The sequence below is a fragment of the Corvus cornix genome, chromosome 5, assembly GCF_000738735.6.
Source record: "Corvus cornix cornix isolate S_Up_H32 chromosome 5, ASM73873v5, whole genome shotgun sequence".
Taxonomy (NCBI): Eukaryota; Metazoa; Chordata; class Aves; order Passeriformes; family Corvidae; genus Corvus; species Corvus cornix.
This window is the reverse complement of record NC_046335.1, coordinates 28,232,257-28,304,345: the sequence shown is the minus strand read 5'-3', so window position 1 is coordinate 28,304,345 and position 72,089 is coordinate 28,232,257.

The following is a 72,089-nucleotide window of genomic DNA, read 5'->3' as shown; positions in this document are numbered from 1 at the left end:
GCAAAGCAGACAGATAATGGAAGGAACATCTCAGAACTGTATAACAGAGTAACACAAGACTCCTTTCTTTTGGCTGCTGGACTTATTGTACAACCAGACTTTTAATTAATTTACATCTCTGTAATATTTCCTTCATCCAAATCTTGGTACGTCCCAAATATTTAGTAATTAAACTTTTCAGAGCATGGATTATTTTTCACAACAAAAATCATAGTTTGGATCCCCACAATTTCAACAACAGCAATGTAAATATTTAATATATATAAGAAAACTTTGCATACTATAATCCCCTAAAATAAGCCTAAAATTTCTACTATAGGAGTATTTAACTAAAAAAAAACCAAACAAACAAAAAAAAAACCCCAACCAACCAAAACCAAGCAAACAAATGAAAAACCAAAAACAAGCAAACAAGGAAAATAACACATGGTGTGGGAATAATACATGCACAGAACTGGATCTGGAACAATTATTTATATTTAGAGCTTCATAAATCATTGACATGTGGGAAAGCATTTGATTATTTTGCGTCCCCAGCCCCCAAATGGGAAGAAATAATAGAGATGACATGGATTTTAGCTGTAATTAGCTATGCATCTGTTTCTATGCAGAGTAAAAGTCTATCACTTCTGGAAAGGATCAGAAACAGGATGCAGCAGAAAGATATTACCTATTTTTGTGCTGCATAGATTTGGTTTTTAGGCTGCCAAGAGGGGTATCACTACAGGAAGTCCTAAGAACAGAACTTAATCAGTAGGAAGAGGAAAAACTGTTAGAAATGTAGGCTTTAAGTATCGCTTAAAAATGAAAAGGTGAGTTTATAATTATGTTCCAAATCCTCATCGCTTTCATCTATGGGGACAGTAGTCATTATCAACATAAGAAGCTACAACTCTTGTGGATTAAACAATGTGGTAATCAACTATATTAACTGTGATTCTTACTTTTAATAGAATGGTTGGAATTAGGTCAATTGGGGGAGGAAGGGGAGATAATGTTCTTGCAGAACTTATTTATACTTACAGGAGGAGAGCAGTGTCCTAGAGAGCAAGCACTTCCCAGTGATGGAGAGTGTACGTTTTATGTGATGATTCACAAATGTGAACTAGGTTTGAGCCAGGTTACAAATTTTTGATTCAGCAGTAATCAAATATCTGAAACTAAAACTCTGCTAGAAGCAAAATGTCTATTGATTGATTGTTTCCAGGCTGGGTAATACAGCATTTTGAGAGGACTGAAGTGTTTTTCCACAAGTTCTAAATAGAGGGCAAAAATGTATTATATATCCTGAACGCAGTAAAGGCTGTATCTAAACGGCAAGATATTTTCACTCTGCCCTGCTCCCTGTATTGCTATTTCCCCCAGCTTAAAATCAGAGGTTTATTGGTATAAAGTATCACTATTTAGACATAGTCTCATTTCATCCCACTTCTCAGCAAATTCTTTCAAAACAACTTCATAATAACGCTAATGAAAGTCTTTTAAATACAGTCAAAACAGGTGGGTTTGCTGGAATATGAGCATTTGAAATTATCTGAAACAGTGTATATTAATTGTTTTGTTTTCCAGACAGCAAAAATTTAGATGTGCCCAAAAAAGCTACTGTCTGAAAGCCACTAATCTGTATATTGTCCCTATGATTAAGTAAAAATAATTTTGATAAAAACAGCCTGTATATTCTATTATACCCTTTGTATTGCTAATTACTATAATGCCTTGAAAGGCATCAACTCTAGTTAAAAAAAATATGGTTAATAGTGGAAATTAAATGTTCCTTTACTTACACAGTGATAGAGCCTACTTTTGTTGCCCTCTGTGGGCTTTGATCATTAAAGTAATGACCACAATTAATTTTTGCCTGGAAGGGAAATATTTTTCTCAGTGCTGTGCTGCAAGTGCAACTTTTAGAGTCTCTGTGGGTACAGCTTGCATATTTGATAAAGTTAGCCATAGAGGGCATGCTCTTAGCTCTGTGGTTTCTCCTGAGTCAAGTGTTATTGGCATAATGTCTATCAAAAAAATTTTAAATCCTGAAGAATTAAATAACAACAGTATAGGAGACTACCTTGAACTCCTTGCCCTCTCCTCACAGTATCTCATGATACTCCGTGTCAATCAAGTTCAGAGTTGGGTTAGTGGTGCCATACATTACCAACTCTAAAAAAGAAGTTCTAGGCACACTGCTGTTTTGATTCTCTCAGCGGGCAGCAACACTTTTAATAGACGTGTACATCTGCTGCACAGAGAATGAAAATATCCTTGGCTAGTTGCTTTCGTGCCCATCTGTTGGGATGGCGCGCTGCCTGCTAACAGGTCGGTCACATCACTGCCACATGGCATAAATGCCAGGAGAGGGACAACTTATTTGGCCAGCCTGCTTGTCAGTAAAAGTGAACAGAGCTTCTGCAGGACATCATTACAAATGCTAGCGGCACCCCTTTGATAACAACTATTCAACTTGGTGTCTGCTTAATATATTTTCATATTGTAGCACCGAACCCTCAGATATTTCCACAAGTGTCTTTCACATATGTAGCAGTCAGTCCTCTGGTGAAGGTTGGCCTAATTGAGGTATACTATGAAACATTTGCACTCTCCTTTTAGGATAAAATACTTGTAAAAGCAGTAAATACTTTTTATGGTAATTCCACACCATCAACCTGTACCTAGTGGTGTAGATATTAAGTTGGACCTTCCAATCTAAAGTTCATTTACTGCCTTCTGACTCTGAAGAGTTCTCTATTTTGACATTTACCAAATTACAGTTTTCCTTTCTGAATAGCAGAAACAGCTATTTTGCTATATTTCTCAAAATAGCAACATTCCTCTTTGATCTCTTATTATTGAGAAATGCTGACTTTTTTCAGAGCATAAACACAGATGATCTTATTTTGTTGAGTTCATTTGAATCAATAGTTAGATGAATAAAAAGACCTTTACTAATAAATTTGAAGATTCTATTATGGCATCAATTTCAAATAAAGTAGAAGCAACATCAAAATTCGCATTTTCAGGAAATTATTTATGGAATAGAATTATTTTATTTCTAATTTATTTTTAAGATTTTTTTTTAATTGTTGCAGCTCTTTCTGATACTTCCTCAAAAAACTCTAGAGGGTGTGAGCAAGCATGCGGCCCCTACTAAAGATGAGGTATATATTAGTAAAAGTTGAAAATGGCAAAAGTAAATGATTTACATAAATAGGAATCTTTTTATTGAGTTTTGGTGTAAAGTAAAGTGCATAAGGTCAAAATCATCACTTGAAAAATATATTGCTTAAAACAAACTCACAAATATGGAATTCCTCAGGACCATTATGTCATTATTCTTCATAACAAGTATAAGGAAATATATCCAGGACTAATACTGCAGCACCCATTGGACTAATATAAAGTAAGGTAATGTAATATTTATCAGTATTATGTGCATTTTTATATTACTTCTCTATCATTGTGGTTTGGTTTATGGACCTTCATCTGTTTTAAAAAAAATAATTAAAGGACAATCTCAATTCGGCACCAAAAAGCATATACCTGCATAATTAGACTCCTAAATATACAAATAAGTAACTCATCAGATTACATACAGTGCAGAGGGAAGTAGATGAACAGATCAAATACATAAATGTTGCTTGAATTTAGAGGAAAACTGGAGAATAAAAAGTAGCCTATATAGAGCTTTGTGATATCAGAAGCTCGGGGATGGAGCACAAGGTCTGGCTACATCACCTATGTGATTGATAAGTGGCTCATACTGCTGTGTCACATACTGTGGTGGCACTGTGAAGCATCTCTGTGGAGGTTAGTCCATGGAGCGTGTTATCTGTGTCAAGGGAGCAGGATTTCTGCTCATGTAAGACCCTACCTGGAGCACTGTGTCCAGCTCTGGAGCTCCCAGTGCAAGAAAAACATGGGCCTGTTAGAACAGTTACAGAGAAGGACCACAAAATTTATTAGAGGGCTGGAATACCTCTCCTATGAAAAGCAAAGCTGAACCTGAGAGACCCACCACATCCTCTCTCTGCCTGGGGAACAGAAGACTCCAGGCAGACCAGTATATAAAGGCAGTTTATAAGGAAGATGGAGAGAGGCTTTTTGCCAAGGTTTGTAATGACAGAACAAGGGGTAATGGTTTTAAACTGAAAGTGGGTAGCTTTATGTCGGATACAAGGAAGATTTTTTTTACAATGAGGGTGTTGAGATACTGGGACAAGTTCCCCAGAGAATTTTCTCAACTCTTTACCTTTGCAAACCCACACATTCACACTGTTTGTATCCGCAGAGTTATCTACTTAATTTCTGCTGAATATGAACAGTCATTTTCAAAAGTATTTGTACTAAAGAATAGTATGAGGATTGTAGTAAATGTTCAAAACATAATTTAATACCTTAGCTCTCCATCTTGATAATGAAATGTTCGGATATAAAATAAAAAGTGAAGTGCAATACTATGGGAACAAACTACATAAAACAAACTCAGATTCATATTTAGCTTACAGTGTACAAACGCTCAGTATGCTGAAGTCTCACTGGAATTTTTCAGTAGAAGTTGTTGGAACATTTGTTTGGGTTTGGGTTTGTTTTTTTCACAGTAACTGCTTTCTTTCTGATCAAAAATCAATAGAAATCAAAACATGTAAACCAGTTTCTCAAGAAAGACATTGAAAGTGGAATCACAGTCCAGAATGGTGTTATGTTAACAGTGCTATTATACTGTATTTTAGATATCTAATCAAACGGAGCTGACTGTTGGGTCAAGATCTGTAATCCGGATTCCCAAGCATGGATAAGTTGCATCATAGTACATAGTACATCATACAAAGGACAAACCTAGCTGTGGAGGTATGACTCCAACAGGGAAGTGGTAGTATAGTGGACAGAAAAAAAAAATTACCATGAAACCACAGCAACTTTTCAAGTACAATATTATTTTCATCAGGAATGTTTTCTTGATTTCAGACAGCATTATATAACAAAAAACTTGAACTTTTGTATAGAAACTGTAGTTGAAAATTGGAATAGGATATTTTTAGTCACTTTTCTCACAGGCATACCCTTATTATTTTAATTTCTTTACTGTTCACATAAATTTTTTTTTAACTAAAGATTTTTTTATTAATATCATGGCCTACTTGCAAACACATTTACTTCAACCAGTAGACAGATAAGAAGCAATTAGGAACTCTTCCTAATTGCAGAAAATTTCAGTATGGCAAGAAATGCAACTTCTCAGATAATTATGATGAATTAAATAGAAATTTAATCTAAAACACACGCTTAGCAGGATTGTATATTCTTACATTCTATTGTAATAAGTGTTAACATTTGAGGACCTGTTTTCTTAATAGCAAATAGGTTTATAATGTGTCCCATGAAGACACTTTAAAGTTTTTTTCAGAGCAAATGATAGAAGATAAAATAAAAATCTTTTCTACATTTAAAAATAAAATCAGCAACAATATCACTGATGCCAGTGCATATGAAAACTTAATAAAATATGTTTTCATAATGCTGAAGTGATAGAAATGTAATGACAATAAATTAATGGAAAAGCTTACTTCTGTGTTGTTCCATTTGTTTCATAGGAAAGATATTTCTTCAGGCTTCTGTGTTATGACAGAGGTAGTAATAACAGATTGTAAGTTACATGCACAAACTTGGTGAGTACGCTTGGGTATCACAAGTAGATGCCTATAAGGCAGGACTGGAAAAAGAGCTTGAAATTCGAGACAAGGTCAAACTTTGCCAGCTGTAAAAAATTAAAGTGCACCAACCAAATGAACTTTACTAAAGCTTTCACTCTTGAGTGTCTTTTGCAGTGAAAGTAACATAGTAATGCAGGTTTTCAAACTCACCTTTGTAATTTAATTCCACTAAAAGGTGAGAGAAATTTTGTTGCTAAAGGTCATAAACCACAAAGACAAGATTTTGTGCAAGTATAGATAGTTTAGGGTTTTTTAGTTTTTAGGGTTTTATTACCCAAAACCATAAAGCAGAGATGTACATATATTGTTATAAGGTAGCCTAAGCCCATATAATTTTTATTCTATCACCACATATATTTTAGAGTAAGGCTGTCAGTACTTACACATAAAGTATGTGACCACTATAGAATATAACAAAATGCTCACCTTTAATTATCATGGATAAGGTATTGCAACTTTCCAAGTGGTTGCTTTACTCAACAGTTTCACCTGTAGTGAAAAACAGTAAACTAAGGATGGTTTGTCTCTCTATGCTATGTATTTCTTATCCAGAAAGAATAGTCTCCTCAAAGAATCAAAATCTCACAGGGTAGTTTTGTAACAGGAAAAAATATGTATTTAAATATGGACAAGGAATCAATAAGAAATAGAGGAGTAACACAGCAATTTTAGTACATTATTGTAGCAAATTGAAGTTCCTGAAAGTCAGTGAACGGACATTTCTGTAAGAAACAAAAACCAGAGCAGAATGATGTCAAAGCAAGGGTGTCACTTCCAGCCAACAAGCTAAGATGAGCAGAAGAAGAAAAATTATTTAGCATTGTACCCATCATCCTTTTATTCTATAGCAACTTTGAAAATATATATTGGAATTGGATAAAAAAAGAAAGTCAGTAAGGAGCAGCTGCTACAATATTGCTGGAATTCACTTAAAATTTTTTTCTTCAATTTATTTTGTAGAGAATGTTTCCATTAAAAGTTAATTAATTTAAAAGCCTTGTTACAATTGAAAAATCTTTTTGTTCTTCTTACTGTGATATCCCAACCGCTGTCTCATCCAGTGAGTTATTCTATTAATTAATCTTAAAAATTCATAATTTCTGGAGAGAAAATTTTAAATACAGGTTGTGCTGATAATTTCAACCAGTTGTTACATAAGGTCCAGGAATAGAATATTACGCAAGAAGTAAAAACTAGCTAAAGATAGCTAGACTAGCTCAGGTCATGAGGTCTTTCTAAATGGGATAACTAGTACTAATCAGTATGAGTAAAAGTAGTGTGATTTAGTCGAATTCAGAATTAAAAACTAATGAAATTTTGTCTAATTGTGCCGGAAGAGAGTTCTTCCTTGAGCACCCTAGATAATGTAAGTGCCACACTGATCTATGGCAATGTCTATCTGGCTGTGCACATTCACTACTCACCATCAGCGAGACTTCGTGTCCTTCACAAGAGACTGTTCCGGTCAGAGTTACCATTCCTACCTCCATTCCAGACAACTTTCTTCTACTTGCTGTATAAGACGTATTTCTCTTATTAGTGTGGCAGCCTACAGAGATTTCACTGAGTCATGCTCACTTAGATCTATGCCACGTTACCTCTGAACACCCGTTTTATAACCTAGACTGAAAATGAAGACTGAACTCAGAGAAGCATGAGCTAGAACTTCCAGTGAAATTGAGGATTAAAACCAATTTCATTGGGAAGAAAAAAGTAGTGGTAAAAGGAGGTTTCAAGTGTGAACAGGGGAAACAAAGTCAGCTGCAGAGTGAAACACCAGCTTGAAGATGGTCAGTGAAAATTGCCTATGGATATCAGAATTTACAGGCAGCAAGGTTTTATTTCAGCCTGGTTTAGAACTTCAGTCCAACTTCAGCACTGTGATAAGATCACTACTACGCAAAAATTAGCTCAGGAAAGACAAATCAAATACTGTTATTAGGTAATGGAAGAAACTAATTTCTGAGATGAGAATAAAAGAGGTATATTCTTAAAATTTTGCTAAGTGTTTACCTACATATTGTAGGTGGATACAGGTACAGAGGAAGGAAAGGAATTATTTTAAATAGCACAACAGACCATAACTACCTAAAGAAGTAATAGCTTACACTGAGAAAAGGATAATTTTAGACGTATATTAGAAAATTCCTTCTGATCCATTAAACTCTAATATAATCTTCTGAGGAATGTATTGAAATCCTGGTTATCTAAGAAATTTAGCAATTAGACTGAAAGGAGTAACAGGCATATGCTAAGAGGAACAGTACAGAACCTGCAAGAAATTGAAAAAAGTTCTATCAGGTCATCTAATTCACCTTAATTTCTATGAAAATTAATGTTTGCTCTTTTCCCTTGGTTTAAATTTTGCTCATCCAATCATGAAACCTTTTAAATCTCTGGACTCTAAAAATGTCTTTCTTTCAGGCAGCAGTGCCTCAAAGCTATTCACGCTAATTAGCCAAGGTCATTTAAATACATTTTTCATGAAGCACCTTAAACTCAGTGTGCCATTTTATATATTTATCAAATTGCTAATCAATATGCTATACCACAGTTACCACTGGGCCTCGAGTTACACACAGAATGCTGCACGAATTTAAATTGTGCAAGCTGCTGTCTGCATAAATGAAATTAAAGTGCATGCGTTGATCATTATTCACAATAGAAAAGAAGTGGCCTAAATACATTCACGTCAGAAATCTGTCTTTTAAGTAAATCTTAACTGTATTGTTGGTTTCTTTTTTTATATGTTTTTTAACAAGCCTTGTATTAAACTAGCTTCGATTTCACTTTCTTTCTCCAGCATATTACCTCCGGTATATTGGTAAAGTAATTTATTCCATCCTCTGTGGAGAGCCTGGATCTCATTTGCCAGCGTATTTATCTTTCCTGCCGCTGCACTGTCATTCATCTGCAATCTCCACAGAATACCAGACCTGTGCAGAATTTCAATTAGGATTGATTCAACTAAATCCAGGCCACAGAACTGAGGCTGACAGAGTGACCTCCTGAGAATTTAATATGTTGAATCTTAAAATAAAAAAAATAAAAAACAAAACAGTAAAACGGCAAAACAGAAAACAGCTCAAGTTTAACACCCTGATTCATTAACTCCACTATATACTCAGTTTAATCTGGCTCACAATAGGTTTTTTAGACTCTTTGTATTATTTACAGTAGTTTCAACTACCACAGGAAAGACATTACCATAAAAATCTCTACTCTTCCTCTGAGGTCTAAACAACTTAAACTCAGACAGCTTGTAATGAACAGAAAAATTATTTCCACGGAGTCTGAGCTACCTTAAGCTTTTTATTCTGTATATATATATTCAAAAATCAGTACAGTATAGGTATACAGATAAATCAGCTTTTATTGAATCCTTGATTTCACAGACTTCCAGTGTTTTTCATTGTAATCATTGACAGACTTCATCTGCTGGTCACTTAAATGTTCTAAAAGAATCTCTTAAATAATATGTGGTTACTAGAACAGCCCTGTAGGTTTCAATGCAACTAAACTCAAGAAGAACGGGAATCTGAGAGGTCTTTTTTCTTCTGGTTTGCAAATATCCACTATTCAAGTTTTAATTTTACCTTAGTTGTACATAGCTTGAGGCTTACTTTGATTATACACCAGAAGCAAGCATAAGTACATACTCAGTTTTACATAAAGCATTACAGTAGAATAGAGAAAGGGTAACAATTCCACATTTAATTAGATTTTTTTGTTGTTACCAAAGAATTACCTTGAATACATTTTCCCTAAAGATCAAATTTAATCACTGAAAAACATGAACTTTTACGTCACTTAATGTGAAAGATAAGATAAGAACTCACGTATTAAACACTTACCAAATATAAAATCAAACAATAGAAATTGAGTTGGGAAATATTGACACACACACATATTAATGTTAAATAGAACATGAGTCTGCTGGAACTGGATGAAATAATTAAAAGAGGCATTGATTTGTTTGTGCATACAGATACAACATTCATGAATCTAGCACAAGCAAAGAAATTAATTGACATTTGGGGGGGATGTCATATTATTTTAACTTATCATGACTAAACTAGAAAATATTTCACATATGAAAAATACTTTGTAATTCTTTATCTGTCACAGTCATAAATTTCTCAGTGTATTAGGATTATTCTGGAGACATGATTATCACCAATTAAAAATTAATATCTAATTTCGATATTAAAATCCAGAATGTGTCCAGAATTAACCCCCTATAAGGTGGATTTCTTTCTGAAATTTGGTCACAAGATCTATGTGTATCTGCAGTAAGGAGGACACTGCATTAATACATACTTTATTGCATTAATATAACAGGTCTGTGCCTTTGGTCTATAAGCATAGTATAGGGTAGTGGGGGTACACAAGAAGTCCTGCTCCCAATATATTCTTCGATCATTAGTCCTTTCCAAGGCTGTTCTGAGGTACCAGTCTATGACTGTAATCAATTAGAATTTTTCTCCAGTACTATATATATATAGAAATGCTACAATAAACACATTCCAAAACATAAATATTTTTCATTCTCCTTTCTTTGGGGAGTGGGTGAAGAAACACAGATGTGTTACTACATTACTTACAGCTGCTATGTGGATACAAGGGAGAATTTTAATGTATGTGAACATAATAATGAGATTCAAATTAAATTGAAGAGAATACAGGGGAATTTTGCCATCTTCCTTCATTTGTCTAGATTTGATCTATTTCTTCACTGACCATAAACCACATTTTCCATAAACTGGGCATTTATCTGACTTTTATTCCCCCGTTCATAACCTGAAACTAACATCTAGTTGTCCTACTCAGAAGTTTGTTTCAATTCCTGGGTGGGTTTCTATGTGTTGTAGTTAAAAAGAATAATAACCCAAAATACTAAAAGAAATTCCTGCTGGTGGAAATTTTGGCAGCTCATTTACTAAATCATGTTTCTTGCCTTATGACACAACACCAGATATGAGAAGATCAAATCTTCATTTTCCCACCTGTGAGCAACTTATAGTTAACCTGACCCAAAGCCCCATTACTGAAAGTCACCCTAGGTAGTATCTCATAAACTGTCTAATCCTTCAATTTACCTACATTTCATTTCACCCACTCTTCTTGTATTATACTTCCTACAACCTTCAAAAGTACTATTTTAAGAATCAATCACTACAGATTTTTTTACAAATACTGTAGAAAAAGAGCTCCATATATCTGTTTTCACTGTGTTGCCCACTATTTTCTTTTCTTTCTGATGAATAAGGCATTTTGTTCTTTCAATTTATTTATACAGTGTTTCTTATTACATTTTTTTGCTTGAAACTATTTCTTGTGACTTATCTGGTCTGATTGGTCTATTATTCTATCACCTTACATTCAGATCTTTTCCATTCTTGTGTAATTTCTTTTTGTTTTCCAAGTCCCAAAAGTGATCTGATAAAGTAACATAGATCTTTTGCTGTATTTTTTATCTATATTTCTCACCAGGAAATTTTGCTGTTATGCTTTTAATAAGGTTGTTTACTTTGACTGACACTTCAACTATACTATTTTACCCCTAGATCAAATTCCCAAGAGGGCTTTTTTCATTTTCAGTGATTTTATTGAGATTTTTATTTGGATTTTTTGCCACTTTAGTGACAACACTGCATTTAAAATACTCAGAAATTGCATTCTTACCTTTACAAATTAAAGTAAATAACCAAAGAAAGAAAAAGTGACCTTTTAACTTTCATATATCTACACATACCTAATTCTGATAAGTCTCATTTTTCTATTACTCTTGCTATTTCAATCAGTGTCTGATCATATATTTTATTCACAATAAATGTCATTTATATGTGTCATTTCTAGAGGTTTTTCACAGTTAGTGTTTGTTCAGAACGGACTTTTCAAAGGTACATCAACACTGTTTACTTTCCAATTGAAACTCACTTTATTTCTGAGTGCTTTTTTTTTTTTACATTATCCATAATCTCTTCAATATAAAGGAAATCCTTCTCTTATTAATGTCCATAGCAATGTTATATTGGCCTCAGTGGTCCTGGATTGAGTATCAGCCATAGGAAAGTTATGAACAGGTAAGTATAATGACTGAGGCTGTAAAGCTTCTAAGTATTTTGTCTACTAGCAGCTCTGCTCAATCCTCACTGCCCTATTCTTCCTTTAACTTTTAAATAGGTAGAACAGTGATTTCACTAAATATGCTAGAATGCTTTCAGAATGCACAGCATAATACAGTGTGTTCCTGAAATCTATGTACAGCACAAGTACATTTCCTATTTGAAGCCAGGATGATAGATATACATGACATAATTTTTGTCTCATTACTTTTTTATAACTCTGTAGCTTGATTTCATTCTAGAGCTTTACTCATCTATGAAAACACCAAAAGAAAAAAAGTAGGCACATTATTCCGGGCTGTTCCCACTCCCACAGCAAGAGTAGTAGAGGGAAGAGAGAGGAGCCAGAAATACTGCAGTGATGGACAAGTCAGGACATTGGACATCTGTTGATTGGATCTAGGATCCTTATTTCTGCCATTTACTGAATGGATTGTTGGGGATTGTTTTCCTTTGGAGATATTTTCAAAAAAGAATGATGCAATTACAGAAATAGCTGTATGATGGCATGGGCACACCTGTTATTTGTTCCCCATCCACTACTTAAAGCATCAGAGTTTCACCATTCTACGGTTTACTAAGGCCTTATTTCTCACAGACTGCGCTCCAAAGGACAGACTACTTATTTCATCTGAGCTCTGGAAACAAGTTTTGCATATTATAATTTAGCAACGCTTTGTCAATGCAGCTGGCAATGTGAAAACTCAAAAATGTCCAAGATGTCAATTAGACAAGATTATCGAGACATATCAGTTATCAGGGCTCCACTGCACTTGTCAATGTACTCACACATGAAGAAAATATGTCCTCCAAAATCAAATCCTTATAATCTTAATAGACAGGAGGAGATGCCGCCGGAACTATAAAGCTATAAATAGTCAAAGCTCCTCATTAAATTTGCATTAATTGCATGGTAATTCATATATCTATATATCCATAAAACACCCAGATTAAGATGCATATATTTAAACACTGCGCACTTCAGTAACATATTAAATTTTTTTCATTGGAGACCACCTGATAGTAAATATTGTGAGTTTATATAATAAAATAATAAGGAAAAAAATAATTTAACTCCATGGTCAGCTTTCTACTCCAATCATACCTAACTTGACAGTTAAACTAAAGTGTATGTCTAATGAAAACCAGCTATTTTGCTGCAGCTAAAAGAACAAGGAAGAATATGCATGTTTTAAGTTAAAGCCTCTGTGAAAAAATCATATGTACTTACCATTTCTTTTCCTTAGTCACATTACTTTAAATTAAGCTCCAAAGTGAATTTACAGCACACTAATGACACTACAGTGATTTCCCATGGGGATATTAGAAATGCACATTAACAGTATAATAAAAACAAATTGAATTGAACCCTTTCTCTGGTAAAACAAAATTTAGTAGAAGTTGTCTTAGCTAAGGGAAAAACCACAGAAAAAAGGAAAAAAATCTAGATTAATCCATTTGCATATAATTATTTGAGCTTCTAAAATGTCAGTTGAATAATATGTGTTCATTAATAATGCATTTGATAATTCACTGGGAAAAAATTATCTCATATATTATTGAAAAATATTATTCAAATATGTCTAAAACATATCCTGAATAAAAGATCTGACTTCAAATCACCAATGTGGTCTGCAGTACCACATTCATAGTTGTATGAATCCATACTGCTGCTGTTCCATTAGGTTTTTAGGAGCTGACACTTGAGAGTCAGATGGGTTCTAATTAGCGAGCCTCCATTATAATATTAAATTCTGTTAAAAAAACCCTCAGGATGTGGCCCTTTATCTTTCAATGTTTTACACCAGAAAAGTGTTATGTTTAATATATTTCAACAGTTTAACATATCTTCCATCTGGTCACTCAAAGAATGTAGTTCTTTTTTTTGCATAGCAACAATACCAAAGCAGAAGAAACCCATTTGATAACTAATAACATGCTCACTTATTACTAAAAACGCTTGATTTCAAATGCTTTACACTTTTGATGAAACACAAATAATTGAAATTGTGGAAAAATATTTTCATGCTTATTATTCCCACCTCATTGGAAGTGAGTGTAATTCACACTTTTAAACAATCTGGTATCTCTTTAATCATTATCTCCCAGCAAAAGTAGCTAGAACTTACGCTGTGTCAAGTATATCCCTCCCAAGCATAGATTTTCATGGCTTATGTTAGCTCTAGCTAATGAATGTCTCTGTTATAGACATGTACACACAGACAGATTTTCACTCTGAGGACTGCAGAGATTATTCTTCACATTATTCTGACTTCAGAATCACAGGGAAACCTTTGAGATTGCAGTGCAAAGTGCGATTATCCATAAATTGTCCCATACACATACATACTCAGGTAAGTACACGGTCTTTCACAGTCTTAAGAGAAACTTGAACATTCAATATAGCTGAGGTCAGCTCCTCTTCTAGATAAAAATTATCCATATTGGAAACTTCTTATGTCAAACTTTGTCAAACATTAATCAAATATGTCATTTATATACATGTATATATCCTCCAGAGAATGGTAAAATCTTTGCATAAAGGAAGAAAAGGCCAACATTCAAAAGGATTTTCTAACCTTGTTCCTAGAAAAACTATATGCATTCCAGTCTTCCCAAGCAGAAAAAATGCTATTATGTTCTCTGGGATTACTCACATTCACTCACTTATTTCTAGGCAGTATATTTTAGAAGCTAGGTAAATCAAAAGCAGATGGCAGACCTAACTAATGTGTGAATAAGGTAGCAGTACTGTTCAGCACAGATCTGACCTGCCTCTTTTGGACCCCTTGGAGGTTGGCGTCAGCTGAACTAAATCCCTCTCCTTCTGAATGCCCATGTGGTGAATAATGTTTTAATTCTTAGCCTCATTTTAAGAAACTGTCATGGTAAACTGCTAAGGAAGAAAAATAACAAGAAACTTAAGAAGCTGATGAAAATTAATTTTTGAATGCTTGCTTGATCAGAGAGAAGAAAAGATATAACCAGCATAATTAATAGTCTTATCTTAAAAAACTTTTAATTAAAGTTTTGTATGCTCTTCCTGAATATAAGAAATAAATATTACCAAGGCGCACAATATTCAATAATGCTATATATGGGTGAAACATTGCAAATTTCTCAGGACGTACTTATTCATATCATGTCTGAATTTGTCCCCAGCAACGTAAGATGATTTTGATGTTCCAAATATTTGTGGAAGGAAATACCTAATGAATGATTTTGAGAACCCAAAGATGACAAAAACATATTGTAGAAGACTCAAACTTTGATAGGAAATGTTGGGAGTTTTTTGCTTTGACTGATTGGATAGCTTCCACATGGATGAAACACATGCTAAATTATTTACAGATAATTACATCTCTGTGCTGTTGCTAAAATATTAAGACACCATTGTCCCACAGGAGAAACTGTGACAGACATTGGCACATCAGCTAATGAATAGCTGTGGGGTAATAGAAAAAAAAGAGCTACCACAAGACCCTAGTATTAGGAAACAGAATGTAAGTAATCCACACTCGGAGAAAAATGACACTTTCTTTTTCCCCCTCCCTCCTACTAATTACATATAGAGCAAATGTTCAACATTTGGTAGAACTTGCTTGAAGGTGATAGTTTCTGGAAAAAGTCTCAAGGCCCTCTGCACTCTCTTTTCATTATAGGAAACTATGACTTAGAAATACAGAATAATTACCTTCAACCAAAGACATTTCCAAATACTCACAAAAGACTGAGCACTTGTTTTGGAGAAAAGGATGTATCACTACTGACATAGGGATAAAGTTCTTGTGCAGTTTTTGGAGTTATGGAGGTTGTTGTTTCACATTACAGAGTGAAAAAAATGAGTGGAACATTCCCAGAACATACAGCCAGTATAAGACTACCACATTGAATTGAACAGAAAGTCTGCATTTTAAACAAATATTTGAATATTAAAACTAGCTATCAGCTGCCAAACTTTACTCTTTATTTAACTCAATTAAAAGAGCAGTACCTGGAATGTTTATACTGAAAAACTATGTGGAAATTATTGAAAAGTAAGATTTGTGAGACCTGTTTTCTCAACCATTATTGTCTTCTTAAGAAATAAAATTCTTTACCCTAGAATTATGGGCTTGAATGCAGTCTAGAAGCACCATTTAAAATAAGCGCCTACTTTCATTGGGCATACTGCAGTAAGGGAGAAAGGTACATCACTGATAATAAATAATCATCATAAACTCTGTCTAATTCTGCAGAACTGTGCTATTCCCAAGGATCTATGTGGCTTCAACTTGCCATTAGTGACAGGAATCCATCTTTAAGACACCACATTTTGTCATTTATCTAGCATAATCGTCACCTGCACAATTATCGTATTAGTACAAAAAGAGTTCATTAAGATGTCATCTGTTCAGCAGACAGATTAAGCAGACCCTCTACCAACAGTAAAGCAAATTAGATATAAACACATCCTTGAAGTATATGCTTATGTTCTTTCCTGGATAGAACTTGAAGGGTTAACAAGTTTAAATTTCTGATTTAGGAATATAACTAACATTTTTTAAAAAACCCAAAAGAATATACCAAAGTACAAATGTGCAATGAGGCCCATAATTCCTGCAAGGAATTGGAGTAAACTAGTCACCCAGCATCCAACTATTCTTTGGAATACATGCCTCTAGCAAAGCACATTTTTGTGGTATTGAGCTATACTAATGTGAAAGGTATCACTTACTACTCTGAGTACAGATTCATGAGTTTGGACTACACTGTATGATATCATAAAGTTAGAATTATAGAATCAGAATACGCTGACTAATAAAGGACCTAGAAGGGCCATGGATTCCAACTTCTGGTCCTGCACAAGACCACCTCAAGAGTCATACCAGGTGCCTGAGAGCATTTTCGAAATGCTTCTTGAGCTCTGTCAGGCTTAGTGCTGTCACCACTGCTCTGGGCAGTGTGTTCTATGCCCAATCACCCTCTGTGAGAAGTTCCTTTTCCTAATACCCAACCTAAGCCTCATTTGACATAACTTCAGGCCATCCATCTCTCAGGTTCTGTCACTGGTAACCATAGGGAAGAGTGCAGTGTCTGCCCCTCCACTTCCCCTCCTGAGGAATCTGTACACTGAGATCTATCCTCAGTCCCCTCTTCTCCAGGCTGAACAAATCAAGTGACCTCAGCTAGTCCTTGTATGGCTTCCTCTCTATACCCTTCACCATCTTCAGTGCCCTGCTTTGGATGCTTTCTAACAACTTTATATCTTTCTCATTTTGCACCACCCAAAACTGTCCCCAGGACTCGAGGTGAAGCTCCCCCAGTGCAGAGCAGAGCAGGACAATCCTCTCCTTTGCCCAGCTGGTGATGCTGTGCCTGATGCCCTCCAGAATAGGGTTGGCCTTCCTGGCTGCCAGGACACTGCTGACCCAGATTCAGTCAACCAGGATCCCCAGGTCCCTTTCCACGGGGCTGCTTTCCAGCATCTCATTCCCCAGCCTGTCTGTACATCCAGGATTACCCTGCCCTGCGTGCAGAATCCAGCACTTTCCCTTGTTCAACTTCATATGGTTGGTGATCACCCAGCCCTCTAACTTGTCAAGATCACTCTGCAGGGCCTCCCTGCCTTTGAGGGAGTCAACAGCTCCTTCCAATTTAATATCGTAGACAAATTTTCTTAGTATCCCTTCTAGTCCTGCATCCAAGGACATAATTTATGAAGATGTTAAAGAGCACTGGCCCTAAGATGGAGCCCTCCAAAACCCCACTAGTGACAGGTTACCAGTCTGATGTCACCCCATTTGCTGTCACCCTTTAAGTCCAACCCATGAGCCAGTTGCTCACCTATCACATGATGTGTTTATCCAGCCATGGACTGGACATTTTGTCCAGAAGGATTCTTTGAGAGACAGTGTCAAAAGCTTTATTGAAATTCAAAAAGATTATATCAGCTGGCTTCACTTGACCAACAAGGTGAGTTATCAGGTAATGAAAGCAAATCAGGTGTGATAAGCAGGACTTTCCTCTCATGAAGCCATGTTGTCTGTGATCAATGACTCTGTTGTCTTTCAGGTGTTTTTCAATACCTCCCAGAATAATCTTCTCCATAAGGCACTGAAGGGAAACTGACAATACTGTCCAGGGTCGTGCTTCTTACCCTTCTTGAAAATTGGGACAACATTGGTCTGGTTCTAGTCTGCTGGGATCTCACCAGATTCCCCATAGCATTCCAAAAATCATTGACGAAAGTCTCACAATGACACCGGCCAGCTCTTGTATTCTAGGATGGATCCCACCAGGGCTCATAGAAATAGGGATCCAGATGGAGAAGGAAGTTCAGAGTCAACTGAGAGTCTATCATTCTCACAGTCATGGTCCTCCAGCTCATGCCTTTGGGACTCCCAGAGCCTATCACTGGTGTTGAAGACCTAAGTAAAGAAAGAATTAAACATCTCTGCTTTGTCTATGTCCCAGTTTGTGAGGTGACTTTCCTCTTCATAAAAATGGGATAATGCAATTTCTGGACTGCCTTTTGCTATTAACATATTTTAAAAAGCTTTTTTAATTGTCCCTCACAGTAGTCAATTTGAGCTTTGGCCAGACGAGTTTTCTCCTTACAGTGGCAAGCAGTATCTCTGTATTCCTCACATGTCACCTGCCCTTGCTTCCACCGGGCATACACCTTCCCTTTACACCTTATTACAAAGTGATGATTCATGTTAAGCCAAGCCAGCCTTCTGCATTGCCTGCTCGTCTTCTGACATTTGGGAATTGCCTGCTCCTGTGCCCTTAGGAAGTGGTGCTTAAAACATGATCAGTACTGATGGGCCCCAGCACCTTTAAAAGCATTTTCCCAGGGGATCTTACTAACTAATTTCCTAAGCAGCCTGAGGTCTGCTTGCCTCATGTCCAGAGCTGAAGTTTTGCTGTCACTTTTCCTCCTGTCACCAGAGATTTTAAATTCAACTGCTTCATGGATACTGTGGCAAAGAGAGCTGCCAATTGCTTCGCTCATGACACCTTTGCTGTTAACAAGAATCAAATCAAGGAGGGCATCTCTCTTAGTACATTTACCTCTTAGTCATCTCTCTTAGTACGTTTACCATGAAGTCATCATCCAGATGTTTTAGCAATCTTCTGAACCTGCATGTACCAGCTGTGTGGCATTCCCACCTTACATCTAGCAAAAGTCCCCATTAAAGACAGGGGCAGGTGATTTAGAGGTACTTAGTTTCTTGAAGGAGGACACCTTCATCAATGTCATCATCCTGGCTGGGTGGCCTATAGTAAACTCTCACAATGGTATCCACCGTATTTGTTTGTTCCATAATCTTTATGGAGAGACTCTCAGTCATGCCATTAGCAACTGCAAGGTGTTAATACAACTTAATATGGTGAAACACAGGGAATTAATAAAAAAAGAAAATATTGCAGCAGAAAGCCATGCAACTTTTCATATGTTTCAAATATCAGGAGTAAGAAATTTCTTACAGAAGAAATTCTGGAGACAGTAGTGATTTTTACCCTCCATTCAAAGTCAAACAGTGTCTCCTTATATTTTTTGCTGTACATGACATGCTGCTTTGAACCGTGTTTTATGATGCCCTACTTTGTCTCATGTATGTCATGATAAAATGTGACATGACTGTCAGTTTTGTTAAGTCAACAGGAATGAACAAATATTCACATGGTTTGAATCTTTTTCTAATCTGGTAAATATTAGCCTATTGGCATATCCATCCTTGAGTAACACAAAAGAGCAGTTCATGCTTCATGGGGTACTCAAACAAACATTTGGAAAAAAGTCCTGCTCAAATTCACAACTTAACATTTTTGTCCCTTGTCCAAGTTTGAATGAATGATAACCATGAATTTTTCCCCAGCTAGAAATTGTGATGCATCTTAGTGGTTTATGACTTCAGTTGAACATAAAGTAGAAAGAACAGATTTGTTCTGAAGAAAAAAAGATTCTCACCTGTAAATATTTTTGTAAAAGAAACAGCAAGCTATACAGATAGAATATTTTCTCATTACAGAGCCAGATTCATTGCAAGAGTTTGCCCACTAGCTGAAAAATAACTTCCTGACAGTTTTTAACCATAGGATTCTCAAAACTGGCTACAGAATGAATGATCGTCTTCTTTAGTAAAACCTCCCAGAAAGGACAGAAGTTCAAATGTCTTCTACTCTTTCAAACAGATACTTTCCATGCTTTGTCTCTGCTGTCAAAAAAAAAAAAAAGGTGAGATTATACTATAATACATGCATTAGCTACCTTGCTGAACGTCCTCAGGGAGGCCAGGCACTGCAGTTTTAAATGAGATAAACCAGTGGTGAGAGAAGTGTTGACACCAGCTATATCACAGAGAGACTGCAGACGTGTGACCTTCACTGTGATTTCACAGTGAGCTCACCATGGCCGGTCACCTTGTCGCATCTCTACCATTTCCACCCCTATGGAAAAAGGGATGCAGCATCAGTCAGTCTGCGACAGGACAGATCTTAAGTGAGGCAGTCTGTGCCCTGGCACACAGGGATCTAAGGCTTGTGAGAGTGGGAGAAGTCAGACTGCAGTTAGTACTAAGGCAATTATCCAATATGTGAAGACAGCTATGCCCAGGCCTTACTTTCCTTACCCCTCTTCGGAGCCTTTCATTACCTCCCTGAAATACAGTTGCTCCCACTGTTGAAGGTAGTACAGTCCAGGCTCTATTTCACTTTTATGAGTGAGAGAGAAAGACACTTTGATAGTTTTGTTCCTGCAGTTTTTTGCAGACTTGTAGCTATCTCAAGCAATATTATAAAAGGAAAATTTCTGAGACACATTGAAAACTGGAAACATATCCTGCCTGAAAGTCAATTTTTGCTTTTGAAGAACATCTCTCCAAAAGTTAGGAGTCAGGGCAGCTGGTTCATTTATAGCCTCATGTATGTTCCATTTTCACTGTTCTGAAAACATGACTTAGTATGTACATGCTCTATATCTTTTCTTCTAATGTGCCAGCCTTCTAAAATGGAAAAAGTACAAAGTCACCCTGTAAATTTAATTACCACAAATACAGAGCAATACTCAAATGTACCCAGATTTAATAAGTGTGAAAGAGAGAAGAGGACATGTAGGAACATAATCAGGACTCTTTTTGAGTGAGTATTAAAGTCTAGACTGAGATTTACTTGTCGGTGTCACTGATAAAAAGGATAATTATTGACTCCTGAATTTCAGAGATAAAGGATGCTGTAGGATTTTATTAATTTTCTTGGAATAAAGTACAGTAATATATTAGCCTAGTCTGAAGTTTCTGCTGCTGCGAAATTCTTTCCAGCTATCACCCTGCATAAAAGTGCTCAAAATCTACAAGCAAAATTCACAGTGTGCAATTTGGCATAGTGTGTCTGGCAGTAATCTTTCTTGTGTATTTGCATTGATTTATCATAAACATACTACTCGACATGTTCATACACAGTATTTGATTAGTCTTCCTCTATGTCAAAGTGATTGTGCAGAATCAGGTACAAAATTTGCTCATAACTTTTAAGTTTTGGTGGCATGGAGGCTGCAGGCATGGTCTCTGTGGAAGGATGTCAGGGTCTGCCCTGTGTCACCCACAGTCAGCTTCAGCTGGGGGAAGCGAGTGAGTGTCTGGGTGGGAGTTTACCCATTACCCAAAGGCAGCTCACCACATTTAGCAATAAGTAATTGCACTGACATTGTTTAAAATAGAGACACAAAAGTGAGGATTGAAAGCAACAAGAGCAAAGGGGGTTCAAATGAACTTCCTATCCAAAGCAAAGTATTTTTGACCATAAAAAGTAGATAACATATTTATATACTTAAATAAATTTACATGGAAAACAAACTAGCAATTTTCTTCCTTTCTGGAAGGATGAAATAGTTCCCTTAGAGACAAAACAAAATTCCAAGCACTTGGCTGTGTTTTCCTGACTGAATTACACAATCAGAATGCAGATTCTTATTTGAATCAACTAAACTTTTAAAAGTAAGAAACAATAATTAACTCTTTAAAAATAGAAAAGTAGTTTTTCTCTTTCCCCACCAAAAAAAAAAAAAGTTTGTGGATTAAGAAAAGCATACTCTACTATTTTGTAATTCTTTGAAAAATTATTATTATATTTATATCTAATTTTTCAAGTTTAAATGAAGCCACATTTAGAAAACATTTTTTCCCTTTCTCCCAAATTTCTTTGTTTTTCAACACCTTGAAGTAGTTATGAAATCACCGTCTCAATTCACATAAAACCATGCTTCCAGAAGTATAACTCCAAAGCAGTTAAAAGGACCTGTAATTTTTATTAATTTGTAATTCTGCTTCTAATTTTAGTTCTTAGAAGCAACAATACAATTAACAGTACCTGTCCCTGCATTTAGAAAGAAGGAGCATCAAGTTCATTTCATCTATTGATATTTAATTTCTAAGCTGTGCATGGTCAGATAAAACCAGCTGCAGTTTTCACAAGGTTATTTTCCTCCAGTCTCTGCAGCACTAGGCCACTACAAACTAAACACAATAGGTATGGGATTTTTACACATAGCTAATAAGACAATAAAATGGGCAGCTGTGGCCAGTGTACAATGGTCATTGCATTGAATAAAGGAGAATAAGGTCTTGGGTTTGGCACTTATTTGATCAACAGGTTAACACTGACATGGGTATACCTCAAATATTTGATGAGAAATTTCATCCTTGGCAAGTGATTGAAGTTCCAGCATTTTTTTTTTATTTCTTTAAAATAGATACCTGTGTAAAAAATCCACAAATTAAACTTTTCTAATGCAAATGTTTTTTCAAAAATTGTAGTCCTGTTCTAGTTCTGCTGGTATAGTGAAGAGTGAAAAAATGGCTTTTTTCCTTTAAATCTGTAATCCTTAAACATAAGATCTGCTACTGATCTTTCCTTATTGTCTTATACTTCAATAACAAGATATGTCCCTTAAAAAATAAAAGTTCCACACAAAAATTTTGATTGCTTTGAAAAAAATCCCCACAATTTTATTAGAACAATTGCTAGAAAATATTAAATACCAGGAAAGAAAAGAAACAAAGATGACAGACAAGAGTGCCTATTCACTGTTTATGCAATGACAAAGCTTTGTTTCCACTTCATATGCTCAAGATAATTTCCATGCAAATAATATAGTAAATCTTCAATTTTTCTTTCGTTATAATCAATAGAAACTATAATCACTTCAAGTAGATGATAAGTGACTCTGTCAAATCACATTTGTTTTGATCAGTTGTTATTTTAGGAGATTTCTTGATCCCAACCATTTTTTTTTGCAGGTAATAATCTTCTTTTATTTGCGCATCACTGTTTTCATACTTGATGGCCTCTCAGTTAATGCTCACTAAAACGGATAAATTGATTCTGCCATGTTGCTCCAATGGTGACAGTTTTTCCTTGTCCTACACATATGAGCATTTTGTCTCAATTCTATACATTAATTGACCATGGAAGCACTTGCACAGCCCAAACCTAATTTGTACAGCTCAGATAAGACCAGCTGCTGGGGCAGAAACTTGAGTGTGAGCAGAGTGCTTAAACGGAGCACCCCCCCAATGTCTGAGATGTCATTTTTTCAATATTGATCAAGCCAAAGAGCTGTCGGTTGGATTAAAACATAACCGCGGAACTTCAAGGAGACTTTTGAAACCAAATAGGGGTCCCTTTGAAAAGAAGCATGGAGTATGAAAATTTGTAAGGAAAAAGACCCTGGAGCACGAACTGGAGTGAGGCAGTACCCTCAAAGCCACCCTGCAGAGCCAGGCTGAGCAGTCTCCCAGTGAAACACTGGCAGCAGCCAGGGAGGTGATGTAGCAGGCGCAGCATGCAGGGACGCAGGCCCAGGTGTGCCTGTGGAGAGGGGCTTTGGTAGGGAACTGAGAGCAGGAGCACTCACCCCTCCAAGCAAGCCAGGGAAAAAGGCACATGCTCGATAGGGTGGGGATGCTGGTCACCCACTGTCAGAGACTGAAATATTATAGTTTATGACTTAAACATTTTCACGAAGGACTTTTAAAACTCTATTACAAAAGCTGCAGAGAAGACTACCATACCCTGAATGGGGCTCTGAGAGGCCCTGGACTGCTCACTGGTGAACATAAGATAAAGTAACAACTCAGGGCTGGGAACATTCACAGAGCACAAGCTTAACACCTCAAGAGTGGAGATCATGGCCCCAGGGCTATCAGCTGCCAGGCCCCCACAGACCCCCGCACCAAAGGGTGGGGGGAGAGAGGCTTTGGGTGTGTGCTGGAAATGCCTCTGGTCAGAGGCGCAGTGACCGCCCATCCTCCACTGTGCAGACCAGCTCAGCTGAGGGACCCTCACCCGGGGAGAAGCTGCATCCACACGAAGGACAGAGGGGGTGACATGGCCCATCAAAGGCCCCCTCAAAGGGGTCCCCAGACCCTGCACCAGAGCACCAGAGAAGATGCAGCAGACCCTCAGTGTTGCAAGGGACAGTGTCAAGCTGGCCCATGCAAGGGAGGCACGTGGGCGTTCCCACCTGCCCAAAGCATATATTAATCCACTGGATTCTAAACTCTTTGGCGTGTGGCCACGTGTGGCAGAGTGTGGCGGCATGGCAGCCGTGACAGGGGACCCTCACCACCAGCAGACCAGATGGAGGGGAGCAACAAGATGTCATTGGGACCCTCAGATGGGTGATATCCTTCCACCTAGCCCTGTCACTCTCTCCCTGTTCCCCCACCCTCATGCACACTTCTTTCTCTTTCTTTCTTCCTTTTCTCTTTCTTTCTCTTTGCCTCTTTTATTATTAAAATATATCAATTTTTTGGCACCAACATCTAACCTAGTTTGATTTTAATCTTGTTTTTGGGTATATTTTGAACCTTCTAAGCTCTTTCCAGTTTATACACAGAGACTTAATTTTCTTTGCTCTTCTGGATTTAAACTGGATCATAAAACCCACTCTGCAAATGATGGAGCAAAGCAGGAGGTGCTTAGAACACTTTGGTGCTAGCTTTCAAGGTTGCTTAGAAATTTGTAATGTTTTTTAATAGCTTGCAAGTACCTCGTATTTTCATTTGTCTGCTGTATTGCTGATACAGAGCCTGAATATATATAGTTCACTGGTTGCTGGTTAATTGCATGTCATTGATGAATCAATAAACCACTTTGATCATGATTTGATTTAAGCTGCAAGAACTGAGCAGTGTTTTCCTGCAACAGCTGGTGTCTTCCTGTCTGTTCTGAACAAGAAAGAAAAGGTGGAAGCCAACTCTTATTAAGCAGAATACTGTTATTTAAAATTGGAGAAGGCCTTTCAATCATTATGAAGAAACACTAAAAAATGTATCTTTAACAGCCTTACTAAAGCATAGGAATATAAGGAACTAATTAGTTTAGTAACTTTATCATAAATTGTGAAATATATCAATCCCATCAACTTCTATTCAGTGAATGAACCTCAAAACCAGTAATTTGCAATAAATCTACATCATCAGTGAGATATATTGCAAGTCAATAATGTTTGTGCTTTGAGGTTTTTTTGACCAACCAGTGTTCAAACTAACACTCTCACCACTCATAGTTTGTTATGGAAACTTCATCAGCCTTCCTTCTGAATGATGGAGTGGCCAATTACTACTGTCCTCCCTGCACAAGCAGCCATGGATGATGTGGACGGTGCATGAACATGCTGGACGTAGTTTGAAATCTTACTGTGCATAGAAATGATTTTTTTTTTTTAATTTGACAGCCAGGTAAAAAGCAATTAATTAATGTTTTAGCTAGATTAGAAACTTCTTTATCATTTTCCAGTATAAAATTTTTACTTGGTTTCGATGTTAAATGTAAATAAATAATAGGTTCATAAAACCTGAGATGAAAAGCATTATGTCATTTTTCTTAGTTTAGGATGTACTCTAAATCATATGTGTTATGTTTGAGACCTGAATTAAAATCACTTCTCTGTCTCAGAGAAAGTGATTCTGCCAAGGGGATTTTACCGAGATATTCTCCATATAAAGTAGTTCAATGTAATTGCTTAAACAAGACAGAAAAGTCTGATTCAGACACTGCAGTATGGGTATTAGCAAGCTACCTTGGGGGTAGGACCCCAAGATGGAGCACATCTTGGTCATGGCTCTTCATTACTTATACCCAGATCACTAGACAACAAAAGTTCATTCATGGATATTACCTACACTAATGTGCTGAAAATATAGCTGCAAAATATTGCCTCCATACAGCTTAAAGAGCCTCCATTGTGATGTTTCTATACAACATTCTTCTACTTCTCTTGTAGGTACCCATGAATAACTGACATGTCATTTGAAACTATTGATGCAATAATATTGTACTATGTAGATACTATTTTTATTTTATAAACACACATTTTAGGGTGTTCTTTGCAAATTGCAGTGATAGGCCAGTCCTCCTGATTCAGTATATCACAATCTTTTAAATTTTAACAGAACTGAGAACTAAGTAATTCAAGAAGTTTAATTGCAAAGGCACAGGTTCAGGACTACGATCTCAGTCCCTCAGCTCTGCTGTGTTATTACATTGTTCCTGTACAAGAAAAGTAAAATTAATGAAAGCTCTTAAGTTCATGGTATATTGACCTCCCTTTATAAATCCACCATGAGCAAAAAAAATGAATAAAATTAAGATATTGGGATGCTTAAGAAAATTCTCCTCTGTGCATCCTCAGTTATAAACTTGTTTAGCCAAATCTGCCACCATGTAAAGTCAGCAGAGAGCAAGCATATTAAAGGAATGACTCATAATGTGAAAAAATATAGCCTAGCTGCACATTTTTGGATGATCAGGATACAGAGAGTCAGAGAAAATGAACCAACATACAAGAGGTCTAAAATGTGAAATGACAAAATTATGCTGGTCCAGTCATATGTGCAGTAAAAAGAGACTTTGAGTATGACCAACTCCAAAACTATCCCACAAAACATTATAAAGTACTGAAGAACAATAAATAATGAGCTATTCAAGGTCACAAAGGACATTTCCCCTGCCTGTTATTTCCTAGTGGCCAGATATTGCACTGATACAATCCTGGAATAAGACATTAATTAATATACCTTAAGACACACAAAAAATTTATTTCATAAATGAAGTGCATGTGAAAATTGAAGGCTGAAATAGAAAACTATTGAGATTCATGGTAGATGTAATTATATACTAAAGACCATGTCAAGCCAAAAGCCTCCCTAAACAGTACTGAAGTTATACCTTTACAGGTGGAAATGGAGGGACTCTATCTTAATGAAATAACTCCAAGATTTGGAGTTTGTGGTGAATAACTAAGTCTGAGCTTAAATTGTAACATTGCAACCAAGACCTTGACACAAATCACCAGTAAATTAGTAAGAAACTAGTTAGTAGCCAAATAGATGAGACTTTACTCCCTTATTTGATGCAGGTAAGATAGATATTGGAATATTGTATCCTGTCATTATTTTAAAAATTCTGCAAAGTAGGAAAAAAATCAGAGGAAGTTGAAAAGTATATGCAAGGATTTCAGGAAAAGCAAAAGACAGTTTTCTCTCTTATCAAACAAAAATTATTTTAGTGTCATATATAGACATACAAATGTTTCATCTCAGAAAGACAAGATCAGATCAATTTGAGCTAGAAGTGACCAATAGTATTTCAACAGTAAACATGGCTCACCACTAACATAACCAACAGCACAAGATTTTCCATTTGTCAGGAGTGAAAACAAAAGGTTTTTCCTAAATTTCCTAAATGGAAATTTTGATTCCTTATTTAAAAATACTTTTCTACTCCACTTTCAAATGAAAATTTTTTTCCTTATTTCACTTATTTCATTTTCTAAAAATTTGTGTCAATTAATAAATAAAACCATTATCAAAACAATTAATTTATTAAAAACTAAAAATATATATTAATTTTCCTAGATATTTGTCCATTTCCTGTGCAAATCTCTATCTATCGCTTTAGCCATGACACAGAGATTTTAATGTGGAATAGATAGGCCTCAGATTTCTGCAAATATAAAATACAGGTGATCTCCATACCCAACCTTCAATGGGCTTCTTTTCATAATACTCTCAAATGCTCATGAAACCCGGGCACTCCACATCTCATTGTATCATAAATAACTTCTATTTTCCTGCTTTCAAAATAATGACAGGTAATAAATTTAAGATCTTGATACTTGATAACCATACCCCCAACCTCCCCATTTTCTATTTCTGCACATATTTACTCAGATATAAGCAAACTACATTTTTGCAGTTGTTTATCCCTGCTAGACACTTTAGGATTGACTTATGCAGGTTTTATTTTAGGTTTATTAATTGCTCTTTGGAAGAAGCAGGGACATAAATAGGAGAATGATTGCTGTTGTAACAGGAAGAGATAATCTGTTATTAGTCATAAAAGTTGGCAGGATAACACAGAAAACTCCTAAAGAAAAATCAATTTAGCAAGACTTATCTACATTTGCTCACCACAGCACTCCAAAAGCCAAAGAATTTAAATATACCTATAAAAGGTGCATAAATTAAATTTTAAAAATCAAGTTTGTAAGTACAAGCTGAGGAAACTAAACAGAAAGGAACTTAATAGGATGGTGCCGGTACACAGTCATCACACCTCCTCAGCAAAAGGATTGAATGATTTATTTTGTTGGACCAAACCTATAGTAAAGGTACTTTGCATTAGCATTTTGTGTCTCTCTAACACAGATGCAAAACAATTCAATTTTCTCAAGTCTCATTAAACTCAAGAACCTGTTACAGATAAAATGTCAAGCAAAGAATTTACCTTTAGTGTAATTTAAAAAATTCTTAAAGCACAACCAAAATGCAACAAACAACTATTACTACTAGGCCAGTTACAGAGATAGGAACACGCTTGAAATAAGGAGTTGCTTAAAGGTACTACAGTTAAAAGCTGTTATCCAGCAAGATCTCCCATTATATACCTCTCTTTTTTTGGTGTTATCTCCACCCTTCCACTGCTCCTGGGTCTTAAGGTAACAGATTTGGTCAAGAGGGAAAGTGTTTGGAAATATGTGAGGAGTGTGACAATACTGACAAAGGCACGGGACGTTGCTATTGACAGTTTTCCCTTTCTCCTCACTCCTGTATCCACTTGGGTACAGTCTTCTAAGAGGTTTTAACACATATTAGACCTTGACCTTGTTTTACTGGTCCATAACTTCATGTTACAAACAATTTTCCTTTATAAGGTGCATTGTATATGTTAGACTATGATTTTTACCCCTTTCTGTTACCCAAAAGTTACCTTTGTTCAGCTTCTAAGTTTGTACTTTTTTAGTAACTGGTTTTTTAGTAACTATTTTTTTTAGTAACTTAGATATTCATGGAACCTCTGTTTATCAGCCTATGTTCACACCTACAAGGTCTCTGCTGTCAATCCTAACCTGTAAGTCCTTTACACCACATCATCATCATAGTGCAGAAATAATTCACTCTTGCAGAGCAAAACTACTTGTTATGTCTCCTAGCACCAAAACTATTAATGACAATTATTCCACACACTTATACGAAGGTAAATAGAACTGAAACTAGATAACAGCCACCTGGTCATTAAACAACTATTGTTACAGCTAAGTAAGGTAAACCTAAACTCTGAGAGAAAACACACCAGACAACACAAGACTGACAGCCACAAGCATGCTGATGCCTGTGCTGTTCACTGACTACAGAGTTAACACTCTGGTAGAAGGGATATTGGTTCTGTCATACATAAACACATACATAACACTCTCACATATGTATTCATAACAAAGCTTATCTTAAAGGAAAAAATTACACGCAGCTATTCTTCATTAAAGATATTTTATATATATAATGTTAAAGGCATTCTAGCAATTTATTTAAAGCCGTGATTTGGAGTTATTAAAAAGTAGCATAAAAAGTAAACATTTTTGTGTTCAAAACCCTTTATTTAAGAATCATACCAACATTTTAGTTAAACAGTTCTGAAACTGCTAATAATAACTCATTAAAATTATGCCAAAGAATTTAAATACACCTATTAAAGAGTGCACTGTCATTAACTAAATATGAAGATCCAGTTGGTAAGTATAAGAAACTAAGCAGAAAGAACTGAACAGCATGGTGCTGGTACACAGTCATCACAACTCCTCAGCAAAAGGATAAAATAAATTATTTTGTTGGACTACAGGGACCCTTCTAATATTTTTCCTGTAGGAAATGGGTTTGTAACAAAATTGTAATTTGTTACAAAGTGAAAGAGCATTTTGTGCATCCTGTACATATGAATGTCAATAAAGCAACAATTAATGCAAATCTTTCCAGTTATAAATGAGGTCTTCACCATAGTCCAAGCTCCTTTATCAGCTCCCATATGTGAGAGCTACTTGATGTTCCTAAACTATTGGGAACCACCATACTCACTGTTCAAGGGAATATTGCCCGTGAGTTGCAAAATACCTGTCTGATAGATTGTTCTGAGGTCTCCTATTTATTGGCAAACACTAAAAAGGAGGCAAAACACCTGACTAGTCCTTGGCTAATTTTGCTTCTCCATGGAAAATCTTAATTTCATCTGGGTTCTTAAAACACTGGCAACTGTTTCTTGCAGCATGGGCTCCCACCGGCACAACATCCCTATATGTTTCCTGCAGTCTTGAGGCTAAAAGATAGAAAAGAGTTCTAGCAATTTCTGCTTCCCTGAGGAAAAAGCAGATTTTCTACTCTGTAGACAATAAGGAAGGGATCTGGGATTTTGACTTTCAGCTTAAATTTAGACAGGTTAGACCCTCTGTTCTGCTACAGACACAATATAAAATGTGAAAAATCCTCAGAATAAGCCAGGAAAAAAATTCTGCAATTGCTTTACCATCTTCTGGGAACTAGTATAATCTCACTGCTCTAAAAATTTATGAAGTGATTTTGCAAGAATATTTGGGACGTGCATGCAATCAATTGAATCTTGCTTAAGTAAAGATGTGGGTAGAATGTCCTGCAACTAACACGGCTTTTCCATTACTAAAAATTTTTCAAGTGATGACAAGAGAAACTTGCAGAATCAGAATTTCAATAACCTCCTCCATATGTCTGAACAGAAAAGAACTAGAACCAGAAGGAAATTAAAATTCATAGTGTTTCCTGTCTTTACTTCAATATTTGCAACCAGAAAAAGGCATTACAAAACAGGGTACAAAACTTTTCCTACATGCTGTTCTTGACATTTACAAAGTTTACATGAATCTGCGCAAGATGAGCCAAAAGACTGCAGATCGGAAAGTTCAAGGCAGATGCTAACTCAAGTATGGCAGCCACGTATTGCCATACTGAGCCTTTTTGCAGAGGTCTCTGCAGGAACAGGCTTGTCAAGGGCAAATGATGGAGTGAATATGGGTCTAAAAGCAACTGTACTAATAAAGTAGTGGTGAGGCTGGGACTATAAGCCAGGATGTTACCTGTTAGGCAAGGTACTAAACAATAAACAAAATTTTAAAAGTACTAAATAACCAAACAAATTAAAAAATAAACAATAAACAAAGTACTAAACAATGAAACAATTTATTTCCTGACAGCAAAAACACTTTGCTGTAGCTTTTCCAATACAGTGCCAAATAAAGAATTAATTTTAGCTAGTCAAGACAGCAACTTTCCACTTTTCTTTAAAGTTTAGACTAACAAGAGGAACTAGTCTGCTTTAAAGGATCACATTTTAAAAATACATTGAGAATTATACACAAGTAAATACACTCTACATTCTTACTTAAAAGATTGGATTTTAGAAATTAGCCTCTGATCCAACTGGACTCAGTCATACATAAACACACATATGTATTAATAAAAAAGCTGTATCTTCAGGAAAAAAATACATACAGCTCTACATCATAAAAAGATACCTAACATATACAATATTAAATCATCCGAATACTTTATCCAAAGCCATGACTTAAGGTTATTTTTAAAAAATTGAAAATAAATATCCTTGCTGTGTTCAAAAACCTTTATTTGATTTAAGGATCATGCCAACATTCTCATTAAATGGTACTGAAGCAACTAATAATATTTCATTAAAACAATGCTATAAAGGTTGAGTCTGCTGGGGATAAAGATGTATTTGGATTATGTAAAATCACATCTCTCTGTTTCCCAAGGCTTTGGAAAAGGTTTTGTGGTGTTCATGGACCAGGACAGCAAGCTTCGGTACTTGACGTTAAACATATGTCATTGTAACAGCACAAAGAGTTCAAGGTGAATCTTTCACAGTGATCACTTCCTTGATAGCATGGTTAAAAAAAAACTTGCCATCTCTAAGAAGAATTGGTAACATTTTCAAATCACTCAGTATCATCAGAATCCTTGGTTTTTGCTCAGCTTTCTTGAAAGCAACTTATTCTCTCAAACCTGTCAAGAGACATGTCTGGAAGATCACTACCAAGTTTAAGTTCAAACTAAACAAGATGGTTTCCTTTTAATATCAGGAAAGAAGGCACAGGCATCTCCACAGATTATTCATTTAGCTTCCATCTCATTCTGCTCTTATTCTGAAATTTTGGGGCCTAGTTCCAAAACACCGTGTTCAGTTGTGATAGGTTAATTATGGAATGTGGGTTTGGTTTTTTTTCATTATGAAGTCACCAAAACTATACTGATCTGGATATTCTTAGGACATACCTCAAAGTAGTCCCCAAAGACTCAGTTGATGAAAAATATTGAAAAATATTGACTATTCACGACAAATTCTGTGAGTTCTTAAAAATACTGTAATTTTGATATGTGATAAAGTGAATTTAAAAAAAAACAAACAAAAAACCAAAACAAACAAACAAAAATGGTCTTTCCAAGAGAATCACAAGTAACAGAGTACACATATTAATAACATGTTCTGCTTCTTTTGGTTTTGCTTTGAGTTGGGGGGGTTTTCAGTAATTATTTATAGGGGGCAATAGGTGTTAAAGTTCTTTCACACATCAGCTAAATCATAAGTGAGTTAAAGAAAGCACAGCTCTATTACACAAGCTGGAAAAAGTGTTTGATGCCTGCCAATTTTGATATAAGCCATCAGAAATGCCCTTCAAAAATCATTATACTCTTAGGCTTTCAATTGACTGAAACAGTTTGTAAAATCAGAAAGAACTGCTTTATTTCGAGTAGAGGGGACATAAGTCCTAGTGGCTTGAACTTTTAAATACCTCCTTTTAATAACCTCCTTCACTATTCTCGAATCAGTTTTTATGAGCTGAGCCAAGTAATGCCAGCTCCAGTCCTTAAATAAGAGCTGTGGTTTAAGAATTGTTTTTCTTTAACCCTGAAATACAGTCTACCTAATTATGATCATTGTTGTGCCTCTTCCTTTAAAAGAAAATATTGACCTTTCTTGTAGCTGACGCTGGAAGAGCTTGGGTGCCTGTAGTGGCAGCTCTGGGGCACATAGCATTCAAAGGACCACAGATTAGAATTCATTGAGAGGGAGAAAAAAAAAGAGCAAAATTAAACATGAAAAGCAGAGATCTGCCCAAAGTCTCAACAATGCTGCATTCACACTGTGATGTGGGAGACCAGCCACAGGTGATAGAAGCTAACCTTGGTCCCCGACAATAGCTGGTTTATAATAGGGGTGATGCCCTCAATCTCAGAGGAAGGGATTTGTGGAGCATCACTCACAAGCACTCTCTGGGAGCAAGTGTGCTGTACTACTCTGATCTTTCAGAAGAGTAAAAACTCCTGCAAAGGTAGGACTAGCTTGAACAATCTACTTAAATGTATGTGAGGCTAGGAAGCAGAATTAAATGAGAGAGGATGGCAGTCCAGATTGCAGTGGTCAGAAAATGAATGGTGCTAAGGAGATCAGTGAAATGCTCCATGCTTTGAAAAGAAACTTGCCCAAATATCCCTTTCAAACCCACTATTACCAGAAATATGACTGTAAAAAAAAAAAAAATAGGCAGACAGCAATCGTTTCAAAGGAGCTCCTCTATTTCATTTCTTTTAATGTTATCTATACTCTGCTGGAGGATTTTTCTAAATCAAGTTCACGGAGGAGAAAAACACATAGATATTAATTTAACTAAGGCAATTCCTGCATCTTCTTCCTTCCGAAAGTGAGAATTTTTAGGCATCTCTTTAGAGGAAAATATAATTCTATGCAAGTAGTCCACAATTTTTTTAAGTGCTTTTTACTCTGTGGAGGTCTCTTAGGCACTGGAGTATCTGCAAGAAATAAATTTTAAAATGTTTTAACATCAGCTCAGTTATGTTGTTCACACTCTGACCAACAAATATCCATGCAGTCACAAAGACATGACATTCCGCACTAGGGGAATGAGCAGGTGGATACAGTGGAAGACAGTGTTCAAGGCCAGGCTGGATGGGGCTTTGAACAACCTGGTCTAGTGAAAAGTGTCCCTGCACATGGCAGGGGGACTGGAACTAGATAATGTTTAAGGTCTCTTCCAACCCAGACCATTCTATGATTGTCTTAAGCACTTAATACTGATGGGTTTGTGTAATGAAATCTACGAAGTAGAAATAAAACCTAGGAGACAATTTACAATACAGATGAGCTTCTTCATCTGATGGAAATCACTCTAGCCACAGGTCGCCAAAGGTTTCAAATAAATTTGCACCAGATGTTAAGTTGATAAAGCTTATTCTGATATATAAACTAACAGTTTATTGTAAGAGCTTACTCTGATAGATCTGAATTCTGACAGCAGGTGGAAAATACCACTGAACTGAGAGCTTGCTTGATAAGCAAGTTTGATCTGGTCAAGTTACAGTGCACGGCCAAAGACAAGACACATAAAAATAATTTGAAATTGAAACATTCTCAAATAAATTCTTCAACTCCTAATATTTTTAGAGGATTTGCATGTAGAAAAACTATGTATCCTTTTTAGCTATTTTGATGATGATATAAACCAAGTAGCTCCACTTTTAATTACAGTACAAACCATAGGTAAAAATAAGGCAAGGACTTTTCCTGTTTGTTCCACATCTCTTCCTGGTTTTCTTATTTAGCCCTAGAATTTAAAGTGCTTTAATGTCTGCTTTTTATGATTAAGAAAACATTTTCTTTAAAAAAAATAATAACAAGATAGCCAATTCTTATATTCAGCTCTTCTCTTCAATCTCAGAACTTCTAATCCATTTTTGCTATCTTCACCAGTTATGCTTGCTTTACTTCAGGATAGATTTTAATTAAATACTCACAATATTTGCTGTAAAAATATTCCATAATTTTTGTGATGGCTAAAATAAGATTATAGTCATCTAACCTGTATTTCAGTGAAATGTTTAATTATCTCTGTACAAAACAGGTGAAATCATAAAACATACTTTCTAAAGGAGATAATAAGCTTTAATTCAGGATATTTACAACCAAGGGGAATCATATTAAGTGCAGATGTTAATTTACCATAACAAGACGGGTCTACTGCTAACTACTCCTTCTTTTAAAAAGAAAAACATTTGAAATAATTATTTTAACTGCAGGTGTTGGTAATGGCTCAGCAGGAACAAAAGTATTTAAAACCCATCCTATCTTTCAGCTGTGTTTGCAACCACAGCTTTATTCATTCCAACAATAGATAAAACATTACTAAAAGCAGCTTGTTTACATCCTTGTTAACAGAAGAAAGGCATAATTTGGGGCCCACGGGCCTGAAGTGTGCTTATTGTTCTGACTCAAAAGCCTTTCAAATATTGTGATTGAAATGACCATAGCCAAAAACCTATGGACAGAGAAAAAAATTATTTTTTGTTTGTTTTCTAGTTCCTTATATTATCCACTCATCTATATGGTGTTCTGACACCCTAAAAATTATCAATTCTAATTCATTGATTTTTATGCTGGGTTTGGCTTCAATTTCTTTCAGATTAACGTGAAAATGAATTTGTTAGTCTTATGCTTCTCCTACTTGAGTGCTAGCTGGAAAATGCACAGAACCATTTGGTCCAAGTCACCACAACTGAAAGACTCCTCTCAGGAGAGAACAAAGAACTTGTGAAAAAAAAAACCCTTTTTTCTTATTTTTTTCTGAAAAAAGCCAATATGAAACCTTAATAGCATTCTTAAAACTATTTACTATAAAACATTTACCATTGGTAATGTAAAGACTAATTTTCACAGGAAATAAAAGTTTTAACCTGGAAAGTGTTTTCTACTTAGAAAATGTATTTCTGCACAATTCCAGATTGTCATGCCAATCAAAGTAGCAATGTACTTAACCATTCAACATCCAGTGATGAAAGGATGGTTATAAATCTAAATTTAAATGTTTAGAAAGGTTAGGAGATACACTCACAATATCATTTGCATATTGCCTTACTTTACCTTCCCAAGAAAATGGATTATTGCTTAAAGTAGACTCAAGGTTCAAGAACCATGCAATAATTAGGGAAAATTTTGAGATTAAAAGCAAGTTTTTTATGAGATTACTGTTTATTACAGGCTTCGGAATATGGGGCTAATAACTGCTCATATATGCATATCCCTCCTTAGAAGGTATGAGGTTTATCTGAGCATACTATAAAACACGCTAAAAAAGGGGTGACAATGGGACAAACCAAAATCAACAATTTTAATGCAAAAACTATCAACTTTTTTCCTGACCTCAATTTATCATAAACCCCAAGCTGTCCAATTCCAACTGATGGATCCACTTGGAAGGTGTGTTGTGGCTGGACACTGGCCCAGCGCCAGGCACCCACGAGAGTCACTCGCTCACCCTCCCCTGCCACAGCTGGGCAGAGGAGAGAGGGGAAAAAAAAAATTAAGAAAGGCTTCATTAGCTGAGATAAGAACCAGGAGAAAACATTTCACGGGCAAAACAGGCCTAACATAAAGTTACAAAGTTAATTTATTGCTAATAGAATCAGAGAAGGATAATGAAAAATAAAATAAGCCCTTAAAAGAAACACCTTTTCCCCCCAGCTCCTCCCTCCTTCCCACCGACAGCGCGGGGAGACAGGGCACGGGGGTTTGGTCAGTCCATCCCCGAGATTTCCTCCCGCAGCTCCGGGAGAGGAGTCTTCCCCTGCGAGGCCGTGGGTCCCTCCCACGGGGGACAGCTCTCCGTGAACTTCCCCGGCGAGAGCCCACCCTCAGAGCAGCAGCCGCACCGCCCCTGCTGCAGCGTGAGCCCCTCCCACGGGCACACAGCCCTCCCAAACTGCTGCGCCGGGGCTCTCTCTTCCCACGGGGTGCAGCGCTCCAAGGACAGGCTGCTCCAGCCTGGCAGCAGGGCCCTCTCTCTGCACCGGGTCTCCCACGGGATCACAGCTCCTCCAGGCATCCAGCCGCTCCGGCACGGGCCCGTCCCCCACGGGCTGCGGGTGGATCTCTGCATCCCCCGTGGATCCCCACGGGCTGCGGGTGGATCTCTGCATCCCCCGTGGATCCCCAGGGGCTGCGGGTGGATCTCTGCATCCCCCGTGGATCCCCACGGGCTGCAGGTGGATCTCTGCATCCCCCGTGGATCCCCACGGGCTGCAGGGGCGCAGCGGCTTCCCCATGGGCTGCCCCACGGCCTGCAGAGGCATCTCGGCTCCGGCGCCTGGAGCACCTCCTGCCCCTCCTTCTCCCCTGCCCTTGGTGTCACCACGTTGTTTTCCCTCACATGTTCTCACCTCCTCCTCTTCTCTGACAAGAAGCAAAACCTCGTGACTTTGTTTTGATTTTCGTCTTAAATCTGTCGTCGCAGAGGCGGTACCAGCCTCTCTCACTGGCCCAGTTTTGGCCAGCAGCGCGTCCACCTTTCAGAGCCGTCCGAGATTGGCTCTGCCGGACATGGTGGAACCTCCCAGGAGGTTCTCGCAGGAGCCACCTCTGTGGCCCCCCTGCTACCAAAAACCAGGCCGAGCAACACCAATACATCCTGACAGAACTGTAGAAGGTAAAGACTGTCCTCTGATAACGTTCCATCAGCTATCAAAAATAATAAAGTAAAAAAGTATAATCTCATGCTAAATAATAAATTGATAAATAACCAACTGGTCCCATTGACAAGATCTATATAGAAAATACCTTGTATTTTCTAGCTCTGGTTAAAGAAACATAAACTCAGAGGATTTCTCTCATATACCTTCATTTTATTTTGTGTACTTCCACACCCTGGTCTGACCTCTTTATGTTCTTTTCCAGTCCCAAAGTTACAATAAAATAGATTTCAATGAAACAATTGCCATAACTATGAGAACACAGAGATTTTCTTGTATTTCTGATCCTTCCGTGACAGGTCTACCATAGTCATACAGTATTTCTAAGTACTTTTCTTATCATGTATAAAATTAAGCTTTTGGTACCTGTAAGCATTCAAATTTCCCATGTCAGTTAGTTTGGACTTTTGCAGATGAGTAGCACAAACCATAGCAATCTTAATAAAGAAATATTTAAATAGTAAGAACAATGGAATTAATAATGATAATTTATTGGCACTTGTATACTTTCTCACTCATATCTACATAAAATTAATATTGGCATAGAAAATCAAAATCAGAGTGTTCATTATTAACATTTATATCAGTAAGCCAGCATTTGAAAATCAACTGATGTCTTTTCTGCTTCCCACCTCGTCATCAACAATGACAACAAATTAGAACTTCATTTAATACCCCAGAAGTTGGACAAATCTATAGTTTTTCTGCAGAATAATAGATCTACAGAGTAAGAGAGTACCAAAGGTATAAAGTAACCAGGAGCACTCAGAAGATATGAGCTGGCAAAACACAAGTAGAAAGAAGATTTTTTTTTGGCAACAACTGCAAAAATATTCTTTCCTCAAGAAAATCCAAACCCACCACAACACCTGTTTCATTCTCTTTGCATTTTGCTGCCTAAAATCTGGCTTTGATCTGTATCTCTTTTACTATGTGGTTCTGTTCTTTATTAAGAAATACAAGGAAGCAGAATTAATTTCCAGTCCTGGATGAAAAAAATTCACATTAAAATGAATGTGATATTCTGTGCATTGGGTATGCTTTGAGATGATTATTCTTACGGCTTATTGAAGTGCCTCAAAAAATTACTAACTTTGCTGTAGTAGTTGAATCAATAACTGTGCTTGCTTTTAAGGATGGCAGATTTAAACAGAATAAATAAATATTTTTGGAGTCCACTTTATTCTGCAGCCTCTGTAAAACCTGTTCTCTTTCTCTTTCATTGTTACTGAAAAACAGGTATAATTCCTGCACTGTTTTCACACAGTGTAGGATATTCATTCTCCCTTCTGTGGTCCTGGGTGTACTATTCTGTTTGCTTAATTCAAGTCGTTGATCGCTTTGGGGAAAAGTAGAATGCTACAGTAATCAGAATCTCTGTTACCTCCTGCTAACCTGGATGCATTCCTAAATAGCTCCCACTATGGGCTTCAATCACATCTTGCATACCCAAATCTGATAGCCTAATCTCTTAACAGGTGGACACATCTGTTCTACTCTGCCAAATTCAACTTATGGTGATTGTGCTTTGAAATATTTGCATAGTTTTTTCCAAAAACTATGCACATCTGTTATGGTTCAGTTAAATAAAAAGCAACATTTTTAAATTTTCCAAAGGTTGTACATGTGTACACGTTTCAAAATACCCTTCAAATATTTTAAAAGATCTTTATATTTCATGACCTTTGGTTTTGCTTTAGCCACTGAGTAGGTTATCCTCTTTATTTTAAGTAACTAATAAGTACAGGTAGAAATAATAAATGATAAATACTCACCTGCTAATAAACAGAGAAATCACCCATCATATGAGAAGGTTCATGCTATAAACAGAATAGCTAGTATGCTCGACTATTGAGACTGCTAGAAAGAATAATTTTTTTAATGTTATACCTAATACAGTGAATAGCAATTGTCCCATATATTCTAAATTTTTCTGAAATCACAAAAGTATATGACAGGTAAAGAAACATGGCTAGATAAAGAAACAAGGGATGGACAGAAGCAGTAGGGAATATGAAGAGTGACTTTGAGGGTTTCCGTCACATTCTTCAGTAAGAGCAAACATTTTTACCCAGAAATATTTTGAGAGATATAGCTGCATATTATTGGTTTGGGTTTTTTATTTATAATAACTGGAGAGAACTCAATATTAGATCAGTTACTTGGCAATTCCATACTTCTTCCTATTGAAAGATATCAAAACCAGTTTGTGAGAGGAGTGTAAAGAGGCTGTAAAATCTGTGGCGTGTGGGCTTTTTCAGGCTGCAGTCTGAAGTTTATTAAGGGCATGAGTCTTACTCACCAAGACAGCTCTTACAGGTCAATTAATACTTTGGAGATCAGACAGAATTAAATCCACAGAACAATTTAGTTGTGTGTTATATCAACCTCACATTTTAGGTGGACAGATAAAGAACTGCAAACCTAAAAACCAATAGACTTGTTGTTACTCTATTCTGCAGTCACTTGAAACTTCTGTGCCCTTAGATCTTCAGGAATGAAATTTATATTTGTCCAAGATTTCCTTTATTTTGACAAGGTTAGGGGTCTGGCATTTAAATTATATTCAACATTGCAAATAAATCTTTTCTTCGTTTATCTTATTAAAAGTGCCTATCTAAAGTAAGTCTAGTAGATTGTGTCTGGTAAAACATGGCATATTTTAGGAAGCTCATTCCTTCTAATCCAAAATTTTGGAGGTTTATCCACAATTATCTCCCAGGCACTTGAGGGACAAAGACAATTTCTCTTGTTGAGACAGCACAAGAAATAAAGATAATACCATACTTATAATATTACTGTATAACTACTATGTGTGTAGTAAAGTTAAATGTGTCTCTCTGAATGAAAAAAGCAAGCAGGAATTGGGAGTACTCTTTATGCCAGGTGCAAGGGCTCTCGCCTGGGAAGAACTACATCTAGGTACTGGCTTGTGCTTCAATGGATATGTCTACATTATTCTCTGCATAGCATGAAAAATATGTTTTTTCCATAAATTGAGCAGTCTCAATGTTACAAATTCATGCTAGTGGTTCCTCCTGCTTTGTCTAATTATTATATACTGGAAGAAACTGTTCCAACAGAGCAGTCCTCAAAGGCACTCTTGTGAAAAGTGCACCAAAAGTTTTAATCTTACCCCACTGAGACTTCATGTTACACTTCTTATATTTTAAGTGTCATATACTAGGGATTGCCTAGGAGACAAGCAGGTGGAATTACTGATGGACTGAGGAGGCTGGTATAATTCTTTATGAAAATAAAGAACTCTCATATCCACATTCAAGAGCCACAGCTCAGACTGGTGGATATCAGAACAAAGTAGAAAACTTGAAATCTTTTTACATTTAGAGATGTAAAGAGGAGGGAGATAAGGTGTGCAAGACTGCTCGCACTACACCCATCTCCTAACAACTGTACTCAGCAGGTTTGCCTTTCTCCTAGGCAAATCATTGAACCATACATTTTATACCTCATTCGTGTAGTCTTAGTAGTAAGGTGCTAGGAAAGGTCAGGAATAGCAACAAGATCTTGTAGTCCTGTTGGCAAGAGACATTTTTATCTTTGAATGTCAGAATCTAGGCATTAAATCTCATATATCTCTAGATTTAAAGAACTATGTCCTTAGTAAATCTCTATGTTAAGAAAAAAAATTAATTTTTAACATGATCAAAATCTTCTGATGTAGCTGAGGATGCACATCTTTTTCATTCCTCAGTGTCACATCAGTTACATATGACAGAAAATTCTAAAGGTACTCCTAACCTAGCTTGGAAACCAAGCTATCTGGAAGCCAATATTCCAGGCAAAAAAAGGCAAAAAAGGTTTCAGAAATTCTTTGCTTTGATTTACAGCAAAATCACAGTCTTGGAAAAATTATTTTTCATAGTTTATGAGGGTTGATTCCTATCAAGGTCAATGGATTTCATTTATAGTATAAAAAAGCAATCATCAGTGGTGTCTCAAATTCTGAGAAGAGATGTAAAGCAGAATTCCAGGTAAATTTTAACATTTTTTTCAGGTAAATAAAAATTTGGGGAGGGTGAGGGAAGAAAAAAGGGACATTTATGGGACTAATTTCCTTTTTACTAGATTTGCGTATCTTTGATTCTTTGAAAAGGTTTGAGAGTCTTTTGCCAAAATCATTCTTTCCTCAAAAACTTTTGATATTCAAAGTAGTTCAGACCTCGGAAACTGAAGCCTATTCAAAATGTCTTGTATATCTTCAAGAGTTTCCTGTAGATCTCCAGAAGGTGATTAATGACTGTCTCACACAGGTAGCTAGAAAACAAACTTCAAATCATCAGGAGCACTCACTTCAAGCCACCTGGACTTTCAGCTGCTACTTCAGCCCAGTTAATCCATGACATCATCTATTCTCAAGACCTACGTTCCAGAGTTATAATTTTCTAATGAAAAACTAGAACCGAATGGATGCCCACATACATAGAAGGAATAATGGACAGGCTGCTGTATTAGCACAAGAGCCCCTCGAAAGTTGTGTGACTGAACCAACTGGCTCCAGGCAGATGCAAAGGTGTGTCTGACTTCTTCACAATCAGATGGTTTCATGTGCAGGTTCAAGGACCATAATTTTACATCGAGGCTGTTGTTCCTCACATGTTGTATTTTTGGCTGCTTGAAACATCTCCTCAGCTTTAAAGTGATAATTCCTTATGTTTATATACATATAATGTAAGGGAATTACAATAAACTGTTACTACATATTCCATTATATATTACATGGAGAAAACAAACCCTTTAAAAAGCAAAGCTTTTTATAAATTAAATTGCATAAACCAAATAATCTGAAGAAGGAATGTTGTAATAAAAAAATAATATTAAAAAAACTAAGCCTATGAACCAAGCATTTTTCATTCTAGGTCTAAATTCTGTATATGACCCATGCTCTACTACATATTAATAATTTTGACTGGAGAGAGTTACAGGAGCATTCACATATTCTAGATTTGTCCTGAACGTTTGTCAGTATGTCATATGATATGAATGAAACACTACAAAGATCCCTTGAGAAAGTACTTGAGGAATATGACAGAAAATAAAATTTAGCAAATATTTAATTTTTTTTTTTTTTTTTTGTGCAGAGCATATGTTGGTGTTATATATGTATACATAGCTATATACATTAACATACAATACACTAAATATAATACTTATATTCCCTGTGATCTTTGACTAGATGGAAACATATATTTACCATGAAATAATATTTTTAAAAGTCCCAAATTCCCATGGTCCTGATATTACATTGCAAGGCAAAGAAAGAAATCAGGTTTCAGCTAGGATTTTATCTTCCATGAAAAGTATTTCCAATTACTGTTTTGAGACATCACTTAATATTAGAGCAGTGAAAATCCAGTACATATTCACTATCACAGACCATTATTTGACAGTGAGATATATCACTCCTATCTAATTCATATATTTAATTTTCTGAAAATCTAATAACTCTCAAACCATTCCTTCAATGTGATAGCATAATTTGTTGATATATAGAAGAAACAAAGAAAAATCTTTCCAGTTTCAGAAACTGATAAGTATCTTTCTCTCCACATTGTCCATCTGTTTACAGGGATTTTTCAATATGAGCTAAATTTGTTCACTCTTCCTGCTGGAATCATGTCAAAGATTAGAGGTTATGTTTCCATACCTAAGATATAAAAGAAAAAATGCACTTAAAATTGGACTCACATCCACTTTATAGACAAAACAAAATCTTTTCTCGAACATATACTCTCACACATATATCTGTCATCACAAGAACTAGATAAATTCAGTAAAGGTTAAGTGACTCCTTCCTCTTTTAAAAAAAATTCATTCCATTTTTTATGGAGAAAGAAACTCTGCTGGAACCAATCCCCAGTGTTGTATTAACTCAAATTTCCCATTGTATTTTAACACTCTAGCTTAGCATCAAAAATGTTGAATTCCCACTGACGTCTCTGGTATAGAGAAGTTGACACGTTTCATGTCACCAAATGGTTGTGAAGGTTAGAAGAAAGTCCATGACTACGCTGTAGGTTCTCCAAAAACCAACAGAAGCCTCCAATTTATCCACTGTCTTTTGCCTAGCCTGCCAAGGTCAAAGTTCCACAGTGTCTTAAATACCCAAGAAATGTCTACAGCCATGCAAAAATCCTGCATCTCAGCAGTTCTGGAAGCAAAACACTCTTTTTGCAACTGTGATTTCTTTAACACCTTACTTTTTTATGGAACCTGCTGCAGCCTGAAGTATGTTGGAGAAAAGCAGCTAACCTACCTCTGCAGAGAGTTTTCTACGAGAATTTTAGATGAAAGTAAAAATGATGAAAGGAAATTTAGCTTCTGATGTGAATGCAATTACAGGTCTAATTCTGCTTTCCAGGCTTAGAATTTTATAATTTCATTTAATTCATTGGAATGATGCTGAAATAAAATTGGACTAATAATACGCTGAGGATATTTGCACCAGTGGAATCCCTCAATAGTAGGGAAGAGAAACAAGCAGTTATTGTCTATCTGCTTGGAAGAACAAGGAAGGCAGAGATATTATTTAGAATAGATTAATAATGCTGGAGTTAAACTGGAAAAAAAACTTAAATTCAGGCTTAATTTAAGGGAAAATACCATGAGGACTGTTGCATACCCTAACAAGGGAAACTAAACTTTGTCTTGTGAGACTCTCTGGACAAAATTGCTCCTGACCTTTTGCATCCTTTGTGGAAGATCAGCTTTTAAAGATGTTCAGTAGCACATTGTGAGAGACTGGAATACTAATGCTTATAGATTCAAACACACCCATCGCCAGAGGTTACAGCTGGGCGTTGAACAAGACAAGGAAAGAGGCTGATAAGAGGCAAATCCTGTGAGGTGGGGTAGTGCTTTTCATCATGCCAAAGTCCTTAAAGCAGTGACTCAGCTGTGAAAATTCCCCTCCAGGGAAGCACCAGGACATCCCCATGTAGGCCTGAAGGTACTCATCACTTCTGGGGAGCCACAACTGACTCAACTACACTGACATAAAGGCAGCTGTAACATCTTAGAAAGTGTCATAAACTATTAAAGACTCCCAAAGTGTCCTGTAATCCACAGCATTACATCATTCAGTGTGAAACTCCCTGAGCCAGGGAAGGCACCTAGGTATTCCCACCGAGCCTGAGCATAATATTAACGCTCTGGACTTTGTGTTTCATCAGCTTCCCCCACCCTAGACAGAGCAAGATTTTAACCATCACTTTGACAAAACTGCTACCATCACCTCGACCACCAGAAATTGCAACAACCAAGTCTCATTGGTGGACATACGGATGGTGGCCATTTACCTTTTTATTTTTCTTTCTTTCTTTCTTTCTTTCTTTCTTTCTTTCTTTCTTTCTTTTTCTTTCTTTCTTTCTTTCTTTCTTTCTTTCTTTTTCTTTCTTTCTTTTTCTTTCTTTCTTTTTCTTTCTTTTTCTTTCTTTCTTTCTTTCTTTCCTTCCTTCTTTCTTTCTCTTTCTTTCTTTTTCTTTCTTTCTTTTTCTTTCCTCTTTCTCTTCTCCTTAATATATTTCCTTAAGTGTTATTTTTGTGCTTTTATATTACTATATAACAATACATAAAACCCAAGCAGCTGCATACCTGCTTTCCTTTGCAACCGAGTTGTTCTAAAATAAACATATATACATTTATAAAATAAATAAATATGTTTATAAAATAAACCTATCTACATTTATATACATATGTGTATATATATATATTTATAAACACCAATCATTCAGTGTTCTTTCACTCCAAGACACCCCAAGAAATCTATTAACAAGTACCTGGATTACTCTCACCTTCAGGTGCGGGTCGTAACACATATTTCTTGGACTGGATTGGAAAATCTGATTATCTTTCTCACACTAGAGTTGGTCTTGTGTCTCATTTCTGTTGTCTGGTATCATGTCACAACCTTCCCAAAAAGTGCCTCCAAGGAAGCCTCTCGGTGCAGCCAGCACACTTGCACACACACACTGGGTAGCCAGCTAAAACAGTCCGACGGTGAATGAGCAGGAAGAGTTTTCACATAGGGTTCTACAGGAGAGATTTAATGCATCTGCACTCGTGCAAGGTTTCAGAGAAGTCTCCGGGCTCAAGCCGTAGGGGGCCCAGGGTAAGGGAACTAATCGAGAAACTCTGAGGACGTATCAGGTAACAACGGTTGTGGTGGCCAACGGAGAAAGCCAGGGGAGCAGAACTGAGGTACATTAACATCACAGAACAAAGCATTCTGGGGGAAGCTTTTCAGTCACCATAAGCTGGAAAGGAACCTAGGACTTATCCCACCATAGGACTCCTGTCGTTCCTTGTCCAGCAGGCCCACCAGCCTCCACAGTCTTGAATGGCTTTTGATAATGAATGACGAATGAGGTTCTGAGTGAAGATGAGCTCTTTCATCTGCAGGTGCTTCTTTAAACTCAAACTTGAAGATTAGTCAGTATTAAGATGGCTTTGACTTTTCAGTACCAGAATACTATTTTCCACTTCAGAATCCCTAGATGTTTGTCTTCTATCCAGCTGGGAACTAGATAACAAGTAAGCAGAACTGAAAGGGTTACCTGGCCACTCCTTACTCAAACACATCTTCAGACCTTAGATCTCCAACACAGCAGGGAATAACCTCAGATCAGCAGAAAGTGAAACTGGCTCATTGTGCTGTATCTTTTCTATCTTTACTGTCTCAGAATCTTGGTAACTATTTGCTAATTTAATTTGTTGTGACTAATACATTGTTCCAGTGTTTCCTGCTGTTATAGTCTGCAGGAGAATTTAGTTATAATGATGGCTAAACTCAACAGCAAATTTTAACAACAGGAATTATAGCACCATTATGCAGAAATGTCTAGCAAATTATGCAATTGTATCTATCACAATATAAATCTCTCTTTGTTTCTTTGAAACTGTTAGCCTTGGTGTCAGCCAAAATGTAATATTCACAAAGGCTTTTTTTTTTTTTCTTTTTAAATCCTATGGGCATTTCAGAAGACTGTTAGCTGAAACTCTAGATCTGTATTAGCTCTGTTGATAGAAAAATTGTATTTGTTTACACAAACTGGGTGCTTATCACAAGTAACAAATAACACCCCAAATACGACTCAAATGTCTTAGAAAATATTACTAATAAGCATATATTCCAAATTGATTTATAAATGCATAAAAATACCAGATTAGCAAATATGAGGACATTTACAAAATGAGCAAAAGAAGTAGCAAATGCTCATCAGACACTGAAAGGCACAAACAGCTCTAACAAGCTTTCACTAAAAATGCATATGAATGCAAAAATAAAGAAAATAAAAGAATGTGGGTCTGTAATTTGATAACACTGCAAACATTTTATAGTGTGCTAAATAATTTGCCAAGCAAGTGACGCATGTTGCAAATAGCAAGAGACAAACTTCAAAAGCTTTTCCAGCCCTCTGCGTACAAAGCATCCAAGTCTTTAACCAACTCCCTTCTCCCCACTTTCCCTAATTTCCTTATCCTAAACTATTTCACACTTTGCTAATCCCTACAGCTTGAATTCCCTGGGTTTCTTGTCAACCCCAAGTTCCTTCCACTGCCCTGTTCCACTTCCAGCTCCACCACTCCTTTCATCTTTTCAAATATTCTTACTGTAGGTCTTCAACAGAGTCTGCAATGACATTTCATAGGCTCCAAGAGGCAGGTGTTGAAAAGTTAAACTTTTTGGAGTTCTCATACTGCCATCCTCAAAATGCACTACATGTCCCGCAGCACATGAGAGAATGGGTCTGGATGAAGATGGAATGGCTGCATTCTTTCAATCAGATCCGCTCTGTCAACTTCTTCCCTTTTCTTCTTCATGGTTTATCACCATCTGGTGGCAGAACCTCAAAACACTGCTCTGAGACGTCATGGATCCTACAGAGCTCCCAGTGCTCTGAATTGGTTGGGAAATCACCAACTGCATGTCATCCCTGACTTACTTATGATTCTTCTGTTGCTGGCATAGATTGCAGATACAAGTAACATCACTTTCCAGAAGAACTGTCAACATTTAATTCTATATTTTATCTAATCTATCACACTCCAATGAGGACCAGTTCTGTTCTTCTCAAAAAAAAAGCAGAATTAAAGGAATACAACCATGTATTAAACACCACAACCTTTGTTACAGTCTTCCAAGTTTTCCAGATTTACAGTATATGCTTGATCCCTAGCTGAACATGACTTGACTATCGTCTCTTCTTCCAACCGAATCTTTTTCAGTTACTAGCAGTATGAAAATATATGTGTGCAGAGGGGCAAAAATAAGAAAAACAAAAGGAGCTATGTTGTTTGAAGGATGGGAAATTTGTGACAGAAATAAAATTTATATTGTTGAAAGGAGATACATGAAGAAGAGATAAATTTTAAGATTAAGTAAGGATAGTTCAGTCTTGTTTTTGTGGGTTTGTACCAGATGTGTGTGTGAGTAGCTGCTCAAATAACATATTTCCACAAAACAGTCTGTGTTTCAGTGCTGTGGGCCTTTGACTTCAATCACATTCCAGCTGGCTTTCCAGCATGGGGATCAATGTATGTTGAGAATCTCAGGTTACTTCCATGGTGGTATTTAGACACTGTTTTTGTGTTTGCATTGGCTAGAAAATAGCAAGTGCAGCTGTTATCTGGGTAATTGAAATCTAAACCTGTGAAACTATTTCTTCACAAATCTATGCATTCAACATTTTTGAAAAAAAAAGCCAGCAGATTTTATTAATTTCTTCACTAAGTTACATATTAGTACTACCTCCAAGGATCCATTATGGGCTCTTGCCTGCACTCAAAATAAAAACAAACATGTTTTCTTACAGAAATACCACACTTGTACTGTTTCCTGCTGAGACAATTATAAACTACCATAATGATTTATTGTAACAGTTGTAATTTCTAATTTAGATTAGAACTTTTTTTTTTTTTAATATTATAACAATTATAAAGGTAATTCAAAGTTCTGATCTGGCAAAGATTCTGTTGCCTGAATTTAGGAAGATCAGTCATTATTTATTTATTAATTATTAAGCTCAGTCATTAGGAGCAAGACAGAGATATGGGGCTTTATCTGTGTCTGTGTATTTGCCTTTTAAATTACTTTAACTCTCTGGAAATTACTAAGCCTTGTAAACAACTATAAAAGCCATAGCAATCTCATTTCAAGAAACTTTATTTAAATCCATATACATAGTGTGCTAGAAACTGTAATACAGCCTATCTGTAGTCTCTGTCTATAAAGATTTGTCTCATGTCAAGTTTCTGCTCTGCCTTCAAAACTTGATAAATTGAGTGAGTAGAGAGAACACAAAATAAAGAAAACTGAGTCTTATAGGGTAGCAAATGTACAGTTAACAATATGAATAAAGAATAATATTTATCATAAATTTAAAATATGTATTTGGAAAGAAAATACACATGACTTAACATGAAAATAACTCCTCATATGCTAGCCTGTATTGTGAATTAAAATTGAAACATGTAAGGTCTTGATTAGACAAGAGACATTAAAATTGTCATCCTCTGGTTTTTCCTGATGGTTGCTGAATTATTGGGTTTTTTTTCCAAAGAGGAGGGCATGTAATTATTGTACACAACTTTTCATTGCCTCTTTGAGATTTTCTGGATATGAATAACTTATTATTTAAAATTTCACATAATTGACACATTACTTCTGAGGAATTATATAAATTTCTCATTCCTTTTGAATTCTGTCATGTCATTTTTAAATTACAAAAATCAGCTTTTATACTGCATTATTATTTATCTATTTTTGTGTTTCAACCAGAGAAAGATAAGTACATTTCCTGAAGTAAGAAAATAATTCTTATTATTTATTGTAGTCTCATTTATTATTATCTGTAGACAAATCTAGCACTTTCTGAAGACCTCTCACAGACAATATAAAGGTAGGAAAATAAAACAGTATGAAAGACCCAACAAGACCGTGTAATTTTATGTAGTGTTGAAAAGTGAAGGCTGTCAAGCAGAGAAGATCTCAGTCTATAGATACTTTCTTCAAAATTAATGAAGGAAAGGAATTATCTTACATAGATGTAAAGAATAATTCTCCCCACTGAAGGAATCACTGGATGAAATTCTGTGGCCTGTATTACTCACGAGGTCAGAGTAAAAGTTTATCATAATGCCTTTCTGGTCTTAAGCCTGTAAATCAGACTACCTAAGGATGAGAATTCAAAGAGACAATTATACCTAAGGAGAAAAAACTTCAACTGAGATTTTTTAAATAAAGTTCTTAATAGTAAAAGTCTGGATATCCATGTTTTTTACAATCCCTATCCTCCTTCCTTACTAATATTCAAGTTGAAAGTAATTGCATGTCCCACCTTTAGCAACTTAGAATTACAAACCATCAAAAAAAGGTTAGATCTAGAGGTTAGCAAGTATATTGTATGAGTAACACTGCAGAATGCAAAGGTCAGACTAGGTGACCCAACGGACTTTTGCCTCTGCTTCTAATATCTGTGGTTCACTGACCTGGCATTCTTCCAAAGACACTTCAACAATTCTTCGTTCTTTGCTTCTGTACATGTAAGCCAAAGGGAAGGCAGTGATGTGACAGTCCAAACTATAGAGAGAAGAAATTTCAGAAATATTGTACATGTGGAAAGCAAAAATACATATTTAGGTTATAAATTGGGGGACAGCTTTATAAAAGTATTTTATTTGCCAAAAATGCAAATATGTGCTTGTTGAGATTAATAGAAATAGGTAACTGGATACTATTGAAAATCTGCATCTTAATGTCTATAAATACTCCTGTTAATCCACTACTTCGAATTTGGGGTTTTCCCTGTATGAAGAACTGAGCCTCTCTGGATGGTTTTCAGATAAAATAAAGTGAAATTCAAATGGATGAGTGAGTGCATGTGCATGCAACACTTTTGATTAGAGAAAAGAGCAATGTAGTGGGATTATATAAGTAATAGCTGTGCTTGACGTATTATTTTAAGTTCATGGATGTAATAGTGACAGCTAAGCAAGGAAATAAAATGTTGCTCTTAGGTACATATCACTCTTCACAACAGCCACAGAAGCACAACCTAACTGATCTGAACATTTAGCAGTTTGCTGAAAGAAAGGAGTGAATTTAAGGGCTGTGGACAAGAACTCCAACACGCAATGTAATTGTGCAATGTGACACACAAATATACTTCCTTCATGCCGAGAAGTACTGGTGCAGTGTAAAATACAACTTCCCAGCCTTCGATTGTTGCACGCCTTTGTCATGTGGTTGTCTCAGTCTTACAATCTCATCTGAAGTACAAGGCAGTCATTTTTTACCTGTGGTTGAGCACTTCATATGCAAAGCAGAGGAAATAGAGACATCTCCACAATCTCTCATTTTCAACAGCATAATCTCATGCTTCTCAAGATGCTTTTTAAAGGCTTGTTTTCAGGGTTCCTAAAAAATATTCTCTATTCACAGTTTCCTCTCAGCTTGATGTTCAAGTCTACATTTGCCCTTTCCCATGCTGCCTGCACCAACAGCTATTAAACTTTCCTCTCAACAAAAGAGCTTGGTAGACAATTTTTTGCCTGAGGAAGTTGCATGTTCTTCCCTTTGGGTAACCTGCAATGCAGTGGGACACACTGCAGCCTGTACTTTTTCTGCTAGAACAGATTTTTTTACTGTAATTATTTCCCTTTCTTCATGTAACTTTATCCATATCAGGGAATAAAAGTGGCTAGGAAGCATCTAGTCTGATATTTTGGTTTTTCCTGGCTGTTTGTAATGTCTGTCTGATTTTGTATTACATGTTGATAACATTCTTTAATAGGTGCTTTGCACAGTGGGATATAATACTTTACTATGTAAACTCAGTCTACTTTGAGACTTCAGTCTTTAAAAACTGTTCGATTTTTGCAAAACGTGTTATTTTGGGTTTTTAGCTGGGAACAAAATTGCAATAATTTGACCAGCAGATGTAAGTCCACTTACAGATCAGTAACTGGGTTTCTTTCAACTAAATTCTCTGAAAGGTCTCATCTTGTACATGTTCCAAGAGCTTTCTTAAAAAATACTAACTCCAGACACAAATCATAAGTTTATTTGGGATTTTGTTTAAAACATATCTGGAAATTATATCAACCTTTACAAAATAATAACATTGTAGGGAGCTTGTTTAGAAAGGGGGGAAATGACTTCACTGCTCCCTTGAGCCCTGGGGAAAATACCTTACAGCCACATTTCTCATTTCCATGGGAAGGCTGTCCCTAGGTTATATTGTTCACCTTTGCAAAAAGACTAACCGTCCCCTTACCCCTCTTGACTGAGACTGTGCCAAAAAACTCGTAGATACATTGCTTGTATCATGGTGATGAATAGGAAAAAAGAGGAAGCAAAATGTGTTTCTGCAGTGTAATGTTTAGCCTAGTGATCAGTGGTGGAAGAAAAAAACTAAGGTGTCAAGGTACATTTCTGATGCAACAAAACGTCTATGCTAGGAGCAAGAACCAGAATAAAGGCATCTCTGCTCCAGCATAAATAGGATCTTAGCTTATAGATCCCTGACTGTCCCTTCTTTATTTTCCACTTCAACATTTTTCACCAAAGTTCAAAGGTGACATATTAGTTTATTATCTTTCTCCATAGGTCTTGAGCTGAAAGCAAGTAAGCTGATCATGAGGATCAGACTGTGACACACATATTAAAAATCAAAATGATCATAAATCAAAATCAGTGTTTCCTTTGTCCCACTGCCTGCAAATATCCAGTGTAAGTTAAATTGCAGAGAATTAGTGGTCACTGCACCTAAATTTTGTTTCCCCTAAGTGGAAGCTTTCATCTTTCATTTTAAAATTTTCCCTCGTGATTGAGTGAACATAGATGACTTCTACACCTGCTGTGGAGGACTCTTCTGCATCACTGAAAAGGAAACCACCACCCGGTTTTCACACCAAGTGAGAATACTCTCTGTGGAGACATCTTTTATCATTGTCTTTCTGCCACAACATTTTTTCCTGTATTATTTAAGTTCTGACTGTATCAGGTCATCAGCTGTGTAGTCATTTGTCAAAATGCTGGCTTAAACTAATCAAATACAAAAGATTACAGCCTCAGCGTTAGGGAATATCAGTGCAGGAAATCTGCTCAGTGCCACCTGTTCTCCTACAGCCATGTAGCTCCGTAATACACTATTGTCATTGCTAGTAGCAAGCCACAAGATTTTTACTGAATTTGCACTCCCTCAGGACGGGAGTTTGCCAGGCTTACTCTGTCCAAGCTTTCCTGACCTGTCTGCAGGTTTTGTTTTACTCAATGTCCTGGTTTCAGTGGGGGTAGAGCTAATTTTCTTCTTAACATCTGATACAATGCTGTGGTTTGGATTCAGTATGAGGATAATGTTGATAACACACTGATATTTAGTTGTTGTTAAGTAATGCTTACCCACAGTCAAGGACTTTTCAGTTTCCCATGCTCTGTCAGTTGAGGTACACAAGAAGCTGGGACGGAGCATGGCCAGGATAGCTGACCCAAACCAGCTAAAGGAATATTCCATAACACAGATTATGCGCACAATATAAACTGGGGAGAATTGGCCAGGAAGTGCTGATCGCTGCTTCAGTACAGGGTCAACATTGGTCAGGGGATGGTGAGCAATTGTATTGTGCATCACTTGCTCTTGAATTTCACTCCTCTCTCTCCCTCTTCATTATCATTATTATTATCATGTTCTACCTTATTTCAAATATTAATTAAAATTTATTTCAAATATTAAACTATTCTTATTTCAACCCATGGGTTTTATGTGAGGTGGGGGAGAAGGAGTAGTGAGCAAGCAGCTGCAAGGTATTTAGTTGTCATCTGGGGTTACACGAAGACATTTGCTTTAGCAGAAACAGCAGTATTTTTAATTGTCTAGTCTCTATAGCTAATTTGTTTCATTTTTGTTTATTTTTGTATGATATCACCATAGCTTTACAAACCTAGCATAATAATGTAACATACAAAATACAAGCCTGCCATGTAGAGGTCTTAAGAGGCAAAGACTGAGAATGTGGTGTGGAAGAGAACAAGCATGGGAAGAAAAAGGAAGGGGCATAGACTGGCTCTGGAGGCTGCACTGTAAACAACTCCTCAGTAGTCCATTAAAGAAATGCAGACCTAGAGATGGCCAAAACTGAGCTTACTGGTAGCTAAGAATACAAAGAAATACTGTCTAAATCACATATAAAGTACCAAGTATAGTAAATTGTGATTAGCATGGATCTGCAGACCAACAAAGAACCAAGATGTACAAGCACGTTAGCTAAAATATAAAAAGGTACAAGTGAATCTTTGAGTGAAGAAGAAACCATCATCATGAACATCACACCCCTCAGAGATGGACTTCAGGTGCTGACAACACGTTGTTAACCTCCTCACCAGAATAAAAACACTGACATTACGACCAGAGGTGCAGCAGAAAGGTGAGTATGACATCAGGAACAGGATAAAAACTAAGCACATGTATAACAATTTTAACTATCCTATTATCCCTGCTTTTATTGTAATAGCTACATCTGGACTAACTATTATTCAATTCTTAAATTTTAGTTATCTAGAGCCTTTTTGGCTTTTTATATATCTATGCATATGCATACCTCAGATGCATTTTCTCTTTGCCCATGGAAAGAAATTTTGAGCATAACATCATGGTTTCTGAGAGTTTGGTTCTCACTGGGATCACTGCCATGAGTTACACTAATTTACTGGGAAGAAATTCAAGTAAAACCAAGACAGCAAAACAAAAATCAAAATTATTTCCTATTGCAAAAACAAAAAGTACAAATAAGTATTAAAATTCAGGCACAACAGCCCAAGACTGTTGAATTTGCACAGTAAATATTTTATTTCCTCCACTTTATATAAATCCTTCCATTCTCTTTTCAGTGGATACTTAAGTTTAAAAAATTCTTCGGTAAAACAATTCCACTTAACAATTTTGTTTATTTTGCTGCACCAGAATATCCCTACCTGAATGGCAGTCCCGTAAAATTGTGGGTTTGATACAAAACCAAGAGGGACTGAAGTTCTGAGAATTCTTCTGGAAATGTCAATGACAATGTAGTTGGAAGGACTTTATTCTGGGCCTAATGTTCTAGAAAGGAAATCCCCCCAAAAGTCTTCTGGTAATATTTATGTCACAACATGTGTGGCAGGACTGACGGAATGAAACGATCCTTAGACTATTTTAATCCTGCTGGGGACACTTCCATCACTGTGAGCTGAAATCCAAAAGTGATTAGGGTACTAGAAAGACATGCAGTGCCATCCCTCATTCTTTGTCAGAAAAGGGAAGCTTCATTTTAAGCAGCATTCCAGAAATTTTTGAATAAGGATGATGAAAACCCATGTAGCAGTTAAGTCCAGTCAACCCTGAAACCAGTATGGTAGCCTCACATTTCTCAGTCCCTGCTTACCAGAGGAGAAAAAAAAGAACACAAATCACAGATTTAAAATAATTCATAGTTGTAGAGAAAAATAAACCAACTTTTTTTTTTATTATTTAGTCTTTGCACCTTCTGTAGTCATTTACATGAACATAGCATGGTGTAAAATCACCCCAAATGCTGAGGGAAAAGAGAATTTTGAATTGTAGCCCTGTTTACTGATTTTGAATAAAATAAAAGTACATGACTGTCTCTGGAGAAGCAGTCAAATGCTTCGAAAGCACACACATATATTCAGATATATAGTGAGGAACTACCTATAATGTTAAGACTCTAGGGTAGGCTTCAAAGGAGTGCAGGTTCCCCATATAAACAGTAGAGAAATTTAAAAAAACACCCTGGTTCTTCTAAAGAGTGATTGAAAACATTTAAATTAAGTCTAGCTGCTGCTTTATTTGTGCACCTTTAATCACCTTTAAAGAGGCGTATCACTGTCCTCCACAGAGGACATGAGTTACTGAGGTACCAAACGTAGGTATCGTGACAAACCTTGACTGTTGGTACTGAAAATAAATCTCTCATTCTTCCACCACAGTGTAAACAAATATTCAGTTCACTCTGGATGAGAAGAAATTGTAAGTAGCACTTGCATTTTTTCTGTCCTTTAAGCACACAAGATGGAGATGGAAAACGTTTATATATTCCCACCTTATATTATACAACAAACATTTAGCTGTTTCAAGCAGCAGAAGTGTATTATTTCCTTTGGAAGATGGCTACAACATAAAGGTTTTTGCAGAAAAGGAGATTTTAATTTCTGTTTTCCTATTTAAGATAATCCCAAGAGATGTTCCTTTTTATCATGAAAAGTAATTCCAGCAATATTTGTTGTGCTAATGAGCCTATATTTTCAGAACTATATTTGCATGTACTCAACCACCTGTATCACTTATGATTTAGAAAATTTAAGGTTTCACAATTTTTCCTTATAAATCAATTCTGTCTGCCCATTGAACAAGCCTATTTCTTTTCTTTTCTCCCATCTTAATATAAGACAGTATTTTTCTTCTGTTATGGCATTTCCATCACTCTACCATTTGCTCAAAACACAGTGTTTCTATGAGCATTTTGGATTCCTCCCCATTTGGTTTTCTTATATAAACAGCAGTTGACTGCCTGTAAAATGCAGGAGGACCTGTAAGCTGGAGTGAGATATACATGGTGGAGCCTCTGGTTATAGTCAGTGTTTCTCATAACCTTTTACAGATCATACGGTATCTACATAATCAGATTAAAATCCTTTCAATAAAGTAAAGCAAAGTGCAAGAATCAGCCTTGGCCATAATACTCACTTTAAGCCAGCTCCCCTTACATCAGCTGTCTTGACATGCATGATCACAATACTTTCAGGTCTCCTGCTCCACACTGAGAGCCCTGTTTTTCTTCCAGTTTTTGCATAGTTACCATAGTACTTCCCCCTCCATCTTGCCCTACAGGACAAGGCACTGATACAGGCTACATTTAATTTTGCTCTCTAATGAACACTATTCATAAAGAGATGCCTATACCACTCAGCTAAGTAGTAATATGTAACAAATATGGTACATCAGGATTGCAATCTACAGTAGAGGGTACCAGATGGACAGCATATCAAGAATTACATTCAAGGATAGTACAGGAAATACTACATTCCCAGAGATAATTTCTTATAATGTTACCAGTATTAGAATATCCAGAATATTAATTTAGTCCTCTTTTCCATCATTCCATCATTATGTTATGGATGATCAAATGTTCACAGTATGATACTTCATTAAATAATGCAGACTCATTTAAAGAAATATGGGGAGATTGCTGACAAAATTATTTCCAACACAAGATAGGACTATTCCTCTTTCTGCTACCAATATTTGCTTTAAAAAAAAAAAAATCCCATTCCCTTATCAGCTCAGACTTTCACATGACTGAAATTAGCAGCATTAATCTTCTCTTCTGCAATAAAAAATGTGTATAAAAATTACACAGCAATACCTGTAATACCATACATTTTTCAATTCAAATGCTAAACTAGACTCTCACACTGCTGCTTGGACACATTACTCTAGCATGGCAAATTTGTCACTATAGGAAGAAAAACGCTTTTCTTTTGTTCCTTGACTCCTTTTTAAGTCAGTTGAAGATCACGTTATTTCTTCCCATTTTAAACACTGGGGGGAAAAGGGAAATGTAGGGTACAGGGTAATCAACAATTTTCTTTTTTTCTAAAGAGTGCATTAAAAGATTAGCAGCACACAGGAGGAATAGCATGATGCTGTAAAATAGCCTAGTGTCCTGTATTTAAAAATGAAAAAGATTAATACAAATTCATCCTATTAGGTTAGTTGCTTTTTCTTTCTCAGATACCAGCTGCTAGGATTTGCATAAAGTAGAAATTCACTTCTGCTTTGCCATATTATGACATTCTGTGCCTAACAAAGGCTGCCTACGTTTTCCAGGTCTTTTTGCCCTTCAAGTAAACTGCAATAAGCAGGGGGAAGATGTGTACAAGGGCCCCGCATTAAAACACTGCTCTTCCTGAGACAGGAGGAGATTGCCATCTGCTGGTCTCTGGCCTCTACACGAAGTCAGGCAAAGGGTATTGAGTGAGGATCTCTGCAGTGACTTTTTTTAAAGCAGATAATATTTTTCTTCTCCCTGTTCTTCATAAGCATATATTTGCATAAACAAGTATGTATTTGAAAATAAAGTCAGGCTATGTGGTTACCTGCTCCAATCTAGCTGTGCAGGATGCTGATGTGATAGATGGCATGTGTCATCCATTTGATGTAAATTTCTGCCATTTCAAAGATAAGGCTAAATGGCCGTGGTATAATAGTACAGAGATTATAGGTATAGAGATTCTGATACATGTATGGACCACATCATACGACTCTGCCGAAATGTGATTCTTCTGAATGGCAAAAGAGTGCTGTTGTGTTAGTTGTTTTGGCAGAATATATTCAGCCCTGCCACCACAGCTGCCAGGTAACCTCCTGTTCTTGTGCAGTGATGCATTAAAACACCCATGACATCATGCTTCTGCATAACATATTCCTGCTCAAGCTCAGCTCTCTTTTGGGCATCGTGTCTTTCTTGCAGTGCTGTCAGGAAGGCATGGATGCCCAGTCCTTGTCTAGTTAAATTGCCCATGGAAATTAGGATAATGCTAAAATACCACACTGCGAACAGGAGTAGCTGACACAGACACGCTCCATCTCACCAGCCACTGACCTCTCACGGGGTAAGCAGACAGACAGCAGCCCTTAAACTGGCATGACAATGGGCCATTGCAGTACTGTGGTCCTGCCTTGCTCCCGGCAGGGTTCCACACAGGCTGCACGAACACAGGCAGACACGCACACACTGCCCGTGCTAATGCAGCTCACTTCAGTTTTCTAGTCCAGTAGAAAAAAGCCTTGAGACAACACAAAAGGCTTTTAAACAGGAACATTGGAGAAGTATAGGTATAGATGATATAGAAACATGAAAAAATATTTTGTATTATGAGAATCTAAGGAAGCAGGGCACATGGATGGCTACACCTGGACACAGCACTTGACCACATTCTGCAGCACTACCAATAAATGCATGAGTCTGGAAACAGCTAACAGGACTAACACATCACTTCAACATGCCCAAGAACTTAACTCGGCCCCCCCTGCAATCCAGCATGCTTTCCTGGTTACCTGTGGTGTCAGTAAAGAAGCTGCTGGGCAGAAAAACAGGCTGAGAGAACTGAAAACCAGAAATTATTTCTTGACCATTCCAGTAGTTTAGATGCAAGGCAGTTAATCACTAAATGCAGTACTGTCTGCATTACATTGCAGTTTGATAGGAGCATGAGCCTAAGACAGCATCAATACTCCTGCATCTGTAAATGATATGTGCACCTGTATAGCTGGAATTTCTGGTTTGGCATTTTTTTTCTATCTAGAGCAGTACCTTTTGAAAGAGTAGACTCTGAAGAAACAGACATTTCCATGCAAATGTTAAAGGAAATATTTCACTGATATGAGAAATTGCTTTAAGCAATTATTTTCCTTATTTTTCAGCCACTGCGGGAAAAATATAAGAAACTGAAATCCTGTTTAGAATGAAATTTCAATCTAGCTTCTATGATAGCTATGCTGCCTTCTCTTCCCGAACATATTGTTCACAAATCTTAATGCTACAATGCACCAGAATTCATGTTTGCAGTCAGTTCTCTATAACTATTTCATCTCTTTCCTAATCAGTATGCTGGATGACTGCATATTTAGTACAGATCCCTTACACTGATTCCTTCCTCCCAGATGAATTGTTTAACATTTTTCTACATTAAACTGCATTTTCTACCTGATTGTTCACTTAAATGATTCAAAATCTTCTGTGTTTTGGTTTGTTTCTTACCACCTGTTATATTTCTTTCAGAAAATAAAAGAAAAATAGAAAAAAATATAGAAAAAAATAGAAAAAGTATAGAAAAAATATAACTAATCTAATAACTGTAACAATATATACTATAAAATTCAGCTATTTCCATCATCTTCTGGTTTTTATCCATCCTTTTCCCTAGAATAAGGTCAGAATGCTTGTTTTCTTTAGAAACTTAAAAATACTTTGAATTAAATGTGTCTGTAATAATATCAAAGACAATTCTAAAATCATGTAGTCAGACATAAGTGAATGAATTAATATCTCTTGGGTTTGTAAACATGCATTTACAATCTAAAATAAAAAAGTAAGATCATCAAGGACCCATCTTAATGTAAATAATTTATAATTTTGGAATTTGTTTAGAAGAACAACATGGCATTATTTTAAAATGTACATCTGACCAGTTTTGCATATTTTAGTAACATTATAATATAGCAATACCTTTATGATCAATCTGATACAGGCCCAGTAAGTCCTGCCCTGTCCTGATCCCACATGTAGTATATTTTAAACAGGTTTTCACAATTTATTCTAGAGGAAAGCAATTTATATTGTGGTGCATATTGTCTGTTTAGGCTGAGATTTTATTAACTCATCTAATGCACTGTTCCTCTATCTGACTTTCAGTTGCAGCAATGCAAGTCTTGTTTCTACTACCCTCTCAATTTGCAGTAATAAGGAAGCTTTTTTTCACTTAGAATTCATTAATGGACAGAAAGAGAAAATTCTATCTACAATAGTCACACAAAAAATTAAGTAGTAAACTGCTTTATGGAAGATGTATAGCTCCACCAAACAGACCAAGACCTCTGCAGTCCTGTTTTCAAATGGCCTGCCAAATTTTTGTTTATCCAATTGTTGCAGCAGCTTTTTTAAATGTAGGTGGCATTCACTTCTTGCACCACAGGGCTCTTTGGCCTTCTTAAGATTTAATACGAATATTACGTGAGCGCTATCTTGGCCTTCTCCATGCACCTAAACAGCCTGTAACATGTTTTAATGAACCAATTGCCTTCATGCCTTTACAAAGGCATCTGGTTCTCTTTGAATCTTGCTGGTTTGATTTCTTGTCACAAAGCCTTCCCTATGGACATGTCATCACTGGCAAGTGTTGCAGGATGGAACAAGTTGTAATTTCTTATAATTATGCTCCCTGCTTTAGCCAGAATGGCATTTATATAAATCCCTCCTGCTAGACTTTATCCTGTCTTTCCAGAGTTCTTAGATCTATAGGCTGAATCAGGCTGAATACACATGTCCTGCATGTTCCACTTCCTCCTGTGCAGCCTTGTAGAAAGATCATGGTATGGATCCCTGCTGTCTCTGTGGTCACTGTAACCAGAGGAGACCCCACTGTGCTCAGAAGTCTAACCACACATGACCCTCCTTCACACAGCAGTGCAGTAGCCGAGCAGTTTGCAGGCTGCTGCGTTTTTCAGTTTGTGCTAGTTCACAGAGGCATTATGGGATGTCTCTCTGACCATCGTGAGGCTCTTTTGAGATATTATCCACTGATCTCTACTGCAGCCCCTGTTACTGTAGCATCTCAACCTTTGCTGACTTTATCCCCACACTTCTCTAAGACTGGAAGAGTGACGGGAAGAGTGTAGGCACTAGGTACAAAGAGTGAAATAATTGTGCTGTCGCACAGAGGTCTCAGTCAGAACAAGGCAGGGTTTCAGAAGTCCAGCATTTTAAACCAATATTCACGTCACTTCTTCCTATTTCTCAGCACTGTTTTCAGCACAAATCACAGAGTTCTACAAAGGACACACAAGGATTAGAAAACAAAATTAGAAAAACAGAGGGAAATACGTGCCTCTGTGTGAAAGTCATGGAGATTAGGTGTTGACTTGCATCTGAAGGACATAATTTCAGCTACTGTAAACTGGCCTGATATTATTGACATCACTGAAGCCACATTATTTACACCAGCTTACGAGCTAGCTCAGAAGACTCAGCAACTGAACATTTCCAGCCAAATAAAAAGGGGGCTTCCAGGAGACTGGTTGATGGCTTAAAAATAATGAGCAGCATCCACAAGGATCTAGGTAGTGATCTAGGGATCTAGGGCAAGACTGAGAGGCAAACTGGGCTGAAAACCATTTGCATTCAAAGACTGCTGTCACACCAAATGAGCTACCTAGTAATACAGACAGACTCCTCAGTGCTAATGAATTTAAACATAGCATGGATGCACTACCACCTATGGCTCCTTCCCTCCAAATCACCCAGAAGAACTGCAGCTCAATAAAATGAAAGCAAACATTTCTGAATCTGAAGCTGCATCCAGTGTTCAGATTTTTATCATTTTTACCCTGAAGTTCATTGCAAACTGTGCCTATTGACTGTTTCTCTCAGAACAGGATTCTCCTGTCAGTCTTTTCACCTCACTCCTGCTCTGCTCTGCAAAACCAGTTTTGACATGCAGCAGCATGTTGGTGGAAAGAGAAAAAAAGAAGGAGACCTAACAAGAAATCATTTCCCTTTTGACCTGAAATTGTAAATCTTTGGAAGCATTCCGGCATGGTGTAAGGTTAATACTACAACAAATAGCATATCACAGCAGCAAATATAAAGCACTATCTTTTTGTCTGTCTGTGCACTGAGTGGGCTGAGAGTTTTTATTTCATATTTCATTTACACCTTGCTGAGTGATGCCATAAGAAATGGTAGAACTTTCATCTCCTCCCACTTCTGCAGCAGCACAATATGTGTAAGAGCAGCAGCTCCCACACTGCGCACTGGAAGCTTGAGCCGGATGCAGATCACAGGTTCATTTCTGTTTCTTCTACACAACATTCTCAGATGCTAGAAGACGTCTCTTATTTTCTTATTAAAGCTTGTTGCAGAAATAACATCTGAGTGAAAAACTACCTCAGAACTTTAATCACATAAATGAAAAACACTGAGCTTTTCCTCAAAAGTTCTTCATAAGGAAAAATGGGAGACCAAATCAAAGTAAAATTTGTTTAGGAAAATGAAATGAAGAGGACAAGCATTTGGATATAAGACAGTCTCAAGCAAGCAGAAAGGGGTAAAGTTGCATATCTTTTGTTTATCAGTATTGGTTCACTGAAAATGTAGCAAACACCACATCTGAAAATCTAGAAACTTTCCAGAGGACTAAGAGAAAATTCATGCTAAACAAGGTCAGCCAGTACTATTCAGAAAAAGATAACCTAGAGGACTTAAGTCATGAGCAAGCCCAAGAGTGCTGCAAGATGCTCAAGACCATCACTTTGGTAATAATTTCAAAGATAGATGATAAATCAAAGTTTTTGAAAAGTCAGTGTTCTTAAGACAAGCTGTACTTCAGTCTGGATTCTTCAGAAAGCAAGGAAAACGGCCCATGAGTTTAGTAATGAGCTCAGAATTTTCTTCATTCAAGATAATCAGTTTGAAATTTGTTAATGTTGGATGTTACTGAGTAGAGACACTTCTACCAGATCGAAGGTGTTCCATATTTGCCCACAGTCTGGTTCTTCCATCAGTATAGAAGCATTTCTCACAAGTTGCCAGAGAAAAGTTCATTAAGAAACCGGCCACGAGCAGTTTCACTGAAGTGACCAAGAGCTGCTGAAGCTACATGTTATTTGAATAACTTACTCCCATATAGTATCCACATGAAATATTCTTCAGCAAACCCGTCCCACTACCACTCTATTGTAGCAGAGGACCATTTCAAACACACGTCAGTGATCTTTGTCTGTTGTGAGCAAGAGGGCTGACATATCTGCCTGTACATTACAGTGAAATTATGTTTGTAGAGATAAGTAGCAGAGATAGAAGCTCTATGAACATTTGGGGTATTCAAAAAATGTCATTCTCTGAAATACAGTGAAAATGAAAATCCCAGCGTCAGATTATCTATACTCATAAAATTGTTACACTTTAGTTAGATTTATTTTTCTCTTTTAAACTTTTGTTTAGTCTAAATTAAATTTAAAATACTTTTTTTAATTAAACACCCTCAAATTCCCTTAATTATAAAATTACAGGTATTTTGACTTTTAAATTTTTTTTTTCTAACTCCTTATATTGGGAAGTATATCAACACTGAATCTGAACATAAAGATCTGGTCTCAATAAATAGTAATTCAAGGGGAAAAAGAACCAGCCATTTGTCAGAATACTACCAGCTCAGTTTAGATATTAGCCACATAAGCAAATTTTGTTACTCTTCCAAATTATGGTTGAAGTATTTTTCCAAGCTATTGCAAAGTACTGTATTTAATAAATAACAGAATGAAGAAGGTTCAGAGGTTTTTTTCCCAGTCAAAAATACTGCAGATTTAAGAGTCCCACATACTACAGGAGCCCTAAGTTTAGTTTTCAGAACATGGCATTCTAAAGATTAATGACTCCATTACAATGGTATCACGATCTTTTTCAGAATATAACCACAAAGTTTGTCAGTAGCATTCTGTCTTGCAGAGTTTCAGGGCCTTAACATGCGCAGCAATACTCCACTCTCAGCATGCTGCAGGGGCAGCCACAGTAGTTTCATATCTGCAGTGAGAGGTATGTTACAGATCTCATAGCTGTGTTCCAAAAAACAGAGCCCAAGAGCTACTTTGATAGACAGACCTTGAGTCTGGCCTGTAAAAGACCACTGCTGCACTTCAAGACACATGCATGGCAATACCCTGAAACTTGACTTGCCTAAATCAAAGCCAGATTGCTGACAAATCTGGCACAGAACCAACAGAAGTACATTGCATATTAGTGCAACTTTGAGAGACTGATATATCTTGTGTCTAGATGTAATTCTAAAGCCTAAAAAGAGTCATCAGAATTCCTACCACAAAGATCAGAGAAATTCTGATATATACCCCACGGACTTGAAAGCAGAAGTTGCTACTCAGGTAATATGGACTTCACCTCCAGGAAAGTTAAGGATTCCACACCACTCAGGCACTGTCCTACCAAATCCCACCTCGACTGGCTCTCACTTGAGCACACAGAACATCTGGCAATTAAAGAAGCAACTACCCCATAAGAATAATTGGGAGCTGGTCATGTTCCCACTACCAGAACAGACTGGGAAAGGAATTGTACATGACAGGGGGGTGGGAACTAGATGATCTTTAATGTTCCTTCCAACACAAACCATTCTATGATTCGATGATGATGATGCCAGTCTGAGATGAGGAGGCTGGCAAAGACAATAAAGTTAAGTCACTAAGTCAACCAAACCAGAAGAACATATGTAAAGAAGCAAAGGGAAGAATATCTATGGAAAACACCATCAAACATTTAAATGGCTAACTGATGTGGAAAATCACTGGTATACTCCTAGCATTCATTAGACTTTATTGAAATATTGATCACAGCAAGCCTTTTAGAGTTTGATATTTTTAGGCAGAAAGAGTTGACAAAAGCTTTGGAAAATAGCAGCTTAAGGACCCTGAATTAGATGTACTGAGTGCAAATTCCTGTAACTCTGTCAGATGCTTAAGGCCAGAGTCAAATGCTCAATTGAATGGCCAGAGGCTTTAGGCTATTGAATTTACACAAAAATTGAAAGTGAACATACCAAAGTTGTTTCTGACTTTCAAATCCTCCAATCTGGACATTTCTACACTACTACAAAAGCACTTGGAAAGGTATTAGCTGATATTCCTGATGTTCCAAGATGTAAGATCTTTCAGAATTCTGCTCATTTCTACACAAGATAAATGGGAACACAGAGGATAGATTTACCTAACAACACACATTAATGTAAACAACCACCAAATTAATTTGTTAGTCAAGGTGGCAGGGAAGGATGCTGCAAAGTCACTGAAGGGCCAATACAATTCGAGAAATGAAAAGGAAATACCTCAAGAGAGAGAACAGTTGAAATAAAAATAATCACAACATGTGAGGTTTGACGCCAGTTCCAACATTTGGATTTCTGATTTATTCCACTTGTAAGCCCTTCTGGTCTTCCTATGTGTTTGAAGCTTCTACAATATAAATGATCCATGTCTAATTCAAAGTAAAACCAAAAAGCAGAAGTAGAAAAACTTTGCTTAACTCCATTCAATTTTGGGAGCATGAGAAATACCCAATTCTCATGTGTTCTTTCCTAAAATAAGCTCAGTGACTAAGGCAAGGAATACATTGCAAATGGGCTGAAACGCAACGATCCTTTCAGTAGCAGAATGGAGAATGATACCAATGTGCTTCCTATGGACTCAAAATCCATTGAAAATGTCACAGAAAAATAAATAATTGCATGGAAAGGCTGAAATGCAACAACAGTATCTAAAAATATAGATGGTCTGTACTTTCAAAGGATGCTGCTGTTTACAAGTTCTTCCAAGTAATGTCTGCTGTCTTGCATTTGTGACTTTCTCATATCCTTAATGTGTATAAGCATGAAAACAAAAGAAATATATAGCACTGGAAACATCAGTTATATGATTGCATGTACAGCTGACTTAAAAGAAAAAAATAAAACCTTGACAGAGACAGGCAATTTCCCATTAAAATCTTCAGTTTATTCGAAAGCCATTTTTATCATCAATAAAAACAAAATTTCAAGATGTTGTGAACAGCAAGTTTTGTCTTAGCTAATCATCACCTCTTCCCACACCCAGGAACATCCAGCAATGGATGGCAATGAGATCTGAAGTTATGATGTTACCATCTGTGCCAGAAAAATTTATTTAGGAATGTATAAACCAGAAATGAGTTGGTTGTAAATTACTTGCAGGCTTATAATTTCTCTGTAATATTTCACAATTTTGAAATTAAAACCATGTCGTTAGAAAAGAATTTTGCACATACTGGCTGATTGGCTCATACACAGACACATGTAGATAGTTCTTGTTTCTCCTGTATTATTTATCCTGTTCATACACTTGAAGTCAGAAAATACACAAAGAGTAACAACACTATAAAAATAAACATTAAGACCTGCATTGTATTTACAAAAGAATATCATGTCCACAGTTTTTGCAAATCAATTATTTTTCTTATAAGGAAAAGCATCTTTTTTCCTATATAATGCATTCTTTTATCTTAAAATAGATACTCTTTACTTCCATGGCATAAATGACTGGAAAACACAATTAGATCTCTGTACTACGATTTTAAGGTCACTGGCATAAAACACTTCTTCCATATTCCTAGCAGTAATTTTCTGAAAGCTGTTACTAAAATGAGAACAATTATACACAGTTTTATAGCTTGTGGATGCAAGAGAACTGCTTATCAGTGTCTAGACACAGTCTTCCATAAAATTCATGGGCCTAACATGTTGCCTTCGAATGCTGCATTTAGCCTTGGGATCTTTGATTTAACTGACAGATGTGCATAATCTCAGCCATTGGTTAGCTCCCTCACAGCTAAACAGCTCTTCAGATATATGTGCCAAAACTATTCCAGCTGAGGGAGCAAATTCAGTTCATTACATTTCCTCCAGATCTGGATGTTTTAAATGGCAGCTTAGTAAGGATAGAAACTCTTCCTCTTGCCCAACTTTACTCCTCTTGTCTTATCCACAAGCCATTTCTGTTTTGCTTCACAGGCTACTGATGTCACAAATGTTTGAGTTCTGGCTTACAATTCTGAGAGCTATGTTTACAAGAATATAAAATGGAGTTTAGCCCATAATATTTACCTTTTCTTCTTGGAACAAATGTTAGGCGGGATAAATAACACTTTGTAGTAATATACTCAATCAAGTACAACAAAGTAAATGATGCAAAGGTAGAGTTACATGTAAGAGCCATGTAGTGGGAAATAACAAGGTACTTTGTTCTATGAAAATCGGATTATAATAACTCTGAAGACTGTAAAGGTTTATTTTCTTCCTTCCTTAGGTTCATATTTCAAAAACATAAACTCACATGGGAGACTGTGCATGAAAGCAAATTTTTACATGATTACGCTTACATCCAAAAATAATTAACATGAAACACTCCCCCTGTCAGATATTGAAGTGCTGCTTAAGATTAGTAGTTGAGTAGAAACCCAGAAAAATCTTCTTTACTGAAACAGTAATTTTTACATTAACTCAAAGAAAACTAGTGATTGAGTAAATAAAATTTCAGTTGTAACACAAAGGCTTGATCTTCACAATTGAAGCCTGAAATAATAGTAACAGCAGATTAAGTTTCTCACTAGGTGACTAGGCTGACAGTTAAACTTCTTTTGGGTTTGGTTAAGACTTCCCCTGCTGGCATGCAACAAGGATGCTCCTCCAACAGTGGTACAGATGCATGAACTGAAATGCTTCCAGTTCATCTAGTCCTTTGTCCCAGAGAGGGGAGACCCTTCCCAGCAGTAGGTGCAACCTTACACAGTTTTCTTCCAGGGTGGCAGTCCCAGCACACATTTTGGTTGAGGGCACCGGTGGGGGTGGGTTACCCAGCCCCACTCCACTCTCTCCCCTTGCAGACATAGGCTGGTGTTAAGAATGAGCCAGGTGGCACACAGGAGAGTGATCTGACAGGGGGCAGGATAGCTCATTATCTGCTGTTGCAAACAAGGCTGAAGGCTGCTTGTGGTGAAAGCAGTTGAGAACTGGCTCTGAACCCACCACAACATCAAAAGAGAGGCAGGGAGAGGCCATCCAGCTACAACTCCTGCTCCTGCTCCTGCTGCAGGGCCTGAGGCAAGAGGGGTGACTATTCTGATGCACACGCCTCAGATTAGGAGCCCTGTTCCCTGCATTGTTCCAGGGCACCCAAAAGAATCTGAAGGGGAATGAAGAGAGAATGAGAATCTGAACAGCAATGCCCAAGACTGAACACATATGGGATCTGAACAAAAGCTTTTCATATAAATATTCTAACATCAACTCAACAGACAGGTACGACTTCTTCACAAGTCTGATGGGGACCTGATTATTGTTGATAACCCCATCTCAGGGACATCAGAAAGCAGGCTTCTTGACACCCCTGCAAATTACCACTTGGCGACTGTACTCCTCGGGGAATCATTTTGTCTCCATCCCACAAGCCAGAGCACAGCTCAAGTCCTTAGAGTTTGTGACTACTGAGTTCAGGAAATCTTGTTCCAACAATTACTGATTACATAATATTATAATATTTGTATATTGTACTTTTTCCCGCTGTGGCATGGTTCTGATTAAGGTTTTCCTTCCAAAATCTTTCCCTACTTCCTTACGTTTTCTATAATGCACATGCACTCATTAAAAAAAAAAGGACATTCAAAAATTAGAATTTTATAAATATTTGAAATAAATTCAGCTCTAGCAAGTCTCCTGTACTCTGTTGCCAGCTGAACAAAAACCAACAGTCAGTCGCCTCATCAGTGGTGGACCCAAGGTAGTACAGGCCTCCCACTATAAGCAGAGCCTTGAAATAAATATTTATCATGCAAAGAGAGAAAATAAATTACTTTAAAATGTTTTTTACTAGTCAGACTCAGTGTGTCATCAAACTCTTATAAAAATGGATGTTTCTACACAATTACTTGTACTCCGAACTCAACTGTTTCATCTAATAATTGATGCCTCCTACTTGCACACATTTGCTTAAGTTCTTTAGCCTCTTCTGCTAGGAAGATTGTAAAAACTACATGTGTGGATATGTAGGAGTAAGCATATACATATACATTCAGGACAAGAATGTTTATTCAGAATAAATTATTTGGCTCTAAAGGAAATTAATTAAGATGGATAATTCATAATTCAAATACCTCTAGAACCCCTGAGGAAAACAACATCAGAGATAATACGTGTGAGTGAAATGCCTTTTTTCAAGCATTGTTTCTCAAAACTTATACAGACTGCTTAGCCAGAAAAGAAAAAAAATGTCTCATCCATATTTCACTTAATTCTTTTCACTGAAAAGGCTCATATGATAAAAAACAGAGTTTTTATTTTCTAAGCAGCTCCACAGACAACTACCTTAATCTGTTAATTTTGGAAAGCCACACCTTCTAAAAAATCCAGGATCTGGAAATATGAGGGAAGAGAAGGGGGTTTTGTAATAACAGTTGGGCTTCTCCACACATTCATCCTTGACATAACTTTCATTTACATCACTACATTGACCCTCATTGAGTCATTTCTCCCTCTGAACTCAGGTACTGAAACATTATATAAGCACTCACCCCATTTCCAGAGGATGGGTAAACAGCTTGGTTGTAGACACAATCCTTTAAAAAATGAGCCGGAACTGCTAAATAAAATTACTAAATTCGTGTTCCATAAATTTCACTTTCAAGGAACACAAGTAGTCAGCTGCCACTGCTAAGGCAAATGCATAAACCTAATTATTTCAATTTAGTTTTGCCCCTTGGTCTTATCTGTATTACTGAATATTTTAATAATGTGAAAGCAGCAGGTGTGCCCGGTGTTGTGTAAATACTGGGCAGACACACTAAACAGCAGCCAGGCTCTGCCCTGAACAGCGTCTGTGCGCTGCGACAGACACGGCAGACAAAAGGCAGAATCAATGCAAGTGCACGAGGTGCGGAAGCGGTGCTTGAAGGTTAAATTTGCCGACGCAGGAATGCTGCTTTAGGCACTGAACTCGGCACCCTCGTCCCTATTGATGGCTACCAAGCTGTTTTCACTGGGGATTTATCTCCGTGTGTTGGCAGACCGCGGTATAGCAGAGCGTTCATTCAAAGGCAATGAATGGCAAGTTTGCTGCTGCACGGGGTGAATCCCCAGGCCCGGGCAGGAGGCTGACAAGGACTCGGACCGCCCGCAGCCGGGCCCAGGCACTCCCGCAGTCACCGCCCGACGCCGGTTCCGGCACTGAGATGTCGGCACGGTTACAGCGGTACCCGTGGAGCGAAAGCTGTCAGGGATCGCCGTTTTCCCGACAGCCGCCACAAGGCGTAGGAGGCGAGGCCGGCTCACTCTGGAGGAGTGCTTTCCCCCGGGTGCTCCGGGACGGGAGCTGCGCTGCTGCTCCTGCCCCGCCGCGCCGGGCGGCCCGGGGCCAAACCGGCGGGGTTGTGCCCCTGGCCTCCACCGAGTGCCTGGGCACGGCCCGTACCGCGCCTCAGCTCAGCAGCGGCCGAATGTAACTTATCCTGCGAAGGGAAACTATGAACATTTTTCAGTCGTGTTTCCGCTCCTCCGTGCCTGATTTCGGCGTGCCGCGGGAGGGGCGCGGAAAGCTCGGGCAGAGGCCGGGGCCGGGCCGTGCCGAGGCGCCGTGCGAGGGCTCGCAGCGCCATCTCGTGGCCGCCCCTGAAACTGCAGCGTGCGCCCCGAGAGCGCTGCGAGCTGAGCTTCGCGCTGCGGCTCTTCCGACCCGTGGTTTACCCCGCGAAATCTCTGCCGAAACTTTTAAGTGTTAAGACTATGCTTACAAAGCTCTCCCTTCCTCTATTTCTGATGAAATCTATTCTTTTTTCTGTTTTGTTTTGGTTTTTTTTATTATTTATACCTATGTTGTAATTTTATTAACATATTTTACTGTTCCAGTCTAAGGAAATGCAAGATACTTAGTTTCATGGAAGTGAAGCCAACATATACTCAGTTATAAAACACAGACGTATGAAAAACACCACCTTGTGTTGTCAAAAAGTTTCCTTTGTCTCTGGTGGTAAGGTGCTCCTATTCAACATTGCCTCTTCCTCCTCAGGAACAGAGTTTCGAGTATATTTTTATGTGAGAAAAGGGGATGCATACTACAGTCAAACAATTTCTGAATTAGAAAAGCTGATTGTAACTTTGATCAAGGAATGTCTGTCTTAATTTCCAAACTAAATTTTGTTTAATACTAATAAAAATATCTGTTTAGAAAATATAAAACAGGATTTTTTTTTATTTGAAAGCACAAAAATACGTACCTAAGATTAGAATTATATATTAGCAACAATCAATCACTTTGTGGCTATGATTTTGTTAATGGATCAGCAAGAAGAGTCACAGTTTGAATGTTAGGCAGCTGCTTTGGGATAAGGGTGAAGCAGTAATGCCAGTTCCATTGTGGGTTGAAGCATTGCTTCACCACACGATGTAACTTAAAGGTGCGGTCTTTGCTTATTCTGTCACCTCAGGTTTCTTTGTAGTTCGTGAGTTCAGAAGATGTGGGTTCCTGCCAGTGCACATAACTGAGTCAGGACAAAGCAGAGGCTTGTAGTAATTACACTACTCCCCCTTACAGCCCTTGTGCTACAGAGAGTGGCCCAAGCCAGAAAGTGGCTTTAGTTCAGGGAATGTAGTTCTTGATAGGAGAGGGGGTGCAAGAACAAATTTGTTAAAGCACCAGTGATGCAGACAAGGTGAGTTAGGTGAGGACATATGATTCCAAGTTTATCCTTAGCATCATAAGCTACTCTGCTGGATGGGGGAAAAGAATTAAATTCAAACAAGCATCATGTAATACTGCTTTAAGTGTTCTCAAAGCTTTGATTTCCTCAAGAAACGGGATGGAAAGTGGGCAAAATCATGGTAGCTGTTTTTCTGAACTGACCGTGCCATTGGTAAGCCAATAGGTTTTCCACCTCCTCAGAGGGTACCAGCCTACTATTGACCTGCACAAGGACCCACTCAGTGACTTGCC